This window comes from Triplophysa rosa, linkage group LG5, assembly GCF_024868665.1.
Source record: "Triplophysa rosa linkage group LG5, Trosa_1v2, whole genome shotgun sequence".
Classification (NCBI taxonomy): domain Eukaryota; kingdom Metazoa; phylum Chordata; class Actinopteri; order Cypriniformes; family Nemacheilidae; genus Triplophysa; species Triplophysa rosa.
The window spans coordinates 25,677,893-25,749,981 of NC_079894.1; the positions used below are offsets into that span (position 1 = coordinate 25,677,893).

Genomic DNA, 72,089 nt, shown 5'->3' on the forward strand with positions numbered 1-72,089 from the left:
ACGCAAAACACCCCTGTGACATAGTTTACCCCAAAGGTAGACGAAAATTAAAGGTGTCATGAACTGGGCTTGTTTATGGTTTTATACTGTTGTATGAGGTATACTTATGACGTTCGCGTGGTTTTTACATTTAAAAAACATCAAAATCAAAAAGTAATAGGCTATTTTCTAGCCGGGTTTTGAGGCAGACTCGACAAACGCTCGGTTTTAATGGGCGTGCCGCATTGAAGACTTGGAAGTAAACGCCCACTATTATGATTGGATAGCAGTTTGAAAAGTAAACTTAGTTGGAGCCTTCTGTGAATTTGGCGTCCTAACCAAATGCGACGCGATGAGATTCCTGCAATAAGCAATTTGTTTGTCCACACCGAACGCGAAAAAGGGGCGGGACCCTGACGCTGAGACCACCGCAACAGACAGGTATGACAATTCTTATATTCGTTTTACACAATAATCAATCACAAGACACAGCGTACTGAATGAGACCGTTGTGTGAGCAGAGCTGTCAGCCGCTATGTCGGAGAAATAGAAACCGTTTCTAAAATAGAAACGGCCGTTGCTCGTCGCGCAGCCCTATCGCGGCTGGTTAGGACAAAACCTCTGGATAACATGAAAAAGATACCTTTTATCACGTGTCGCAGCGTCGCGTTTGGTTAGGACACGGCGTTAGCGTACACATTCGCCCTATTCGCACGGGATTGGTATTATCTGGGGACCTCATGTGATTTATAAATTACCTCCCCATGTCTGTATTTCATGTGGCACATTCGCACGGGATAAGTGAAGCCTGTGATTTTACTCAAATTTACTGACTTATTTCCCGGATGTGATGGCAAGGCTTTGCGTATAGTTTGTATAGCCTATAGGTGTATGGTGTTTAATGATATCTGTACCTGTCAGCATTTGAGACCCGTGATCGCGAACCGGACAGAAGATCACCGCGATCGCGGGTCTCAAATGTTACGAGTTTCCATGATAAATGAACAAATGGGAGACTCCCGGTAATTTATGGATATAACCCAGCACCCGAAATAATACCAAAACACTTCAAAACAGCCTCCAATATTCACAAACAGTGGATAAAACCTTGAAAAATTATATATGAGCCCGCCAAATCACAGAGATGCCGATTCGCACGGGACTAATATTATCACAGGACCTCGGTGTTCGTCAAAATATGGTAGATCATTTGTGGGGGAATTTTTACTTTACAAATTACAGACATGGCCGATTCGCAAGGGATTAAGATCACAGACAACCTCTGCAATTATTACAAATGACTAGAGGTCCCCAGGTAATACTAATCCCGTGCGAATAGGCCTATCAGGGCATATCAAGCTATCTCTAACAAAGCAATAGTGACACATAGTACAAATATGTTTTACTCAAATAAGATTGCTACGCCATTCCTATCGGATCCAATATTGACGGCACAGCACTGCTTTTTAATTTTAGTCTCTCCGCAAATCCAGCATCAACCTGGGCCTTGTTCACAAAGGAATCCACGGTAATGTTTTACCCACGTGAGCTGGAAATTTTTTAAAAATAAACTTCAACCACGCATTAATAATGTCGGAATCTGAAGGAAGGATGCAGCAACTGTGTTCTTTCACAACCAGGCACTGCACAATATTTTGCGATTTTTAACGGCATGTTTATTGCTCGCTCGCTCTATCTGTTTCCTCGCAACTTGTGTTACTTCAGTTCTGTCATGAGCGAACCAGTGGGCGGGGCTAGAGAAGTTGTCATTGATATTTTTCTGTGCATTCCAGGACCTGGCGTTCGCTGGGCCTCATGTCAAGTAACAAGGGCGTTTTCAGTTCTGACACTTACAGGATGTTCGCTTGAATATGATTCCCTCTTATATAACAAAAGCTCAGGTTAAAATTGAGGTCTTAATTCATCGCCTCTTTAAATTTGTCTTCAAGGAAATTAAGTTATTATTATCATTGCTAATTTACATCTTTAGTGATCATTAAAGAAATAATTCTGTGATTTATTGATACATATTGAAATTATATTTGTATATTAAATATTGTTGTATTATTCATTTTTATTTAGATATGATCACATTACACATGATAAATTATATCTTTAGATTTCTATTTTATGTATTGGAGAAATTTGGAGACAGCCTTTTCATCAAATTGTCATTAAATAATGTCACATTGCCACATCATGAATAGGCCTACATTTTTGTGTGATTTCCTATTTTTCGGTTTTTGACATCCATAGTAGCAATAAAGTGTTTCTTATTTAACTTTTTTTTGGTGGTGAGATGTAATCAGTGGTGTTTTATAAATGACAGGGTGACTTGGCACTTTAGGTAAGTCTAAAAACTCATTTTTTTGTGGGGTGTTTATGTTTAGTTTAATAGGATTACTATTACCTTACCAATTTTACAGTTTGGATGTGCAAATGCCATGTCAGAGAAAACAGGTTTTGTCTGTGATGAAGTCTTTTTTAAGTCAAAAGTCACATCAGTCTTTCCCATTAGTAACACTTTTTGGGCCGGTTTGAATGTAGGGTCTCTCAAGACCAATAGTTTACTTCAAGTTGTTTACTGTGTCTCAGTGGTTTTAAACAACACTGGATTTCACAACCTATATTAGAGGTTGTAATAGTCTTGCGTAGAGTCAATTGATTCCATTCATGTGCACAACAGAGACATGCACCAGTAGTTGTGGTCTGAATGACGCCCGCAGAATGAAATGGCCCAAATCTGAGTCGCCTCACAATGGGCTAAATGTTTACCACCAATGGCAACACTTGTACTCCATGAAAATGTCAACCTTGCCATGGAAAAATCTGGTTTTCAGTGAAGGAACGAAACCCTTTTAAATAGTTGATTTGTTTATATTTCACTGTATTGAGGAGCTAAAATTGAATTTTTAAGGAATTGTATTGTTTATTCACCACACATGAGGTGAATGCCAACACTAAAACAACATTTTCAACCAGCCATCATGGTTTCAAAAGGGATTCAATGGACTTTTTATGTTAACAATAATAATTTTCCAAAAAGATGTTTGTGAAATGGACAGTGTACACTCACTTTGTCATAACAGCACGGACTTTTATATCTATAAGCATAAAAACAATATTCGTACATTTAACCTGAAACCTTATGTGCAAAAATATGTCCATTTCAAATATGATCAGCAAATTGTCTCCCTTTGATTTGAACAATCATAATTATGTGTTGCACATAAACCAAAAGTTCAAATGTGTTATTATTAAGTTCATTAGCCACATAATTGGCTTTGGGGGGGTCAATATCTAATTTTTTTCATGTCATCACTGACCTCAATGACTGATAATAAAACACAATTATTAATTTTAGAACTGTTACATTTACAGTAGTGTGGTGGTAAACTACACATACTCTGTATATACTGAAAAAAAAGTTAATCTTAAATGCAGTGTGACTTGCTTTGGGTAGAGACATCTCTAATACATCATTTTTAAAGCAACACTTTGTAGGTTTTTTACCTTAAAATTAGAGATGCGCTGATTGCAGTTTTCTTTGCCGATTCCGGTTTCCGATTTTATTACAAGTGAAACCTGCCGATTCCGATTTTCTATCCAAAAACTATAATTGACAGTATACTGTATATAAAACCAATACACTTTTTTTTTCATTACATAAATGATTGAACATTACAATTTCCCCAAATGCAGTTCTCCAAGCTGCATTAAATTACAGAATCTTCTCTTTCCCAAACAACTCTTAAATTGAAGAACTCTGTGACTGAAAATAAGTACAAATAATAAAATATAATCAAACATATCACTTAATTTACTTTTTTCATTTTTGTACTCATCTCACAAAAGTCTAAGATAACAATAAAATACTTCAACTTTATTCTTGTCTGTTTCTGTTTATGAAACTAACATTGCTTTGTTTCATTTTTTCTAAAATGTAAAATAAATTGTCTTTATCTTGGGTCTGTAGTATTAACAGAAGTGGGTTGATTTTTGCTGCAACTTCAATAAAAAAGTAAAAAATCTTATGAGTGAATTCTACTCTAAAGATGTATATGTATTTGCAGTTTTGTGTTAGTAAAGAACTCAATCAGATATATATCACATATATTGGTTGATTTATTCATTTTTTTATATTTTGGATTTTTAGAAACAAGTAGAAGTCTGTTGAATGTCATTTTACCTAGGTGAAATGACCACAGTTTTAACGTAAGACAAGCAATCAGGTTGAATGGAATTTACGTTTGTTTTACACAGAGTGAACGACATCAATATGAGTTTAGCATGTGTCAGAGTTTAGCATGATGCTAATAGCATCACTGTTAGCATACATACCCCATGTAGACGGAGCAGCGCGAGATGAACTACAGTGCACCTTTGTCTGTACAATAGATGATGCGTGTGCACGCGCGTGCAGTCAGCGGACATGAGAGATGCGCGTCAGTCAGCAGTGACTCGCGGTACGGTGGACACACATGCGAGTATAAACAAGCCGTGAAAGACAGGATGTGCGCGCGAACGTTTACATGTTTACTTGCGGCTTTGAGTGTACTGATGGCTGTGACGTTCTTGCCCGCATCACGGGCAACGGAAGATCGGCTTGGAATCGGCGAGACGTGAGACTGACCGGCCGGTCACCGGTCCGGCCGATCATACGAAAAAACGGCCGATTCCGGTCTCTGGCCGGTCAATCAGTGCACCTCTACTTAAAATAATGTCTTTAAAATTATTTCAGTGGTAGAACAACTCTTAACTGGACGAATTCTACGGCCGCTTCTACCTGAGCAGCCTCATAGTGGCTACAAGCACACTCTGTAAGTTCTGTGTTCGGGTCAGTATACACAGCCCCGCCCATCCCCTGCCTGCAGAAGAGTTTCCAAACAACCTTTCTGCATTCGTTCCATAGTTTCTGTTCCATCAGCTTAGTCAACAAATTTTCATGTGTATTGCGCTGCCCACGAGGATGCTTATGCAGCGAAAGTATTTACAACACTAACAGACAATCGCGCTTATCAACCACATGAGGGAATGTTCCATATTGTTACTTTAATGCTTTTCATTGATTAAATATTAACCAGCAGACAAACATGAAGGGTGACTGTGATGAGGGAGGCGGGACAAGAGCCGTGAGGGAAAGACGCGAGGCCGGTGGCGCCAGTGATAATGAGTGTCAGCTGTGCATTACACAGGTCTCGCATCTCTCACGGAGGAGCTCCGGAAGCATAAGAGGAGGGGCGACAGGAAGGTACGACGAGAGAGGACCAGGCCTGGACATTATGTGTTTTAGTTATGTTTGTGTAGCCGGCAGTCGACCGTGAGGTGGCTGCCGGCCTTTTACTTTGGTTTTGTTGTTTGTTTATTGTATTAAAAAGTTTATTTAATGTTCGCCGGTTCCCGCGTCCTTCCTCCTTTTATACGAACATTGCTACAGTGACCAATCGTAAATATTTATGAAAAAATTACGAAATATTACGGAGATGCAAAGTTTCCACCTGAAAATTACGAAATGTGTGTCCTGTTTAATTTGAAATGCATCCTTAGGTGCCGACAGTACAGAAATCTTGTTCACCTCAGAAAAATGTGATTCACTAGCAATGTGTCACAGGTTTCTAAGAACCAGGGGCGGATTCACAAAACAATTCTTAAGAAGAAAAGTCATCTTACATGACATACTTTTTTCTTAAATGCAAATTTAAGAAACATATTAGGAATGTTTTGTATTACCGAAAAAACTTTTCTCAAGATTGATTTATAAAGCATATGTAATTTCATTCTTATGAAAAAATTAAGATGTTCATAAGAAAATATTTGAGAACTTCTTAAGAAGGAACATTCTTACAAGCTTCCTATAATTTATCTTAAGAACAATCTTATATTTTGTCCTAAGAACATTTTCGTGAATCCAGCCCCAGGTGATATTTCAAAGCAAGCAGCAGATGTGGAAAGTGGATTATGGGATGAATAAAAGAATTTAAAACAGCATATGGAAATGTCCATTGTATCTCTGTGTCAAAATTGAACATCTGAAATCTGTTATTGGCAAATAAAAATGCTCAGCTATAGATCATCTGTAACAATCATTCGCATGTATGCATTTGGCAGGCGCATTTTATCCAAAGCGATTTACAGTGTATTCAGTCTATACCTTTTAATTTATTCGTTTGTGAGTTCCATGGGAATGAAACGCTTCTGCAACACTTACAGCATGAGAGATCTAACTCAAGTCTGTGATTTTTGTGTGTACTATGTCAGTACAGAGCTTTTGAAAGCACTCAGGATTTTATTAAAACTGTAGTTTATAACCCAGAAACACTTCAGTTGATGTTAGCCAGTGAGTTTTTTTATACCTCTGGTCACCTGTTTCTCACTTTGACTATTTCTGGTCAAAATGGGCAACCACGATGCGATAAGAGAACTGATGCTGCGAGTAGACTACGCTAAAAACTCCAGCTGCCCAATAAGATCAGATCCAGTCTGCACGCTGTCATCAGACACAGATCACCGCATTCCCATCCGTTGTGTGGTCTGATGAAGGTCAAAGAGTCATACACTATGTGAGCGACAACTTGGAATGTGACAAGAGGTCTGTGGAAGCATTCCTCAACAAGATCATAGGACATTTTTAAGAGAAACATCCTAACATCAGACAGCTTCAGATATTTCGTGATACAGCTCCATTTTTAAACAGCTTCATATGTTGTTTCTCGTCAGTCATTTTCTTAAATCTTTAGTGTGGATTTTACTACAAGCAATGGCAAAAATGCTGTCGATGGTGCAGGGCTCAATGATAAACCCTGTACAGTAGTTAAAGGAATAATTCAATCAAAAAAAGAAAATAATTTCATAATTTACTCACTCGTCATATCACACATAAAAGGATATTTTGAAGAACATTAGTAACCTAACAACATTGACTTCCAACATGGACGCAAAACCACCTAGACATTTCTCAAAATATCTTCTTTTGTGTTGCTTTGAAGAAAGAGTCACATACAGGTTTTGAATGACATGACGGTGAATAAATAATGATAGATTTGTATTTTTAGTGAACTTTCTCTTTAACGCAGATGTCCTCTGCATTCCGTGTCTTAGATGCCGTATCATTGTGGACTCTATTGGGAGTTGGCTGTATATTTCAAACAAACTGATCACATCCATTGGCATCACAGAGTTTAACTTGTTGACAGGTCGCTCATTACCACAGCTGCTATGGGCACTGAGTCCATCCATCAAACTGAGGCGGTTTCCAGAAGACATGAAACCTGGACATGGTCTTTTGATCCAGTTCAGGCAAACAAATCATTCAGACAGTTTGTTGGACTTGTGAATAACCAAGACCATGAGGCACGTAAAATTTGTCCGAAAATGTGTACATTTGATCTGTGATGGAAGCTTGGAAGACACCTGATCAAATGGGACAGGTGACTTTTTCTGAGATGGATAATACATGAAAGAAACCCATCTGATCTAATGACTCATTTGTTGATATCTGTTGAACGTATTTATAGAAACTATAACAATCAGTGCGCAATATTTTAAATGCGTGAAAACATTTAATCACCAACATCATTATTTTATTTTGCAGTGTTTATAATACAGTTTGCAGTTTCATCGGTTCGGCCAATACAGTCAACAATAATGTCACAAAAAATGTGTTATGCATAAATGTTTATTATGCTCACGATCTCTCTCGGAAACCAACACGGAAGTGACTTAAACTGCAATTTATCATCTGGCCGCTAGAGACTGGCTACAAAACAGAGCAGAATCTCATTCAGCCACATGTTAAAATGCCCAACTTTATAGCAGAGAAAACATGTTTACACCCTGGTACAAAAAAATATTTTGGTCTATATAGCTAATTTTGCCCTTCATGACAACTGAGAGGGGGTGATTTTTTTATATAACACATCCGTTGAAATTATATTAAGCTTAAAATTCTGCATAATTAAGGGCGTGGCCACTTGAGTGACAGGTGGTTTCACTAACCAGGCACCTCAGCTCCCCCCACGTCCCGCCTTTTTGCCCATTTTTTATTATCTGGGAGTGAAGCGCAGTGATGTGCTGCTAAGATGGCACCACCCGGTTCCGCCCATTTTGGGCTTCAAAATTGCTCTTCACAGGTGACGTCACGGACACTACGTCCATGTTTTAACTCATGGGGATATTATGTTTCTGATACAATTGTATGACTGAAGAAAACTTCACGTTAAATAAAAAATATTAAAGTATTTTATTGATGCAAGTACAATGTTGCTAAAACAAAATGCAGTATTTTTGGAAGTTTAAATGGCCCCTTTTCTGGCTATTGGCCTGACTGCTGAGCATTTCAGTTAACTACATAATGGTAAAATCCATACAGGTGTTTCTAATAAAGAAAAAAGTAGTTACCGTATGTTTTATTGTTCTACAGCATTATTCTCAGAGGATTTAATATGCCTTTCTTAACACAAATCAGAAAAATATTCATTGCTGTTAAAGAAAAACATTATTAAACACTAGCGCAAGGCAGGTCAGTATTTAATAGATACACCTTTGGCTGCGTCTGTGTAGATATTTCTGTATTAACTGTACACATCTGGACAGTTTTCTCTTATTTTAACTCTTGAGTTAGACTGCATTGAGATTTTGCCTTTTTAAGACCACCTATAAAGTCTCTATTGGCTGTGGAGTGTGAATTTAACACTGTGTAAGACATTCCTGTATGGGACTGGGAAAACAAATCTCACAGGTGTTTTGCAGGTTTTCCTTCCTTGTGTTTTTCTTCATTCATGTTACCCTCTACCCTCATTAATCTTTCAGGAAAGCATCCACAACACGACGCTGCTGTTGCATACCTCACAGTGGGCATCGTGTGCTTCTCGTGAGCCATGGTGTTTGGTTTACACCGGACATAACATTTAGTCAGATGGCCCAAAGGCTCCGTTTAGTCTCTCTGATCTCCTAACATGGGCAAAGAATACACAGAGTATGTGTCTCTCTTACTTTAAATGAGACTAAAATTTTGAAAAACATGTTGTGTAATGGTGCATGACACATCATGTTTACCATATATGACACTTATACTGTTTCAAAAGTTTCTGTATTGTTAGGACACAGAACTGGGATGTGCCGTCAAGGAGATGAAGAAGGATTCATAGCTGAGGAGAAGTAAAGACTTGTTTCTTTTGATTCTTTGCATTGTTTTTGCAATGATTTTGGTCTTAACACTGAGGATTTTGTCTTCGTAACTCCATCAGAATTTCATTGGCCTCGTCAAGGGACCACCGAGGAGATCTCTTGGTGGTCTGGTTGGTCACTCCGGTTTTGAGGACAGCTTGTTCTTGGTAGATCTGCAGCTGTGCCATACTCTTTCAATTTCTTAATAACTAATTTAACTGTACTTCAAGAGATATTCAGTGACTTGGAAATCTTCTCGTGTCCATCCCCAGAGTTGTTTTGTCTTCATGGAGAAAGTTTTGCCACTTGATTGACGCAACAGACGTCGGACCTTCAAGCTAGAGGTATATGTTTATTTCTTTCAACTAAAACCCCTCGACTTCACACAAGTGATCCGCATTTAACTGTATTAATATTGTGTTAATACTTGTGAAATCCAATATTGTGAATTTTATAATCGTAATCACCTTGTGTCGAAAAAAAAACATTGAAGAGTTTTTTTTTGTTGATAATTGGCAGGAAATACGGAGCCCCTTTAGCGACATGGGGTGGAAAAAATATGAGAGGGAAGAGAAAATATATTTTTAAAGGTTTTGTGTCATCTCGCAAAACATTGCGTTCCCTCGCAAAACTTTTGCGTTCTCTTGCAAACATGTTTGCGTTATCTTGCAAAACTTTTGCGTTCTCTCGCAAACATATTTGCGTTCCCTCGCAAAACTTTTGCGTTCCCTCGCAAACACATTTGCATTATATCGCAAAACATTTTGAGAGTTCTGACAAACACTTCATGTTTAATGTCCTGCTGGCAGAATTTAAGACTAGCTCTGTACATAAGCATTGGTCTATAGTCGCAGATTCCCGGACCAATAACTCGTGAGCTAAACGTTCTTATAACACAAATGACACCTCATTCTATGTAACGTAAACAATGAATTTTAACTTAATTTTCCACAAATCCATGTCGCCTGCTCATATAGAGATCAATTTATATTCTCGTTTTGAGGAAGACTAGGTTGTAGATCATTTTCTAAGGAATTATGTGTTATTTGTGTTATAACAACGTTTAGCTCACAAGTTATTGGTCCGGGAATCTACTCTGAACCGCTCCATTGTTAATGTACGGAGCGGGACAACAGGACTTTTGAATGTTTTGCGAGATAACGCAAATATGTTTGCGAGAGAATGCAAAAGTTTTGCGAGATAGCGCAAATGTTTGCGAGAGAACGCAAAAGCTTTAAAAAATATTTTTCTCTTCCCTTTCATACTTTTTCCACCCCATGTCCCTAAAAGGGCTCCGTAGGAAAGCTAAATTAGGTCCACTATAAAACAACAAAATATTTGTATTGCTTTTAATATTTTTAGTGCACAGGTGCATCTTCATTTATCTTTTTGTTTGACTGCCAAATGACTGTCTAGTCCTTACATCACCCTAAAGCTTCGTAAGCAAGCTCACCCAAGTTTTTTCCCATCAGAATTGAGTTCTTCTGTTTGTGTCCCGACATTGTGAATCAGCGCTCGACACATCTGGTGCTTGAGCGTAAACAGGAAAGAGAATTTAGAAACTCAGGAAAGACAAACAAGCAGCATTTTGTTTTAAGCTGGGTATGTTTATTCAGACTTTAGAAATTCCATTTGGCACAAGTGTGACATAATAAATAAGTTTCTGTCTCCCTCGCAACTGAAATATCTAAATATAAATGAAAAGAGCATTTTGCAATAAATACCGTTTATCCACAACACAGATGCATTGCATCGACATTTCTGCTGTTGGCGTGAAAAATCCAACATCGCCAAAGCTGGACGTCACGGACCGTTAAAAGCTGACATGGGAAACACACACACGCACATGCACACAAACTTTCATTCACATAATACTGACGCAATACTTATATGTTTACACAAGTCCTTTACACCACCTCAGAAAAAATTGTCACTTAACCCCATGTCTAATTTTTACATTTCAGGAGGGGGACACAAACTTTGGAACCGTTGTCTGCGTGTCGAAATGTGTTTTAATTGCTTGTCTTAAGTCGCTTTTATTTTTCAGTGCTTTTGTTCTTCAACGAAAAGGCTTGTCACAATTTTATTGCGCTATGTCAATACTGATTGTGTCTGTTTGAAGTGAGCGATCACGTTCTATATCCAGTTAGCAAGCTAAGACACTTACTAGGGCTCCGCTGTTGGCTAGGTGCCTTAAATTTCCAAAAACAAATTGAAGACAGATTGAAGTCTTAGTCTACAAGTTCGAATTTCCACAGGCCGAGATTTATTCGTTTACGCTTGACAGTGCGATAATATTGGGTCAATTTCATTGTCACTCGGTTGATCGATTTTACAATTTAGATGCATTTAGGACAAACCAAATTATGTTAATGTACTATTGAACTGAAATGGAATTGACCCATGTTAAATGACTGTATGCTTCTTTAGCTTTTACAGTAATTCTATTAGTGTTTAGGACTCGATGGATAGTGGCATGACTCTAATCTCATTTGTAGTTTTGTTCTTAAGTACCTCAGTTATACAATTAGACCTTTCTATGAGAATGAACAGCATGGTTATCTAAACTATCGTATTTATATTTAAAATCAGATTGACCGTTCTGGCTCATTCAACTCAGACTATACGAGTTTGTCTTGGAAAGAATTGCGTGATTCTGACAGGAATTAACACTTTGTACAGTTAAGACTGTGTGTTGTGTACAAATCCAAAGGAAATGAGCTGGAATTTAAACACAGGGATACATTTTAACAACATGCTTCCAAAATGAAAAGGGCTAAAATTGACACTTAATCCTGGATGTCTGAACAGTTTACTGTCGATTTAAAAATCTTTTTAGATTATTACAATGTTATCTGCATGATAACTGGTTAGCTGACGAGGAATGTTTTTTTTCTTTTGCATTAGAGTAGTGAGGTGCAAGATGTCTTGACAAATCTTTGTTCTATTGAGTTACTGTAGTTTTACTAATATTTTGAATTGTCTTATATTTGAGTTTTTAGCAGTTTTGTTATGTTCTTTTGCACTTCTATTTTTTATTTGTTCATTTTTATGCTGCTATAAAGATTACATTTTTTTTAGTTTGTATTTATTTTCAGTGAATACTTTTAGTGGCTCAACCTAAACTTGGTTCAGTTTATCGCTAAGGCAACATTTCCTTTAGTTCAAGTTTTTCTAATAATATGTGGGCCGAAATTTTATTTCATTTCAATAAACAGAAATGTTTCAATCATTTTAGTTTTTCTAAATTATAATAACATAACTAAAATGCGGGCGCTTTTGTGAGATTTACCCCTGATGTGCTTAAAAATTCCAGAAACCAACACACTGAAAACTCAAGTTTCATCTATAAAGAACAATGTAAGATCTTAAAAACCTTAAGTGACTACAAAGGCCAATTAACAAACGTCTATGTTAAAAATGAAAGAAAAGGAAAAGGGGTTAAAATGATTTTACTTAAAGGATAATAAATGTGTGATTTTGCTTTTAATCTGGATTTTTTAAACATAAGCATGATTGGGGTAATGGGAAAACTGGGTTTTAGGAAGCTCAGTTTAACTGGAGTTTAAAGTTGTGTATTTTTCTGTTGTGCACGTAAAGATGTAGGTACAGTAGAAGCGGTTTACAGTAATTGAAAGGAACGTTTGTTTTGACATGTTTGGCAAGACTTTAAAAACACATTTCAGGGATTGTTTCAGTGGTTATGTATGCTTAATGTGATAAGGTTGCTTTGCTTTATAAAATAGTTATCCTGAGACACTTCTAGAAAAAATCCTGTGATTCATGTTTCTCACTAGTGTAATCCAGATAGTGGGTGCGGTAGAGCTAGATTCCTTGCATGTACATTTGTAAGAAAGCAAACAATAGGAAAGTAAGAAATGAGGTAGTTTTTACAGCTGTGCTGCACTTCATACTTCAGTATTCAGCTTGGATTTATTACAAAATGGAGCTCTGTAGCTTTCTAACATGTGTGTATATATACGTATATAATTCTATCTTTGGTTAAGTACTATTTTATCTGTACTTGTTTGTGAAAGTTTCCAGTGGAAGGCAAGAGAAGTCCCCCGCCAGCTTTCGGTCCCATCAAATTAAACCAATAATCCGTTGTTGGTTAAAAAGTGACTTTGCCATATTTTAGTTTAGTATTAAACCAGCGTCCAATGCGCTGTGGTGCTCATCAATGCCCACTGAATAACATTTACTGTTAGATTTCCACCGTTACCAATGGCTTTAGGCCTTGTTTCTGTCTTCTGTTTTAAAGGGCATGCTTTCTGTAGATTTTATTTGTTCCATGTTGGCATACCAGACCCCTTTTAGTGTTTGTAAAAACTGCAATTTGCCCTTCGTTTTGGTTCCATGTGCGGTAACATTTTCCGAGGCTCCAATAGTTACAGAGGAATTCTGCGCAGCCGCAAGACCTTAAATATCCGCTGTTGCCATTGTAACGTACAAGCACACTTCCTGAACTTTTATAGTTACCGAAATGTCATACGCAACCACACGCTCTCGCAGATACGTTCTGAATGGTGTAGAATCTGTCCTTGTTATCAAAGAATGACATTTTCTTCTCAAACTTTATAGGTCGACAGCAAGGAGTGTACCGCGCCTTGTCTTTTTTTCCATTGTCCCGTCCTCGACGGCCTTTCTCGCTGGAGCCGTTGTTTAACTGCATGTGCTCCATCACAAAGTCGTAGTTGCGTCGCTCGTGTGTGCACTTGCCGCTGCAGTACCTGAAGCGCACGGTCTCGTCGCTCTCGTAACCGAGACCCAACTCACTCACGGTCAGCTCAATCTCGTGAAGAGAACACGGCTTCGGGCCTTTCCTCGCTCGCTTGGTCCTGCGGCCAGACTCGGTTCCCATTCCTCTTTCCTTTCTGTCCACCAGGGTTGCGATCATCTTCTGAAGTTCACCCTCAGTGAAGCTTTGGAAGAGGAGGGAGACTGGGGGAGAAAAACACAAAGAAAAATATGACTTAGGCCGAAAACATACTTTATACACACAGATATAATACTTGATCTTAGTTATAATTTAAGTATCAACTTCATCAACGATTTTCTAAAATTGTATTGAATGAATAAAAATGGATGCAAATGAGACATGTCTACATAGAGCAATAAACATAGAGCAATAGACATAGAGTAAATCTTTAAAAAATATATTGTATATCAAGGCTGTACGGTGTGACATACATGTTAAATAAATACATTTGCCATTGTAGCACTCGTGTGATACAGTTTTGCACGTGATTTAGACAGAGCCACTTGTTTGTGTGAGGTGTGTTTGTCGCGATGCTTGTTTTTGTGTGGTGTAAATCAATGATGCACCGCTATTTTAGTTGTTTTTGCTTTTGAAACTTGTTTTCCTGCGGCACCGAGTTTCCATGATGTGGAAACAGGGACGGAATAGCGGAGGCACGATCCGACTTTTTAAATATGTCATCTGCTTGTTTTGCGTGAATGTGAACGAGCTGTTTAACATATTACTACACGCGTGTGACGCTCGTGCATTTGTCGCATCTCACTGTATGAGGACAAGAACACATGAACTCCATCTCCAGCGCTGATCTGAGAGTTTATTTCATAAGCATTTCACTGTTAGAGAAAAGATATCGTCAACCATTCCTATGTCATTCAGAACCTGTATGATTGTAGAACACAAAAGAAGATATTTTGGTTTTGTGTTCATACAATGGAAGTCAATGAGGCTCAGTGTTTAAAATATCTTCTTTTGTGTTCTTCAGAAGAAAAAAACTCAGATTTGGAATGACATGAGGGTGAGTAAATGATGACAGAATTTTCATTTTTGGGTGAACTGTCTCTTTAAGGTCTATAAATCTGTAGAATTACAGTACCACGAAAAATGACTAATTCTGTCTTGGAAAGATTGTTATGAGAAATGTTGTTGAAATCTCTACTGTTCCGTTCCCAGAAGATAATTAATTTAATCTGATTGTGGTCTGGAATAATCACTTCCATTTTTAAAAAGATCCTATTTATTATTTGTTGTCCTTATGGGAAATGAAGACATGATTTCTCTTTAAAGCTATTAAAACAACTGTGAAGTGGTCACCCTGCCCTTTCTCCAGCAAGAGTCACAGTTGTGCTGATCAAGATCACATCCATGCTTAAGATGGTTTTTAAGCATTTTTTCTCTGACCTTTCAAGTGTGTTTTATGTAAGACGAGAGCTGCTCTGCTTTTCTTTGCGGTACAGTGTTTACAACTCTCAGCTACTTAGCTACGTTTTGGAAAAATGCTTAAGTTTATTTACAATATGTACAAACTGTTTATGTAACCATTTCTTCGTGTCTAGAGAAGAACAGGGATAAATATTAATGCCTCGGCAAATATCTATGCAAAGCTAGTTTCACAGTCGCTAAGGTGTGCTAAGTTTGTTTAAAGTCCCCATGAAATCAAAATAAAAGTTTTTTTGGCTTTCAGTATGAATTTGTTATATAAACTATGATCTATAAACTATTGTGCCTCAAACATTGATAACATTTAGAAGATACAAGCATTCAAAATTTACAGATTATCCACTAAAACAGACCTTTACCAAAAAAATTTTTTGGTAAAGGTCATAAGAATTCATATCAATTGGCCAAAATTAGCCACCTAGTAAAATAGTTACGTTTTTGCTGTAAGATTGTGTTGGTATTTCTGCTAACCATCAGGCTGTGAGGCAAACAAAACAATATTGGCTATTTTAAAAGAGGGAGGAGTCACTCAATATGTCCCTCCCTAACTTCCTGTTTCATCATACAAAGCTGCACATTTCAAGACACACGGGCCGTTTCTCAGTATGCATCCTTGTCTGTACTTGTGTCCTTGTGGACTTGTGAAACGTCATCAGAAGCAGCCTAAGTACTGTTCCAAATCAAAGTTCACATCTAGGTACAGTTCAAATCCCTGGATGTGTTCTTGCTCCGCCCCTTTTATCGAGGTTGCATAGGGAGGTGACTTGTGCAGACTTGATACGGGCCATAACCCAAAATTCAGTTCGCTCCAACTGATGTTCCGTAATGGCGGAAGAGAGAAAGCACAACTGTAAGTAATACATTTGGAAATACTATTGTTATTATGTCACGAAATGTAGTTTTTGAGGCGAGAATATAGATGTTTAGACTTCAAATCTGGCATTGAATTATAAGGTTAGCCACTATTGGAAAATTTCTTCAGACGATTTCGGAGGTGGGAGATCCCGGGTAATCAGTGCTTATTTATCTGCCGAGGCCAGCCTTACCTCGGCAAGTGCTCCTGAAATATACTGCTGCCAATATGCACTTTTCACATGACGTCACGCATCTTCTGTTCTGCCGTGAAGCAGTGTATCATTACTTCCGCTAGCACTCCAGTTCATAAGGTGGCGGTAATGCACCTATAAGCTGGTTTGCCAACTGCCAGTAAAACTCAAGAAGAAGTTACTTCCGCTAGCACCTCAGAATGGAGTTTACCAAGTCCGTTGCACATCTGCCACAAATACAGCTAGATGATGTACAACGTTGTGACAAGCAGAGCGGGACGAGAGAGATGCGGCGCAGTTCCCTCACGGCCCTCTGCTTGTCACAAACGTCTTTCAGACAAATTTTTGCTAACGACAAGATCAAAGCTAGAGAAAGGATACAAATTCTTCGTTGAACAGTACCTGTTTGATTATGAAGGTAAGTGTTTTGTTTCCTTTTTGTGTTAGCGAAGGTGCTAGGATAAGTACTTGAATACGTGTTCTGTCAGTTTTTTTTCACTGTTGTTAAATTCCAGCGCGACGGCAAAACGGAAGTTCTTCTTCTTCTTGTTTGTTGCAAGACGGATGTTATGATACACTGCTTTGTGAAAAGGCGGAAGTGACGTCATTGTGAAAAGGGCCTATAGCGTTGTTGTAATGGTTCCATTTTGATTGATTGATTCATTTACTTATTTCACTTTCCTTTTTTTCTGTGTCTAATATTTCCTCGTAACGTCCAACACTTTCCCACCACCGTCTTTCCCGCTTTTTTATTTGAATTGAAAGGAGAAGAGTCCGTTGTTTGATATTCAATTTTATTTCAAACGAAATTAATATAATCAGAGTAGGCAAATATTGCCTGAACCACATATTAATGTTTAATAGTTTTAAAATACAAAAGAGGCAGCTGTATAATATCGTATTACACACGTTTTGCTAATTACATTTAATATGTACATTAAAAATAAAAAACGAAAAGATATACAATGACGCTGATTGAAGCATGAGGTGCTGAGCTGCGCTATCAAGTACGCTGCTGTTCCATTTGTAAAATAACTGGACTTGCCTCCTTGCGTCTTCGGGAGTTCATTCTTCTGAGTCGAACTTGCCACGTCCGATCTATGAAGATATTTCAGTAGCAAAACTTGAGAGCATGTAGATTTTAATTTGTAAACTTGTAAAGTATTTGTACCTGTACACTAAAATGTACACTCAAAGCCCCAATGTGAAAACTTGTAAAATAAAAAACTGAAGTTGAATGTTGAGATTTGCACTCATGGACAAAACTCACAAATCTGTCTTCTGAATTTGAAGTTGCAGAAAAATTGTCACAAATTCACATTGGGGGTGTGAGTGTACATTTTAGTATACAGGTAGGCTACAAATACTTACTTTACAAGTTCACAAATTAAAATCAACATGCTCTCAAGTTTTGCTACTGAAATATCTTCATACAGATCTTGGAAGGACGCAAGTCCGGACTCTGCGAACTTGGTATTGAGAAGCAGCCACGAGCTGCGTCTCGGTTTGAAGGCTACATTCTCAGGAGGTCGCATTTGTCGACGTCATCGAGGTTGTCTCATTTCAGACGTTATCATTGCAGTTTCATTCTTACCTTGAAATGTAACGGTTGCTTCTCTGAAATAAAACCCAAAATAATAAACCTCGATGACGTATGCCCCAGACAAATGCGACCTCCGGAGGGCGCAGCCTTCGAATTGAGACGCAGCTTTCAAGTGTCTTGTTTTTCAGTTTCTAGTGTTGCGGTCGGTTGCCATGCAGTTGCTAAGGTATTTCTGTTTTTAGTCTGCTGTCATTCAACCCCAAGTGATGATATTCTGGTTTCTTGTGTGCCTCAGGTTTTTTTGTAATGTAAATTACAAGAAGCTGGCTGTCTGGTGCAGTCTTAACAACCTGGAACTTAACACGCTTAAATCTGTGGAGATGATCATGGACTTCAGGGGAAAGCCCCCTGTTCTCCCCAAACTCACCATCATGAACAGCACTGTGACTGCAGTGGAGTCATTCAGATTCCTGGGCACCACAATTTCTCAGGATCTGAAGTGGGACACTCACATTGACTCTATTGTTAAAAAGGCCCAGCAGAGGCTGTACTTCCTTCGCCAGCTGAGGAAGTTCAACCTGCCACAGGAGTTGCTGAGACAGTTCTACTCTGCCATCATCGAATCCATCCTCTGCACTTCTATAACTGTCTGGTTCAGCTCAGCTACCAAATCTGATCTCAGAAGACTACGGAGGGTAGTCCAGACTGCTGAGCGTATCATTGCACAACCATCCCCACTCTCCAAGAACTGTACTCATCCAGAATGAGCAAAAGGGCTGGTAAAATCACTCTGGACCCCTCACACCCAGCACACTCCCCTTTTCAACTGTTACTCCCTTTTAGTCTGGTCGATGCTACAGAACACTGAGCACCAGAACGACCAGACACAGGAACAGTTTCTTACCTCAGGCAATCCATTTTATGAACACTTGACATTAAACGCGGAACACATAACTCTATTTTACATTAATTATTCACCAAATTTGCACATATCAGACCTGTACATACATAATTGTCTATATTGTATATTGTGTTTTTGCTGTTTTGTACATTGCCTATTTCTATATTATTGTATATTATTATTATTATTTTTTTTATCATCTGTGTTCTGTCCTGTTGCTGTCTTTCTGTTGCACTGTGGAGCTTCTGTCACTATAACAAATTCCTCGTATGTGAAACATACTTGGCCAATAAAGCTCATTCTATTCTATTCTATTCTATTCTATTCTATTCTACCCAGTAATGTTTGTTTTGCTTTGGTATTCAATCGCAACTCTTAGTGCAACTTTAAACATTCCTCAAACGTAACCCTTATGAGTGAACTTATGTGATGGAACATGTTAAATCTGTCTCTCGCTGTTCTTTATCATAACAAAAACACTTTTCAGCACATCAAAAACCCCGACTATGAAGTTGAAAGACTTTAGTTTGTTCGTGTGATAAAGGCTGTTGAGATGTGGAGTATAAACACACCAGCGACTGTAGAAAGACATTAAATCCTGCCGTCAGTCCGCTCTGACACTACCTGATCCATGCCAGCGCTGCCGCTAAGTAAACAGAAAAATGTGTTTGTCTTACACTCGGAGAGAATAGAGCTCATGTCCTCAGTAGCTCTGACAGGCCGTCGTGGTGCTGGCTTCCTCGCTGAGCTTGATGATGATGATGAAGAATGGAATGTTATGGCTGGTGGAGGTAAAGATGATGAAAGCCCTAAGGTCTTTGGGTAGGAATGCCCGTTGGGTAATGTGGTTCTCATAAGCAAGAGGAAAAACGAGGCACCCAATAGGATAAAGGTGAGGGCGACCTCTTTCCATGCCCTCATCTTACAGCGTGGAGCATTGAAACTCTGAAAAACAACAAACAAATGATCAAAATAGTAGTTTCTGACTGATGAAATGGCTCATAGCTGTACACGTCTGCTGTTAAAATGAAAAGAAAACAATGTCCAAATCTTTTGTTGTCGACTTAAAAGATCGCAAGACCATACAGTGTTTTGGCACATAACTTAATTCTAACACTTGAAAACCATGATAAAATAAAGTGGAATAAACAAAAATATGACCCAGAGCAGGGGCGTCGCTAGACCCCTTTTACTTTTGATGTAATTAAACTAAATACTCTGTGTAACACATGTGTGTGCAATGGTGGAATTGACATCAAAATTCAAAGTCTAACCTTAAAATCCCTGCTTTAATGTATGATTCTCACATTTGTAATACTTTAGTCAGTTAAAACTACTTTATGCAGTTTAATATTATTTATTTGAATGAATTAAAAGAGCCGTTTCATGTCTATCCTTGAATCACTTAACTAATCAAGGTTGATATAGGATATAGAAAGTAATTAGTAATAAGTAACTAAATACTTTTTGGAGAGAGTATTTTGTACAGTAATCTAATTACACTATTGAATATGTAATTAGTAACTAGTAATTAATTACTTTTTCAGAGTAACCCAACACTGGTAGTAACCTAATTCACGCTTGTAAAAGCGACGCAGTCCGAAAATACAAAATCGTGCCGCACTTTCGCGCAGAAATCCATGTTTCCTTACAAAAACTGCAGCACGCAGCGTGCACACAGTCAGGTCTTAGACATTAGAGGAAAATGTCTCAGGAAAACCTTTGTCAAGTCTGTAAAATTGCATTGTTGCTTAGAAAAACATTTGTGTTCTGTATTTTCAGAAATGAAATTTGAGAGAACTGAGATATCTATATGTGACCCTGGACAACAAAACCAGTCTTATGGGTCAATTTTTCAAAATTTTTACATAATCTGAAAGCTGAATAAATAAACTTTCTATAGATATATGAGTTGTTAGAATAGGACAATATCTGGCTGAGATACAACCGTTTAAAACTCTGGAATCTGAGAGCGCAAAAAAAATCAAAATATTGAGAAAATTGCCTTTGAAGTTGTTAATCAGGGGCACTGTGGCAGACCATCCACTCACAAAAATAAAGTTTTTATATATTTAAGGTAGGAAATTTACAAAATATCTTCATGGAACATGATCTTTACTTAATATCCTAATGATTTTTGGCATAAAAGAAAAATCGATAATTTTGACCCACACAATGTATTTTTGTCTTTTACTAAAAATGTTCCCGTGCTACTTAAGACTGGTTTTGTGATCCAGGGTCACATATGCTATTATAGGCAGTACAGTTTAATGCAGTACAGTTGGTTCAAAAAAATGAAACTGTTTGGAATATTGTTTTAAAATATTGTTTTTTAAGATAAAATATGCTCTTTATATTAGTTGTAGCTATTAGATGACTGGTTTCTTGAAACATTGTAGGCTAATTGTAAATTCTTGAAAAGTTGTAATTATGGATTGTTATCATTGTGTAATGTAGAATGAATGCAGATGTGCACGAAAAAATTTAATTATTTCCATACAGTGCATGCAACCATGTTAATAAAGTTTATGTTAACTATGTTGAAGATACTTAAATATTTTTAAATACATAATGTTTACCTTCCCCAGTATTGTTGCACTATAGAAATAGTGGTTTAAGCAAGGAAAGTGTGTATAGTGCAACGTGTTGCATACTTCTTGGTTTTTAAGAAAAAAGTGATAGAAAAAGTCATAGGGCCTGTGCCCCAGTAGAGCTTTAGGTCTAGCAACGCCCCTGACCCAGAGTATGCTAAATACAGAACATTTTATTGCTCCGAGAGTTCTCAGTTGTGTTTCATATAAGTCTCTAAAATTTCTAGAAGAAATTAAAACAGAAACAAATAAGAGCGTAATTGTTGAAACACATGAAGAGTCTGGAGGTGTAAAATGAATGTAGATTGTAGAGGTAAAATAATCTTATTTCGGTTGTGTGATTTTTCTTAAAAGAACTGACATGAGCATCACTTTATCAGTAGTATAAATGTATTGAACGGCATTAGTTGGTGATCTGTAAAAACGGTGAGTGAATGTTTTTGGATGTTCAGGTATGCATGTTTATTTAACTATGCAGCGTAGCAAACAGGTCTTAGATGGAAACTTGTGGATGTTTATTTTAAATACGGCTTTTCCAGAGATTTTATCACAGTGTGAAAGATTCCTTCACATTAATTGAAAGCTTCTAGTGAACTGAACAAGAGTTCTGAAGTTTTGAAGTTTAGCCATCATTTACTCGCCCTCATTGTTCTGAACCCTTGTGTATTTTTTTTAGAAACACAAAATAAGAAGGTTTGAATTGTCACGATTATTAAATAATCGTCCCATTGCGATTGTTTGACCTCATCGCGATGGTTTCAGATCATCGCAATTACTGCACATCTCTATAGAAGACACTAGGGGGAGCTGTAGTGTATCTGCATATTGCATATTTTATTGTATATATTGTAACTAAAGCATGGTAATACTTGTAAAATGTACCACCACAACACAATCACTTAAAAAAAAAAACTAAAGCATATACCATAAAAATAACTTGCAGTACAATTTCATATTATTTCAATGTGAAAACCAGTCTACCAAAACCTCATTAACATAGAAGTAAACTTTTATTGTAGTCTTGCAAGTGAGAAAAAAACAGACTAGAAGCGTTTCTATGACTGACAGCATTTTAATGGTGGCTTCAATTCACTCCTGATCAATTTACTTAATTTACAAGTATTTGGCGGTTGTATTATTGACAGGTAAAAGCCTAAACCTTAAAGGCGGGGTAACCGATTTCCGAATTACGCTTCAGACAGCTGAGTCGGGCCGAGATCCAAAACAACCTTGTAGCCGATCAGCAGTAAGGTGCACAGGACGGACATTAGCCGAGCCGAGCGCTGACGAAAGCGACACATGAAGGTAATGGGGTGTGTTTGTTTTGGTGATTTGAACATCAACAACGGCTAAGAGAAATCGGACACCCCGCCTTTAAGTATGATTACCCAATTTTTTCTAAGAAAAAGAACATAGTCTTTATATTCAGAACAATATGGTCGTTTTAAAGCTGAATAAAAAATGTATGAGAATTAAAAGTCAAAGCTCTAAAACAGACAATTAATAGTCATAATCGCAATGATTTATTAGACAATTAATCCTCAGCCAAATTTCATAATCGCGACAGCCCTAGTTTGAATTTCTACTTTCTGCACAACAAATGTGTTAGATTGGTCAAACAGCCAAGAAAAAACTTTTATGTTAAAAAACATAAAAGTTTCATAAAAAGTTCCAGTGTTGGACTTTTGGATTTCTACCTCACACAAAGAATTATACCCAGGGGTCGTACAGTATACACTATGATTGTGTTTTTGTGTCCTTTGGCTGTCCACATTTGTTGTGTAAGCATACCAGCTCAGCGTCTTTCGTGTTTGGAGGAACTATTCTTTAAAAATTGAAGCGTGCAAATGATATGCACTTATGAGCTTACGGGCAGACTGTACTTTCTGTGGTCTAAATAGCATACTTGGCATACTTGGCAGAGCGCATGGACCTCTGCGTGGCCTAATACTCTTAAGTATAGTACAATACAAGCTAAAGAATTACTGTCTGTGCGAAACCGTTAAAGATTGGCGTGTTTGCGCAATATGAATGCATTGAGGTTCTCTCTCTCAGGGTGCGAACGCTTCTACGTATTGTCGTCTCTTCCTAATTGAACCGTCATCTTTATGAAGGTGTGGAACATCCGCCTGGGTGGAGACCTGACATCAATGTACACAAGCAAGTCCAAACGATTAGTCTTATATTTCCTGAGGGGGAAGCTTTGTGTGCTGAGATGTTCCAGTCAATGGGAGCATATTTGTAATGGTAAACAGACCTCCATCACTCTTGACATGAAGGGGCGGAGTTAACAGAAAACAGGTAATCGCTCACTAATATGCAGGCCTGGACGCAATCGACGGAAATTTTCTGCATTTTTTCCATGCTGATGCAGAAGTTGAGATTAGTGGGCTATTATTGGTCATTGAAAGCTTTATAAAGATATTTCATTATTATTTCATATTAGGGGTGTGACGATGCACTCGGCTCACACTTACAAATACAATACGTCATACTGGGTTCATGCAAATGTTGTGTTATACACAGGACATGTGAACATATTTTTCTTTCACCCTCTCAATAGCCCACGTTTTTCACCTCTGATGAATTTCTTCTCGTGTTGTTTTTGCATTTAAGCATTTTTTCCTGATTCCATTTTTTATCAGTCGCTACTGTTTTACACAGTGGGAAATGAGGGGGAAAACTCTTGCACGGGTCAGGAAATGGCTGATGGGTAACGTCTAAGGACAAAAACAGACAGGGTGCTAGAAATGTTTTGCCAGACTGGTCTTAATGGGTCATGTGGGACTAGGGTGACCACCTTGTACCGCACAGCATTTTCAAAATGTCCCACATTTTCATCAGTCTGTTGGTTTTTAGTTGTCACATTAAGAAAACACGTTATTTAACCCGAAATGCACACGAGACGCTTGTTTGCACCATTGTTTATTTAAGTATTTAACAGCGCTGTGTCAAAAACAGCAACCCGGCGCACACCAGTGTCCAACGAGCTCATACAAACGCAACAATTTTTTTTAAGTCTGACTTTTATCCAGTAGATGAGTAGACGTGAATTCGGTCATCAAGAGGCTGCGACATCCGTCAATCAAACTGTAGATCGGGTGGCGATCCCTACCACGTCAGCTTGCTGGGTAAGTCACTAAAACATCCTAAACAGTGTGGCTTTGAAACTGTGTTTAAAGGTTGTGGTTAGCGTATTCAAATTAATACATTGATTGTATTTACTCATTAAAAAATAACCATCATCAAGAATAATGTAAATATAAAAGATTTTGGTGGAAAAATTCATGCATGTTATGAAAGTAATGGCATAATCTAATAATGGATAAAGATCTTAAAAGTGACCTGGATTCATTTCCCACCTCATTTTACAGGCAAACACCCTTATATATCGGTGAGATCAATGTTCATCTCTATAAAGGGAGTACATTGTCTTTAACTAATTATAAAATAGATTTAATATTCAGTTTCTTGATGAGTTTATCGAGCTATTGGAAATTGTGATATTTTTAGATGTGTTTCAGAGTATGTAGGCTATCTCCTCTGCTGTGTGTTTTGGATGCTATATTATCTCTCACACAGTTTCACCACAAAAACAAATCAGATTTGGCACATCTCACTGAACGTCCTGCTGTCCTGGCCAAAATCCTTATAAAACATTGTATCATTATGACAGTATAGTGAGGTTTTCCTGAAATGCAGCTGAAATGTTTTCTACATTCATAATGAGGTAATGTCTGTCGTTGGATAATTAATTATAATGAAAGTTGCATTACCTCATTCGACTTATTTAATTATTTTAATTGATGGATGAAACCAGAAGATAACATTGCTTACAGCGTCTATTTTATAATAGCCCTTGTAAAATAAGCAATAGAGCAATAAGCATCGCATCAGTTTTTTGTATTAATGTGGTAGTTATAAAGTTAGGAGAATTAATATTATTAGTTGTTGAAAGTAGTTTTATTGGGATTTTTTTGTTAATACATTTAATTACTTATTGAACATTTGTTTCTTTTATAATAAAGCAATAAGCCCCAAGAAGCAGTGGGTTACAGTGCATTTTATAACAGCTAAGGGCGTTGTGGCACGATGCGAAGTGGAGTTATTCCATATGCGTAGCAAGGTTTCATAAAATAAAGTAAATAAAGTGATATTTAGGCTATGTAAGGTAGTCAGCCGTTATAAATTGGGGGATTTTATAACGGCTTAGAACTCGGCTCAGCCAATCACAATCAAGGACCAGAACTGACCGTTTTATAATACTATATAATTGAGGGTTAAACTGTGGGTTTATGGGTAGTTTTCATTGCTTTATTCTTGAATAGGCCACTTAATGCACATCACATTTTTTTGTACTTCTTCGCCTGCTTTAGATGTTACGACATAGGGTTTTCTGCACATTGCTGGACCAACTCATAAAATCATCAGAAGTCTAAGAAAAAGTTCTTCCTTACCTTGACTTGTTAAGCTTTCAGCTATTTTTATTGGAAACCCACTGAAATTCAGACAGCCAAATGCGTTCAGATATATAGGAGCACACAGTTATAGCAATAAGCTTTCCTGATACTGCTGCGGTTTGTGAAGGCCTGTATCCATTAACACTTCTGATGTGTCATTCGTGTAATCAGTGGACTAATAATCAAACAGCGATTTGAGTTTTCAGAGACAGACGTTTGATTTATTGCCCTGTCGAGGTGAATAGCTGCCACCCGTGTGGATTATGAAACGTGTTTTATACTCACTACTGAGTTTGACAGTTGCAGCTCGTGTGATGAATGATGGATAGTTGTTATATTATGACGTCAGTGATGATTGATTGGTGTATTAAGTGTTAGGTCTACCTCTTCATTTTGATTTATTTATTTTGAACTCCACTGATCGGATTGGACGGGTGTTATGAAGCACGTACAGTAATACACATCTTACAAGACAGCAAAAAATATTACTATTATCTTTCCTAAATATATGTGAGTGATGCTTGCCTCATGCAAAATTATATTAGGATGTTGTGGGTTGTTGCCAGGATGCTATAATTCAATGAGGTTGATATTGTGATCTGAATGGTTTTAGTGTGTTGCTAAGGTGTTTGAAGTGGATAATGTAAGATTAATGTTATACTTAGGTTAGGGGTTAGGATTATGATCAATAATAATGAGATTTCCCATTAATGCTAAGTTCTCCTTTTTACTTAAATTCTTGTGCTGTATCAGTTTTACTAGGACTGTGCATTATCTGCGTCAATTATAATGAACGTGTTATGGAACATTAACGTGATTACACATTTTTAACGCATTTAACGCACCCACCCCGCCCAAGTAGGTCATCTTACATTTCATACAGTTGACTGGTGACAAATATGATGCTGGTAACAACTTACTGCGTGATATAACATACAGAATACTGTCAGAAAGAACCTAAAATTAAAGATATCTGTGCAAAAATGACCCTGAATGAGCTTTTGTTACACAAGTGCAATATCATAGCATTGCTATTTTTGTCCAGAAAACTACGAGTGCACATGTCATGTTGATTTTATACAACAGTTAATTAAATAAGAAATTCATTTTAAGATATATTTGATAGACAACATTGTCTGTTTTCCTAACTTTTCAATGAAAAATTACCTAGAAAGCCTCAGGAGAAGTGTCTCTGAGGAACATGGTTTCTCAAAGCATGGTTTCGTTTCTAAATGAATACGTTTCTTGAGCGAATCAATTGGGTGAATCAACTAATCAGTGGCTCATTCATAAAGAGTCATTTACAGCATTCCTGAATGATTTCAGTGAATCTAATGAATTAATGACATTTACTTTTAATTCTTCAAAGAATTTTTACAGTATTAAAATAAAAAAGTTAAATAACAAAAATACGAATAAATTGGTGATAGTTTTCCCCCCCAAAATCTGCGTATTTACATTCACTTACCCTTATTTATTAGATATTTCTTAAGAATGTTAGTACCAAACTGTTTTTGTCTTTAATTATAATTCAGCTTCTGAAAAAAAAATTAGACAGATTGTTTAGCAAGAAATTCCATATTATCATGTCGTCTGTCTTATGAACTGTGACAGATACTTTGAGAAGCGTGCGTTTCCTTAATGTGCAGTATGACAGGATGGAATATTTCAGAATAAACAGACATTGTGTCATTTGGCATCACGGCAGCTATTGATGCCAGCTTTAGTTGTTCTGCCAGTCCAGTGCCCCGCTCTGTAACAAATATTAGTGTTTACCACATCATTAAATGTAATTAGGGTGTGATGTAGGGCCGGATGCTGTGGCGTGCAAAGGTACTGTAGAAGCGTGACAGCCGGTATTTTGCTATAGCAGCAGATATATATTTGTAGGGCTATTAATGGGAAGAACGACTTGACCTTATTTACATGTTAAACAGAGAACAAAGGGACCATGCAGAAGGGGTGTGGCATTAGTCAAGGAAGACCTTGTAATTAAATGCCTGTTTTAAACTCTACTTGAGTCGTTCTTTATAGTTTCCGAGCATTAGTAAATATTTTAAAATGAATCTGGCTTATCCAGAGAGTTGTAATATTGCTTTTGGGCTGTTTTTGCAGTAATGATCTTATCTTTTGGTTTGTGTCCATTAAGCACTAAATAAGTAAAGCATTCAATTTACTGGGTTTTCCAAAAATAGATGTTACCACATGGATATTTAATACACAAATATTTATTGCAAGCATTACTGTATTATCAAATGGACTGTTACTGAGGTACAAGATTTTGTTCATAGATTGTACCGCTAATAATATATTTTCTATTTCTGGTTAAAATGCAATCAAATGCATATGCTAAAAGTAAAGTCATATATATATAGATAAAGTGTGAGCACCTAAAGACGGCTGTCATTAAAACATTAGCAGTCTGCGTGGGGGGCTTATACTGGTTTGGTCCATCATATGGGCAGGTAAACTGTGTCTGGTTGACAGAAGGGGGGTCAGGAACACACTCTAAAGATCAGGCTGGGATTAGCACTAATGCGACTTGCTTTATCTAGCATCACGTGGGTTAACACCTGGGATTGGCTCGCGGGTGTGGAAATAGCCATCCTGGCTAAATTTACTGTCGTCTCATCCATTGGATTCACGCACACGCTAGCATTAAAAAAAAAAAACTCGATACTCACACCAAATACTGAAGAACAATTACAGCTTGACATAAAATTAGGATTTGTTGTAATGACCTGGCTAACACAGCTATACCATATAGTCTGCACTGTATAGATAGGCGTACTTGGTATAAAATCTATACACACAGCATCTGAACACACACAACCCTGTTTGATATAGAATCTAAACAGACAGAGCTATGGTTGATACAGAATCTATATACACATGCATGATATAGAATCTGTATAGGCACAGCTATGGTTGATTTAGAATCTATACATACACAGCTATGGCTGATATATAATCTTTATACACACAGCTATGGTTGATATACTATTTATATAGGCTACACACTTATGCTTAATATAGAATCTATACTCAACCATGCTTGAAATATAATCTTAATACACACCGATATGCATGATATATAATGTATACACAGCATAGAAAAATTTGTCACAATTTTCCCCAAGAATTCACACATTTTCAGTCATTGATATTCCAAAGCGAATGTATTTTAATGTTGAGTTTTAGTACACAAAGCACCTGTGTATTTGCTTGCTGAGGTGTGTGTAATTTTGTAGTGTTTTTTATAGACAGTGTTGTTTGCATTCTGGGCTTCAAAATGAAAAAATAAATCATTCGTTCCACTCCGAGCAGAATCAGCATTTTAACGTTTCTGTTTTTGTGTTTCTTCTGAAGTATTTTGTTCCAAAAATGGTTTACAAAAAATACCGGTTAATAACGTTTTTTTAGTTTGGCCTATGCATTGTACAAATAGAAAGCCTAAAAATACACATTTTTACTTTGTGTTTAAATGTTTTTTTAATTTACAGTAAAGCTATTAAACATACCTCCGTACATTTGGTTGATGTTGGCGTTGTTTAAAACAAAGTGTGTTCTGGGGTTGGCATTTACAGATGTCTTGCGTAATAATTTGCCATCAGAGCGCGGTAATTTCAAAGTTCATTCATGTTCACTTGCACATCATTGTGTGTACATAAACGAAAGACATACGAAAGGCCTTTGTACACCTGGTCACTTTATGCGTCCTCTGATCGGATAGCTTTAAGTCTTTTTAAAACTGTTCCATTTACACTTAGCTTTATAAGCATGATATGAATCATATATTCTATTCCCACGCAAAATGCAAAAACATTATTCAGTATTAACTCATTCTTCAGTCTGCCGTTTACATGTCACGTCTAAAAGTATGGGGTTCCATCTATGCCAAAAAAGTGTTGACTGCTTTATGCCTTGTACTATACATTGTCTTTGTCTACGGTCATTGCCTACTTGTTCAGGTAAGTCAGTATATGTTGTCGTCTTAATTTGTCATCCTGCTGTCCTTTTCTCTGTCTTTCTACTGTCATCCTTATTGTTATTTTGTTCTGTCATCTTTACGGTTGTCCTGTTCTGTAGTCGTCCGTCTATGTTGTCCAACATGTCTTCCTCCCTGTCGTCCTCCCTGTCTTCCTCCATGTCATCTGTATACAGTATGTCGTCCTCCATGTCACCTGTATGTGTCGTCCTCCATGTCGCCTGTATATGCCGTCCTCCATTTCATCTGTATATGTTGTCCTCCAGGTCATCTGTATATGTCTTCTGTATACAGTATGTCGCCCGCAGCTAGGGCTGGGCGATATGGCAAAAAAGTAAACTCGATAGTTTTTTTCTATATTGATCGATAACGATATTTATTTCGATATATATTTAATTAAAAAACTGTATTTAAAAGAATCTATTTTAAATACAGTTTATTAACAAAAGTTAACCTTTAACCAGTTAAAATTCAACTAAATGAATGCACTGTTGCAACACAGAGGATATTAGGCCATAAACAACATGTACCAGTTCATTCAGTCTCATTTTGATTCAATTGACTCGTTAAGTAAAGGGAGGTGTTCATTCAGTACATTCAACCAATGAAAGGACTCCATTACTGTGTACATTCGAACGCTATTGGCTCAGCACCTGCGCACATACATAACGCTGCAATAATGTCTGGCTCGAGTAGTGGGATTCATTCAATGCATTCAGTGAACCTTAGTCTATCAAAAAGACATCTCACATAAACTGTAGTACATTTCTTTAATCATGCAGGCATCTTACATACAAGGTTCAATATTTTAATGTGCACACAAACTCACTTCATTACATCTCTGATCTGTACAGGGCAGCGCTGGTTTGTTTCATATGCACCAGCTCATGTTAGCAGATATTGTTAACGATGGATACAAAAACGTTTGTGCTTGAGTTTCGAAGTAACTTGCAATTGCACCTCAAGTTTGTTTTGTTTAACCGGCGATTGCAAAAAAAAAATAAGACACTTGATAAACCGCATGATGACAACTCGAGGTTAGTTTCACCTTTGTTTCCGCTTCCAGTCATGTTTTCCTCCTCATGTTGAGTTTTCTTTGACAAGTGCAGTATGAAATGGACTTTGTACTTTGACGCGCAAAATAAAAGCTGCACGCTGACTGACTGTTGTTGCGTTTATTTCTGCGTTCTGTTAGACTGTAAGATTAATCCATATCAAGTCAAAATGCCAATAGCTTATCATCGTTTTTGAAATACATTCTATCACGATTCGATATGATATCGTTTATCGGCACAGCCCTACCCGCAGCCATATCACCCTATAGCCCAAGACTGGTTTCCCACTGGAGCTAAGCAGGGCTGAGCGTGGTCAATACCTGGATGGGAGACCTGCTGGGAAAACTAGGTTGCTGGAAGAGGTGTTAGTGAGGCCAGCAGGGGGTGCTCACCCTGTGGTCTGTGTGGGTCCTAATGCCCCAGTATAGTGACGGGAAACTCTACTGTCAAAAAGCACCGTCCTTCGGATGAGAAGTTAAACCGAGGTCCTGACTCTCTGTGGTCATTAAAAATCCCAGGATGTCCTTCGATTAAGAGTTGGGGTGTATCCCGATATCCTGGCCAAATTTGCCCATTCGCCTCTAAACATCATGGCCTCCTAATCATCCCCATGTATACCAATTGGCTTGGTTAAAAAACTGTCTCTTCTCCACCAATAAGCTGGTGTGTGGTGGGTGTTCTGGTGCAATATGGCTGCCGTCGCATCATCCAGGTGGATGCTGCACATTGGTGGTGGTGGAGGAGATTCCCCCTTTCCATGTAAATGCGCTTTGAGTGCCCAGGCAGAAAAGCGCTATATAAATGTAATGAATTATTATTATTATTATTATATACAGTCGAGAGTAAAGACAACAGAACAGGACAACCGTAAAGATGACAGAACAAAATGACAATAAGGATGACAATAGAAAAGACAAAGGATGACAAATTAAGACGACGTCAAGAGACAACATACACGTCAATATATACTGATTTACCTGAACAAGTAGGCAATGACCGTAGACAAAGATAAATGTATAGTACAAGGCATAAAGCAGTCGAAACTTTTTTGGCACAAATGGAACCCCATATAAAAGAACACAGGAAAAACGCACGTCGCACCGTTTTCTCCTACTTGCCGAAGTGATGCGCTCCTGTGGTGTCTGCCGATGAAAAGCAATCATGAACTGTTAGCTTATGAAAATTATAAACTATATCAAGCACTAAAATTCTCTTGCAGTAGCTATGCTATTAGCTTCATTTATGCTATCATCTGTTCATCTTTGCTGAGCTTCGTCTACACTGAACTTCATCTCGGGAAAAACGAGAACGTCACAACGCATGAGTGTCGCGTCCGCATTTCTTCCATTGTGAGCGTGATCATCGTGTATACAGTATACTTAAAACAACGAACTTGAGCTGAGAGGAGGAGTACTTGAGGAGGAGTAAAGCGCTGATAAACTGCATTTACACTTGTCCAGTTTCGTCTGGAATGCGTCCTAAACCACCACCTAATGTGGTTTGACAGACAGGATTTAAATCTGTCTCGAAAGTGTTTCGGAGGGCATTTATACCTGGGCTGGGTTTCCCGAAACCTTCGTATCACTACGTCGTTCTTAAGAATATATCGCTACCACTCTTATAAAAGGTGTCCTGAACTGGGCTTGTTTATTGTTTTATACTGTTGTCTGAGGTGTACTTATGACGTTTGCGTGGTTTTTACATTCGAAAACATCAAAATCAATAAGTAATAGGCTATTTTCTACCCGGGTTTTGAGGCCGGATGGAGAAACGCTCGGTTTTAATGGGCGTGCCGCATTGAAGACTTGGAAGTAAAGCCCACTGCTATGATTGGATAGCAGTTTGCGTAGTAAACTTAGTTGGTGCCTTCTGTGAATTTGGTTTGAGACGTAATGTTAGGTTACACATTATCAGGACATATCAAGCGATCTCTAACAAAGCAATGGTGACGCATAGTACAAATATGTTTTACTCACATACGATTGCTACGCCATTCCTGTCGGATCCAGTGTTGACTGCACAGCACTGCTTTTTAATTTTAGTCTCTCCGCAAATCCAGCGCCTTGTTCACAAAGGAATCCATCGTGAAATGAAGCGAACAAATGCTCAATTATTCACCCTCGTGAGCAGGAACGTACTTAAAAATAAACTTCAATCGCGCATTCCTAATATCAGAATCCGAAGGAAGCGACTATGTTCTTCCACAACCAGGCGCTGCACAATGTTGCACGTTTGTTGCTTGGTCGCTCTAAATAAAAAGCACAGCGAAAGAAGTCCTCACTTTTGCACATATGACACGGGGCTAGCCGCTCGAGAGAGCCCTTCGCTAAAGTGACAGGGTTGCCATATCTTCACAGAAAAAATAATCAAATAAAGACAAGACAAAAACAAACCTTAAAATGCGAATTGTTTATTTTATAAGACCAAAAATTCTTAAAATCTAAAACAGAACATTTAATAAGACGTATGTGCCGAGGCTTTTTGATCTAAGACCAAACAACAAGCATAAAAGCGCTTATTAATAGCAAACATGGCGACACAGCAAAAGAGCACTGTGTGATGGAGCCTTCCGAGCATAAACACAACACAGCGCATATCAGCAGTTTAGTTTAAACAGATGGACAAAACGAATCTTTAGCCGAAAAATATGTCGCTATGGTTGCCAGTTTGTCAATCATCACAAATGCGGGAGTGCGTACTATGTGTGGCTAAAGTCATTTGCGAACCAGTGGGCGGGGCTAGAGAAGTAGTCGTTGATATTTTTCTGTGTAGGCAGTGTTCAACCTATCATAGATAGGTGCATTCCAGGACCTGGCGTTTGCTGACCCTCGTGTCAATAACAGTTGTTAATTCAGTAACAAGGGCGTTTTCAGTTCTGACACTTACAGGATGTTCGCTTGAATACGATTCCCACTTATACAACAAAAGCTCGGGTTAAAATGGAGGTCTTAAGTCATGCAGCGTTAAGAAGGTTTCGGGAAACCCAGCCCTGGTCTTTTCACGATCGGATAGTTGGATTGGTTGATATTAAACGGAACAATAAAATAACGTTATTAACCGGTTAAATGCAATTACAAATAAGCGCTGCTGTTCAGAACGTTTAAACTTGATTTCGTTTATGTTTATGATCTGGCTAAAATTTCGTTCATTTCCGTTTTTTGTTCCTTGAACCGTTTCAGAGCCCTGCTTGTATTCCTTGGTGTGCAGGAGTACAGTAGTGATGTATAGCTGTGCTATGCTTTAGTTAAAGAGAATCGACACAGGTTTACAACAAGTTAATTAAGTTTGCTTTCATTAGCTGATCTATGTATAACAAATTTAACTGTGGCAGCATCAACAGACTGCATACAGAACAGTATGGAAATGGATTGTGTCACACCTTCATGTGTTTGTAGGTGCGCACGATTTCTGTGGCAACCGACACATTACGCTGACTAATGCACATCAGGCTAATAATTTCCAGACACTCATACAACCAACTATTAATGATGTTAGCATGACTAATGTTTTGTTTATAAGTTGTGCAACTAAAGTGGGTCAAACACAATTCTGGCTGATTTATTTCAGTTTTTAGTGCTACAGCCTCTGTTTAATACAGTTATATTGACTACTAAGTATCATGACAGTCCCATCTATCGTCTGCTGATCCTTAATATTGAACGCAGACCAAACATGATATCACATTTAGGCTCATTTTCAAAACGCGTCGAGTGAATCTGTTAGCATCTGCACTCGGGAATCACACACTTACTGGACGCAGGGGCGGACTGGCCATCTGGCGTTCCGGGCGTTTTCCCGCTGGGCCGCTATTGTTTGGGGCCGGAACGGACGCTTTGGCCGCTCAGACGGACGTATTATAAATGCGAATGCAAAAGACACATATGCATTCCACCCCCCTCCCCGTCGACAGATTTAACCATGCACCACCATCCCCCCGGCTGACAGACCTATCCATGCACAACCAACCATCCGGACCCCCCGTCGACAGAAATGTTGGAGGGCCGATGTGGGCCAAAAAATGCCAGGACCGATTTTTCTTCTCAGTCCAGGCCTGACTGGACGTGTCAGTCAGCAGCTGTGAAAGGCATTTAGTTTGGAGGTTGGCCAGTGCATGTGCGGATGCTATGCATGAAATGCAACAGCTGTCACATACTGAACCTGTGAACGGGTGTAAATCTGACTATAACCCTGAACAACGCTTGTCAGTATGAAGATGATGCTTCAGCTCACAGCATCACAAGATCCTCACGTCTCGGCATATACAGGTGAGCCTGCTATAGTGAGTAAGAAGTTTCACAGAGGTGATATACGAAACTATAAACCAAATATTGTTACAGTCTCATATAAATACAGCTTAATTCAATTAAGCCAGAAAGTTTTTAAAGTCCTGGTGAATTCAATATTTAAATGGCTTTTAGTATGTGTTAAATATCTTAAAGGGATAGTTCCCCCCAAAATGAAAAGTCTTCATAATTTATTCACCCCTCATGTCATTTTAAACCTGAATGACTTTCTTTCTTCTGCAGAACAGCTAAGAAGATAATTTGAAAAATGTTGGTAACCAAACAACACTGAACATTGACTTCCATTGTATGAACACTGAGCCGTTTCTCAAAATATCTTCTTTTGTGTTCCACTGAAGAAAGAGTAACATACCAATTTACAACCACATATGGGTGAATAAATGATGACAAAATTTATTGTTGTGTGAACCATCTTTTAAGAATATCTATAAACCAGTATGCTCCAAAACATTGGCAAAATTCACATTTAGAAGAATTACAAGAATTCATCTTCCAGTGCGGATCAACAATTTTTATGGCATCATTCTGTTATTCAGCTTTTCATCAGAATCCAGACTGTGAGGTAGACTAAACTCTATTGGCTGTTTTAAAAGGGGGAGGGGCCACTCAGTATGCCCCACCCTGACCTCCTGAAATATTGAATTATATTACATGATTCTGCCAAGTGTTTTCTATCGAATAGTTTTTGTTAGTTTTATGGAACTCTGCCCGCTCTGTATCTTTACAGCCATGAAGTGGACAGTTTAGTTTAGCGAGTTTGATTTGCGGCTCCGTTGAGGATTTCCTACAGTGGGAATGCGATATCACAGTGTCTACACTTCCAAGGTTAGGACAGGCATCTCGCCCGCTCTGCGTGTTTCAGAGTTGTGTTTCCGGCCGTCTCTCACCCCACTTATTTTTCTTGTGGCTGGCAGTAAAAATGTGTAGGGAAAGCCTAAAACATCTGACAGGCATAAAACTCCAGATGCACCACGGATGTGTGCATGTGTATCTAGTGACTGATAGCCGATAAGGACGTGACCTTTATTTATCTCGCACTGGTCAGCGCGTACTGTAACGTCTGCAAAGTTGTTTTTCATGTGTGATCCATTATCAGAAATCGATAACCATAAATCTGATGCATTGCGTAATTTAACAGTCTGGATGTACTGCCGTGACATGAAAAGAGCAAGGACAATTTTATTGCTCAGATGTTGCTTTTTCGTAGCTCTAGAGGTTTGATAGAGTTCTGTCTGTTGTGTTTTATTTAAGTGTCGACTTGGTCTCAGATGTTTCTTATAAAACAGTTTGGGAGAAAAAAACAGACAATTGTTGAAATGCATGAAGAGGTGTAAAATGAATGTTGAAGATCTGGATCTGGGTAAATTTGATGAGATTTTGATTTGAGATCTTCACTAATATTGACTTGACAAATCTGAGCTCAGTTTGAGACATTGTTGACATCTCTTGTCTGAGATGTCTGAGACACAATTGAGAATTACGCAAAAGTTTCCATTTGCTCCATTGAAACTCATTGATGTCTAGGAGAAATAATTGAGATATTAAAGAGATCACATCTCTTTAGCCATATTTGCGTGCTGCAGAGAGAAGTCTATATTTTGGTAAGCCTGGTGTTGTTGTTCGTGCTGGTATTTTAAAAGTCCCGATGATTAGGGACTGGCACAGTTGAATACAACTTTCTCCGAGCGTGTCGTAGCAGGACGTACAAGAAAAACAAACCCACCCATCCAAGCTCATCTGTCTGAAAGAATGTATCAAAGCGCTGTGTGGTTTCGTGTGGATGATGCTGCACCTGCGGGCCAGAGCATCGTTTTTACTGCGAACTGGACTTTCAGCGGACTTAGCTCAGGTGACAGGAGTTGAAAGGCTCATTGAATTTCAGCTTAACCCGCCGTGCCTTCGCTAACCCCAAAATGCACCAGATCCCATTGACGACTGTGATTAGGTCATTATTACTTTTCAATCTCTTTATAATATATCAAACCAGCCATTTTACTGCGTTAAAGATTGGTCAATAAGAATGAATATCGTTGAGATCACACAATATCACATGGGAGGATTAACCCTTTAAATGCCATACAAGTGCACATTAAATTGCTCTTACTCTATGGTATATTTTTGCCCAACAGACAGCTTTTGCAAATCTAAGAGTAAAAAATAAACCGTCAAGCTTGTCGAACGTAAATGCACCATCTGCAGTAAATGATGCATGATGACACGTAAGCCCTCGTTTCTTTTGAAAGCATACACCAGAGTTCTTAAAGTCCCCGTGAACCGGAAGTTGCGATCGTTTTTACTTCCGCATTTTGACGCATTTCAGAGTGAAATGGAATTTTGAATGCGAAAAATAGTGGGCGTGGCTTTCGTCTTTCTCTGCGATTTGATTGGAGGTATAAAAACTGCTGTTGCGTTTTGAAATGGAACTGGAAGCAGACTGACAGTTGAAGGGGAGGAGTTAACGGATGCTCCGCCCACGCTGTCTAACATACGTCATCTACGATGGTTTGTCATTACAGGGCGAAAGTGGATTTTCAGATTTTAATTTAAGATTATGAGGGCACCCGATTTTTAAAAAGAACTGACCAACATTGATAAACTTACAATATAAATTTACAATAAACGCTGCAATACTTCGTGAAAAAATAGGCATTGTCATTTTTAATTTCACTGGGACTTTAAAGGAGTAGTTCACTGCAAAATTTTCCCCCATTGACTTTCCATAGTAGGAATAAAAATTACTTTGGAAAGTGAATGGGGCAAATTTTGAAGTGAACTACTCCTTTAAGAGATGTTATTTTGGGGTTTATCGAAGTGTCATTAAAAAAACACTTGTTGCAGTTTCACATCTATTGAATCTGATAAAGACATTTCGATCAAGACAACACATGTCTGTCTTCAACCCATCTCGCACAACGTCTCGCACATTGGTGCTTCTTGAATCTGTGGTGATCTGCAACATTTAACACCCTGACTGTAAGTAGCAGTTTACGCTAACAAAAGAAGATGTGTTCTTACCAAGTGGCCCGCTAAGCCAGATTTATCAGAGTGGCGTTGCGTCGGGTTGACCTCAGGCAACAGGTGGGGAGAGCAAATCCCTCATGGCGAGCGGAGAGGCGGGGTTGGAGACGATAGCTCGTGCTGTCTTTCCACACGGTATATCCATGTAATTGGGCAGAAGAGCCTTGTGCGCTCTGAAGGGCTGGGCTGGGGTTTGATAGGATGGATGTTAAGTATTAGAGCAGTATCCTAGAGATTCCTTCTCATGGCCGTATCCTCCAGGCTTTCCGATATGTTTACATCACAGTGTTTTCCAGCCACTCTGGAGGTGGGCTGGGAGTTTCCTCATCCTTTGACATAGTCGGTTATGTAAGCCGGAGGTTCTGCGATTAAAATCAGCTTTTGAATTGAACATGAATGGGCGGCAGGTTGGGTTTTGGTGATTTTTGTCCGGTTCTAGGATTTCAGACCTGAAACGGAAGTAAATTGGCATTGTTTGTGTTAACGGGATAGCAGGTGGATGTTAGTTAGCTTTGCTCCACAATCTTGTGATAAAATTACAACGTATTATACGTGCCTGTATTATAATTGGGCCCGTTAAATGCATCCAATCCATGTTTAATGAAAATGAGTTGATGTATACTGTACGTTAAAGGGACAGTTCACCCAAAAATCGAATTCTGTCATCATTTATTCACCCTCATGTCATGTCAAACCTGTGTGACTTTTTTTCTTCTGCAGGACACAAAAGAAGATATTTTGAAGAACGTTGATAACCAAACAACATTGAACTCCACTGCATGGACACAAAACCACTGACACATTTCTCAAAATAGCTTCTTTTGTGTGTCACAGATAGGTTTACAAACACATGACGAATGATGACCGAATTGTGATTTCTCAGGTAAACTATCACTGCATGCGATTTTAAACTTTTTCCATTTAAAACATGATCAAAACTGCAATATATTTTAATGGTCAAAGTTCAAGTAAGCAAGTGACCGGTATCAACATGATAATTGGCGAACGGTTGTTAGTTAAAACCAGTATTGCCCAAAAATCCAGTCCGTACATCCCTAGTAATTTACATTGTTTTATGCTGTATTTGTATGTGCTGTGTTTTACAGTATCGTGTTATTCAGCAACAGACTCTTTGAGAATCAATAGTAAGTCGAGTCTCCCATGAGAATCATTATCTTTGTAGAGGATTATAAATCAGCCAGTTAGGATGCATGCAGAGCTGCCAATGTTAGACTATAATGAAACTGGCAAGGTTTTGAAACCTTGTGTCGAGCGGAGCCAGCGATTTTTAGTGTCCTGTTACTAAGATAAACCTTTAAGGGTCTTAATTCCTTCCAGATCTCCTGCCTCATCTGCTCTTGTGATCTTCAATTAAGACCAAAAAGGTTTTTTTATTAGAAAAAAAATTTTTGTTAGAAATTTTATTCTTAAATTCATGTTCATGTCCATACAATTGTTTTCCTCTGTTTTACTCTTAATTTCTGTTTTCCATTTAAACCTTAACTGTACCAAACCCAAAAACTTTTTTAAACACATCACAATGAGGTTGTCTCGAACTGACAAGGTACTTAAACAGACTTACAAGTTTATTCCATCTGCACTTACCATGTGCCATTAGAAGCTTACAGACTATCCAGATCCTGCCTTGGTTTCTCTTCATGCGCAGAGCCTTTCCCAACGTAAGATCCCTTGCTGCGTTTATGGCGATGTTTGAGAGCAGGAGGTTGCGTGTGTATGTTTTAGGGGTGTGTGTACGGAGAACTCTCCTAAGTCTCTGTCAATCACTCCTCCCTGTGTCTCAGACTCCTCCTCTGATCTTGGACTGGCTCAGATTACTGCTCAGATTAAGGCTGGGATCTTCCTCTCTCTCGCTGGGCAGTTCATGAGGATGCTCAAAACCACGGCACAACGCAAGTCCTTTAAATACCCACTTAACGTGTGTGTGTGTGTTGTAGCCCTGGCTGTACATGTGCATGCTGGAGATCATGCTGTGTCGTCGAAATTATACTTTTTGTAAATGTTTAAAATGAGAAAGTCAATTGGCAATTAAAAGCATACATTCGTATGTAAAAAATGATTCAAGTACAAAAAAACAAGTTTGCTAGTTTACTTCTTAACACTAAAAGCAAGTATACTGTCAGTCTATTGTAGTATATACTTAATATGACATTTGACTATATGACAGAAATAAATAGTTTTTGATCCTGACCAAAAGGTCTAAGGATATTTGAATAGTTTTTTTCCAAAATGAGATAACTATATAATTTTTCAAAAATCGGGTTTTTTATTGTGCATTCCGATTAATATCAATCAAACTGGTGGTTTGTTATGGTTCAAACCAAAATAACTAAACAAATACAGCTTACTAACACAATAAAACACAATAGAGACATTATAACATAATAAAAAACATGATTTTTGAATTTTTTAAAAAACGGAGTTATCTCATTTTAGAACCAAACTCTTCATTTGGCCTATACTTGTACTCTATTATACTTTTAAATGTATCCTGATCAAAAGATTGCATTGTAACGGCCCGTTAAGAACGCCAGCGACAAAGCGACATGATTTCATTCATTTCAATGAAGAGCTGGTGACTTCCGGCGACACGAGCGATGGCGACAGGAAGTGGGCGTGGCTAGCAACGCGACAAAGTTGTGAATTGCTCAACTGTCTGTGAAAAGTCTTGGAAGCGACTACCAATAGGAGTACAGCAGCAGAGCTCACATCATCCATCTCTCGTCAGTTACTGCAGGGTTTGTTTATAAATGTTACTAGAGCAACCAAAGCTAGGAACGCCTTATAACGACCTCGCAGAAAGAGACTAGCAACACACAGCGACACAGTCGCTGACGGTCTGAACGCAGAGTAAGTAGTGTACTTTCATTAACAAAAAAAGTATTGACTTAAAGGGGTCTTATGACAAGGCTAAAACGAATATTATCGTTTGTTTTAGATGTAATGCAATGTGTATACATGATTTAAGGTTCAAAAACACTGTATTTTCCACATACCGTGCATGTTTGTATGTCCTCTTTGCCCCACCTCTCTGAAATGCGCAGATTTTTAACAAAGGTCATCGCTCTGAAAATCGAGGTGTGCTATGATTGGCCAGTTAACCAGTGCGTAGTGATTGGTCGAATACTGTAACGGAAATGTAACGTCTCCTACCATATTTGAAACATCAGGTCCCAAAGCAATTGTACTGACAGGTACGCCCACCTTACTTGCGTATACATTTGGGCGGTCTTAGTCAAATCATACCACGAACTGACGTAGATTTGTGGGGGTGTGGTTACACGAGGCGTTTCAGGCAGGTCTGGGTGAGCATTCGCTTTTAGATAGAATGCATCTTTTGTTCCGACACTTTAATTTTTGCAATTTTACGTGTCTAATACATGCATGGGCAATTTATAACACACCAAAGACAAAAACACGTGTTCACGCCATATGACCCCTTTAATTTCTAGTATGGCTGCTGTACAACAAACGTTCTTATTGATATTAGTATACTTGACTTGCAAAAAAATTTACTTGAACTTTAACTGAAGTATACTTAGCAAAATGATATTGAAGTATACTTATTTTTTACTTTTTAGGAATCAGAGGCCGGATTCACAAAACATTTTTTAAGAACAAAATTATTCCTAACTGACATATTTTTCTCAAGGAGTCCAAATTCTCGAAACAAAAGCTGCCGTAAATATCATCTTAAAATAAAGACAGCCCCACGGTTGTCTTAAATCTCAAATGGTTAGATGTTTAATACATGTATTGGGTTGTTTCACATGTGAACGTGTATTGTATTGTGCCAGAATCATAATTTTGACGTTTATTTGCCATTAAGAAAAATGTATATTGATGTAATAATGATAGGTCTAGCTCCCTTACTTTACCTATCATTATTAAAAAAACGGAGTGCTTTTTACATTATTCTGTGACAAAGTGACTCGAAACGAAGAGGGTCACAAACATTATGGCGCAGTAACACACAAAAAGTATTATAATACAGGGGTGCAAACTTGTCCCCTTCGACGAAATTTGCCGTTTTCACCTTGAAATAGGTCATTCACATGAATCGTGTAGATCTGTAAACAAAATTGTGGGGGGGGGGTGGTAGGGTCATCGTATCTCCGAGTCATATGTGTCACGTCACCTGTGCGGGCTTTGCGAAGGGTCAATTGGGCTATTTTGGTGGTTAGATTAGCATGTTTGTAGCTAGCTAAATTAAGTTCGCTGTAGAGCAGGACAGGATGCATTTGTATCTGCTGTAAATTATGGTTTACCAGTTTAAATGGTGATTACCGCGTGATGCTGCTGTTTTTTATTTTGTTTTGCGTGAGGCTGCTGTTGCGATAGCTATGAAGATTGTAAGTTACGTTTTCGCTACATTAGTTCGCTACCTTTTGCAAAATGCTCCTCAGTCTCGACCTTAACATTTGTCTCACATATCAGTAAGCTATTACTCTGACATGAAGTCGATTTGAGAACTGTTTGACCTACAAGTAAAGCATACCGTTTAATGTACAGTAATATTAGTATCACTCAGCTCAAGTGAAGGCAGCGCTAAGCCATAGCTAGCTAAGTGTTAGCCTGTAACGGCCTGTTTCAAGATGGAGAAACACCTCACGTTTAGCCTGACAGCTGCTTCAAAAATTTGAGTGCTGAAATGAAGATTTACAGTGGTTTATTTGCCCCGACTAAGTTCATTTAACATCAATCCTTGTTGATTGTAGACCGTAGTTGTCGCTCAAATGTCTTTTAATCATATAAAGGTCTTAACTTGAATGGTGCACTGCAAAAAATGCTTTCCTACTTAGAGTTTTTGTCTTGTTTCTAGTCCAAATATCTAAAAATTATTAAATCAAGAAGCATTTTCTAGACAAGTAAAGATTATTGTCTTGTTTTCAGAAAAAAAAGTTTTTCCTTAAAACAAGCAAAATAATCTGCCAATGGGGTAAGAAAAAAATCTTATTTCAAACCAAAAACAAGATTATTTTGACTTTTGATTTATTTGAAAAAATGAAAAAAAAGATTTGATTTAAGAATTATTAGATATTTGGACTGGAAACACAAGACAAGACACAATATTTGGACTGGTGCAGGCCAAGAAGACCAAAAAGTTCACGTTTTTCACCCCTGACGAGTTTGCACCCTGATAAAAAAATAATAAAAATAAATAAATATTTGTTTTAACGCTTGCTAACATTTTAGACATAAAACATAAACCATTTAACATTTCACATGCTAACATATACAGGCTATTTACGAATGTGAGGTGCTTGTTACACACATAAAGTTTATTGTATAGATAAACATATACAGTTACAACACGAGCAAGTGAGTGTAATCATTGACAAAGCATATAATTTTATTGTTACGACAAAAATTACGATGTTCTTAAGAAAATATTTGAAAACTTTTTAAGAAATGTTTGAAAATTGCACTTACAAACATCCTTACGAACTTCCTATAATTTATCTTAAGAACAATCTTGTATTTTGTCGTAAGAAGAGTTTTGTGAATCCGGCCCCAGAAGTTATTAATATTGTATGATGATATTTGACTAGTAAAATGAATATTAAGTTCAAGATATTAATTAATGTTCTAAAACAATTTAATGTTACAATCAGTTTTTTAATCTGTAACTTGAACTAATTCATAACTTTATCGCCATGTCTGATTGAGTCATAACGTGTCTTGAAGTCAAATTACGTCAAAATTACATTTCTCGTGAAATTGTACACAACATCTCGATTTAAAAAAGATTATTATAATTTTACATTTGTGAATCTAAGGCCCAGTTTCACAGACAAGGCTTGAGGCTAGTCCCAGACTAAAATTAATGTGTGACTTGTTTTAGCTCAATATAACTTGTCCAGAAATATCTTAAAATATATCAGTGCCATTGTTTTGTCTCAAGATACACACCAGTAATGTATTCTTCTAAGGCATTTTTATAAAAGCGACATAAATATCTTAATTCAACTAAGGCATAGTCCTGGTTTAAGATAAACCGTGTCTGTGAAACCGGGCCTAAATGTTTCAACACTGATTGTTTACTCAATAACTGACTTTGTTAATATTTTAACCAATAAAAGTTATAGATTTATTGTTCTAAATGTAATGGGAATAAAAATAATTGAACATTAAGGCAATTATAAATCCAGTTGCAATGGCTATATCGTTCTCTGTTTTTTATCTGTTTTAAAGTGTACATTTTCCCACATCACAGCCTCAGTGTGATAAATCATTTTGCAGATGCTGTTTAACCTAAGAGAACCTGTAAGAGCTTGCTTTACCTGACCTGAGACGCTGGTAAGAATATCTTTTTGACTCACTGTTTTGAAAAGCAGCATGTGAGATCTCAGATGCGAAGAGCGTGCCATCACATTTTTCTTCTTCAAATTGATGACGCAAGTCATTTCCAAGTACAGTATCTTAAAATTTATAGCTGTTAAAGACCAAAGATGTGATCTGTCAGAGAGAGAAAATGGGAGACTGCGCAGTGCTCTGTGGGGGATCGATATTCATTTATAGACTCGAATTCATGGCCCCTCAGAAACGCAGCAGCTCTCCGAGTCCGGTGTGTTAAAATCTGCTAATGTGAAGCAGATGGAAGACCTTCAGAATAAGGCATGGCACACTTATAACGTTATAACATATAGCGCTCTCTTATAACCTTGTCAAGTGTGTTAAAAAAAAGAGCATGCTGCTTAAAAAGCCTATGACAGGAAAAAAAATGATGGTTTATTTAAAGGTGATGCGTGTAATTGTTTAGATAATATGCAACAGGACAGAACTTCAAATCAGGTGGGAAAATATCACCTTTCAACCCTTTTATGTAAAAGAGCTCATAAATCTGCAAAGGGAAACGTGGAATAACATATTTTTTGTAGGTTTCTTGAAGATTTGTTTATAGAGTAATCAAGGGCTTCATTGAATTAAACCAAAAATTTAGTTAACCTTGAGAAAAAAAAGTAGAACCTTATGTAGTCTCTCTCTCTCTCTCTCTCTCTCTCTCTCTCTCTCTCTCTCTCTCTCTCTCTCTCTCTCTGTTTAACTTGCTCAAACACTTGCACATTGTTATATATTTCTGTGGAAGCTACTCTTGTTTGCCATAAACAAATGTCTTCATTTAAGCTTGTACACATTTGGCAGATTGTCTTCTGAACGTGATGCCTGAATGAACAGAATTACTGAACCAAGACGAGAGAAATGAAGAGTTCTTCACTGGAAGCCCAAACACAAGGTCACGAGATGACAGATGGCGATTCTGATGTAACGTTCATGGGAAATCCTCAGTAAACGATCTGTTTTCTTTTCTATGTGCTTAACGAAACTAGTAAACAAAGTATTTAGATATTATGTTTATATTATGTAGCATTCACAAACCATTTTATTTACACAATGTGATGCTTTTGTACATATGAGATGAAATTTTTAAGTATGTTTTTATCTGATTGTTTGCATTCGATGCACGATGAAATTAGATAAGAGTATGTTAAAAAATAAAATGCTGTCAAATTTTATTTCATGTTGCCCTTCCAGAGGAAGATTTTATTGCTCAGATGTTGTTCTTTCATAGCTTAGGAGATTTGATGAAGCTCTTCATTGAAGTATCAACGTAGTCTCAAATATTTCTCCTTAAGAGAAAATAAAAAACAAATGTAACAATTGTTGAAACACATGAAGATTATGGAGGTGTAAAATAAATGTAGATTGTAGAGGTAAAATAATCTAGATTTGGGTAAATCTGATGAGAAATGTTTGAGTTCATATTGAGATCTTCAAAAATATTGACTTTTGCAGAACTGACAAATCTGAGCTCAGTTTGACACATTGTTGACATCTCTTCTCAAACTCTAATGACGTTTGACATTACCCAACTTGTACGTCGCTTTGGATAAAAGCGTCTGCTAAATGAATAAATGTAAATGTTTGTGACATTTCGGACTCTTTTCTCAGGAGAAATATATGAGACGCAGATGAGACTTAAGCACATTGATGTCTTTAAAAGAGATGTTGAGATATTATATCTTTTTGTTGGTTTAAGTCTCATTTAAAAATGTCATTTGATATTAAAGGGGTCATATGGCGCGAATACGTGTTTTTCTGTGTCTTTGGTGTGTTATAAGTTGCCCATGCATGTATTAGACACGTAAAATTGCAAAAATGAAAGTGTCGAAACAACAGATGCATTCTATCTAAAAGCGAATGCTCAGCCAGACCTGCCTGAAACGCCTCGTGTAACCACACCCCCACAAATCTACCTCAGTTCATGGTATGATTTCACTAAGACCGCCCAAATGTATACGCAAGTAAGATGGGCGTACCTGTCAGTACAATTGCTTTGGAACCTGATGTTCCAAATATGGTAAAAGGCGTTACATTTCCGTCACACGCTTGCAGTATTCGACCAATCACTACACACTGGTGAACTGGCCAATCATAGCACACCTCGCTTTTCAGAGCGATGAGCTTTGTAAAAAAATCTGTGCGTTTCAGAGAGGCGGGGCAAAGAGGAGATACAAACATGCACGGTATGTGGAAAATACAGCGTTTTTGAAGCTTAAATCGTCTGTAGACACATTGCATTACATCTAAAACAAACGATAATATTCGTTTTAGCCGTGTCATATGACCCCTTTAAAACTTAGCAGGTTTCCAAAGAAATATAGCTGAATTTTTTTAACAAGATTTCTAAGCATTGATTTATGAAATTAAATGGCTGTTTTTATGCAAGACAACACAGCTAAATTAGGCAACTCAGAGGAGTTAAAATTGTGCTGTTTGTAAATCTAAACTCAGTTTATTGTGTATCGGTTCAGTCAGGTAATGCAGGAAAAACCAAGCGACGAGGAGCAGACGTGGCACTTCTAACGTGTGTGTGTGTGTGTGTTGTCATGCTCATGCATGATGGAGAATCTACAACAGCGTTTATCAAACTCTGGCATGCGGGAAGAAGAAACAAGGAACATGAGGTTGGAAGAATTGGATTGTTAGTACTGATGCTAGAAGCTTGCTTTTTGCACTTAGAAGATGTAGATCACGTTTTGAGATCAAGTTCTATATTTGTATCAATAATTACGTTGAATTGATATGCAAACTTTTTTTTTTTATTTTGTCTTTGTTTGAAGTGCTTCTCAGAATGTTTGTTTTTTGTAGAAATAGTGTTGGTCAGATATTTCTCCCCGTTCTCCTCCTAGAAATGTTGCTATGGTAACCAGGATCTGTTTTCCTTCTCGTCCCCCAATATGTGACACGTATAAAATTTCGCCCATACGTCTTATATGTCTAATTTTAGAAGTAAAACTGTGTTTCATGTTAACATTTATTTGTACTGTATACACGTATGCCAGTTGGCTCGATGCTGACACAAATTGAGGGGATGTTGAGCATTTGATCAATGGTGGAACCGCTGATCTAGAACCACATGTATTTACATTAGAGACATGGTTGCCTCGCCAGCATTCTGAGCACTTTGTTTATTTGTTCCATAGTATACAGTCAGACTTTCTCTCTTAGTCCTGACTTCGGCATTTCCGTTGCAATGCGAGATCATTGGTTTTGTTATTGTAATGGAGATGTTTGACATATGTCCTGATCTGTTGTGTCTTCTGTCTCCGGTGATGGGCTCATTGTGTTCGTGTGAGCTGAACCTGCTGGTCCAGGTGAGACGGGGATGTTCATAGCATGAAACAAGACTTTGGGCGTGCCGCATGGAAACCGGGCGTGCGAGAACCGCACAATACAGAGACCGTTAATAAGCATTACTTTCATTTATTTTTAGTTGTGTGTTATGTTTAAAAGACGTTAGGAAACACTTAAATGCCTCTTTTATTAATAGAGGAAGTACACTAGAGCTGTTAATGTATCCAAATATTGAGCTCAATGTTTTGCAAAGTCATCAGTCAACAGATGGAGGAGTGCAAACTCTCAAAACAGGAAACCTGTCTAGCTTTTTTTACTTTTCCATTTTTGATAGGGTAGTATAGACAAACAGGTAGCAATGGGGAGGAGAGAGGGCAGGATCGGGAAAGGGTCATGAGCCAGGACTTGAACTCAGGTCACCCGAAGCACAGTTCTGTCAGGTTCACTACTGTCAAAAATGATTGACAATTACCATACAGTTTAGATTGGTGGTATGGTTCTGTTCAGGGCAAAACTGCGCAGCGATAACCCCCCAACACCACGACTGTGAATTATTATTTATTCCCCCCAACAGAACCATAGGAAGCAAGGGGTGCTCTTCTGTATAAGCATTTGAGAAGAGCAGCATTCCCCCTACAGGTAGGCCTGTCACGATAAGTACTTGTTTGACCGATATATTGACCCAGACATTACTGTGATAACAATAGGCTGTTATTTACTTTTTTTATTTGATTAAACATGATAATAATGTAGCATAATGCACAAACACTTGTTATGACAGTAAAGAACTTAATTGTATGAATATTAAAATCATATAGCTGAAATGTAAGTAAATAATAACCCTAAATAAACGAATAATAATTAATGGAACTTTTGCTGAAACTCAGTTAAAGGGAAATCAACAAGTAGAACGTCGTTACATTATTTGGCTTTTGTTTTTAAAACAAGCATGCATGAAACACAATGGCAATATTTCGCATAACCAAAACACAGAGGGTTATATACCTAAGGTAAAAGCCGATATATTGATTATCGCGACAGGTCTAAGGAGAGCGGCAGCAAAGGAGTGCTCTTAAAGTCCCCGTGAACCTGAATTATGATCGTTTTTACTTCCGTATTCTGACGCATTTTTGAGTGAAAAGGAATTTCAAATGAGAAAATTAGTGGCAGTGGCTTGCGTTTTTCACTGCGAACTGATTAGATGTATAAAAAACAACAGTTGCATTTTGAAATGAAACTGGCAGCAGACTGACAGTTGAAGGGGAGGAGATAACGGATGCTCCGGCCAAGCTGTCTAATTTACGTCATTTGAGATGGATAGTCATTTCAGGGCAGAAGTGTATTTTCAGATTTTAACTGAAGATTATGACGGTACATGAATTTTCAAAAGAAAATGACCCAGATTTATAAGCTATTCATTATAAACACTGCAATATTTCATGAAAAAATAAGAATGGTGATTTTTAATTTCACTGGGACTATAAATATTTACAAAGAGCGGCAGCAAAGGAGTGCTCTTGAGCATTTACAAGGAGTGGCAGCAAGGTAGTGCTCTTAAGCATTTATTAAAAAAGAGCGGCAGCATTAAGGAGTGCTCTTAAAATTTAAAATTACAATTAAAATTTTTGTATTAAATATTGCAGCGTTTATTGTAAATAGCTTATCAATGTGGGTCATTCTCTTTTTAAAATTCGTGTACCCTCATAATCTTCAGTTAAAATCTGAAAATGCACTTCTTTCCTGAAATGACTATCCATCGTAAATGACGTATGTTAGACTGCTTGGGCGGAGCATCCGTTAACTCCTCCCCTTCAACTATCAGTCTGCTGCCAGTTCCATTTCAAAATGCATGAGCTGTTTTATACATCCAAATATAATCGCAAAGAAAGACGAAGGCCACGCCCACTATTTTCCTCATTCGAAATTCCATTTCACTCGGAAATGCATCAAATACAGAAGTAAGAACGATCGCAACTTCCGGTTCACAGGGACTTTGAGGAAAAAAGAGCACAACAAAATGTATTTACCCGAATGAGCTTAGGACAACAGCATGTTGCCAACACAGAAGCTAAGCAACTACTAGTTAAGCTTAAGAACACTTATATGATGATACCCAGATAGCAACTAGCAGTTCTACAACTTTGAGCAATGAGCATAAAAACTTAGCTTAGCTTGTGAAGATGTTGAGAGGAGGGTAAAGATTAATGGAGGGTTCAAATTATAACATAACCAGCTGAGACGTAAATGTTTTATTTCCTTCGTCTTTGTGCCTTTACTTGTGCGGGGAGTGCTAATCTCAACTGAACGCTGTTTCAGATCACTTCCTGTGCATTAAATACAGAGTATTTTATTTATACTGTAGGACATGACATGAATAATCAAAGACTGCAACACAATATACAGGATTTAAAGCAGATATTTATTGACAGAGATGAATAAACATTGTGTTTAGACTTAACATTATATTCTAGTCTTACCACATAAGTTTAGCAGGTTGTCCGTTTAAAGGAAACAACAATCAAAAGCGTCTTTAGTCTCACACACAAACATCAGGGTCCATTCATTTAAACGCGCCAAATCGATCGAAAATCACTAAAATGTGTGTTTACTCTCACACCTGTAAGGTATAAAGTAAAGAAAGAATATTAATAAACTGCTAAAGTAACATCAGGCAGTGAGGTAAAAAAATATGACCTTTAACGTTTAAATGATGAGAATGCGCGGCTCTTTGCAGAACAAAGAAGGCACGCGTGCGCGTCTCCAGCATGCACACGTGCCTTCTTTGTTCTGCAAAGAGCCGCGCACTCTCATCATTTAAACGTTAAAGGTCATATTTTTTTTACCTCACTGCCTGATGTTACTTTAGCATGTCAGAGGCGAGCGCACAAAATAAATAGTTGTAATTGTGGTATCGAATTAAACTCCAGTTTAATAGCTGTCAGAAGTCAGATGAATAGCATTCGTCTTGACATTATAACAGATTTTACACTGATCATACATTTTCCATACAATAACATAATACACAGAAATGACCAGATTCATTAATCAAATGACCAGTGTCGAGGTCATCTAAAGACGAGTACATCCCGTCACTACAACGTTCTCAACGGGATCAATTCACGACGTTATTTGAGGACGTGGCTCAGACGTTTCTGGAACGTAAGCAAAAATGACCAGTGTCCAGGTTTTCTGAAGACCAGTACATCACGTTGCTACAAGGTTCTCTATGGGATTAATTCACGACGTTATTTGAGGACGTGGCTAGGACGTTTCTGGAACTTAAGCAAAAATAAAAAAAAATGGAACGTTGCCAAGACGTCCTCAAAACGTGGTCACAAAGTAAGGTCAAGGTGACCAAATGAAGACGAACTGGCGACGTTGTCAGAACGTACTGTGTTAGCTGGGTACTTGACATCTTTAAGTGTAGGCTACTTGAAGAAGATTTGAAGTAATTAACTGCGATCACTGTGTAGAAAGAAGATCAGATACAGTTTCATACATGTTTTGTTACTATTTTACCCCAAAGCTCACTTGTTATATACAAACTTGAACATGTTTACAAGACAGTATGTAAAATTATGTGAACAAAAAAGTATTTTATAGACTACACAACTATAAGAACAGTGTACTTAGAATACTACACAAGTACAAGTACAAATTTAGAAGTACTTTTCTGTCAGTGTAAATCGTGCATAATTCAGTGCGATTTTAAGTATATTTCTGAAAAAATGCGTAGAATTTATAGACTCACATAAAGCTTTATTTTAAAAGAAGTATACTAACAGCACACTTGAATAAACGTCTTTTTTTGTTAGGGCAGTTTGAACGCAGTGAACACAAGACTGTAACCGGGCCCCTGATGTCAGAAACTTCTGGAGGTAGCGCACCGGTAAATATGACTACAACTTCATGTGCATGTCATTCAACAACAATACATCCGCCCAGCACACACCTCAGATGTGTTTAAAAAACACAAAACATCTTTCCATAGCAACTCTCGAGTCTTCAATTAACCTGATTGTTCCAAGTATTTTAATGTCAAACATCACGCACATATGCATATGTTTAGTTCGCTGTCCTCTCTCCCTCCGTTCTGGAGGTTTGCATGAATTCCTAACCCCAGAGTTGTAATTAGGCGTTTGAGTATATTCAAAATATCCAGATGTTGTAAACATGTCTTGTCAAATCATGCAACCAATTACGGTGATTCAAACCACAAGCGCTCGGAGAAAATGAATCCTCCTTAACTGCGTTTTACTTCTGAAAAAAACATGTATTTACATTTGCGAATTATTTTAAGAGAGCAGAGCTTCGTTCCAAATCTCATTCCATGTCATTTAAACCACTAAATAACCACATCGCTTTTGAAATATCGTACGAAAATGAATTCTTGTTTTTTTTCCATATGTTCTGCACATAATTCGTCCTTCAGACAGGCAGACTACACAGAAGTTTCGACTAGTTTGGTGAAAATATACATGAAGGGTGGGACGGTCATGTGTCACGTGATGTTATGAAAGGGTTCTGAACTGGTTGCCGCGGTGATTGAGGCCGTAAGGTAGTGCGGTATAAATACTTGGCTATTTTATTGGATTCAGAGCAATTTGATCACACCTCAGAAATGTTTGTGTGTTACTCAACACTTATCCAGGCCAAAAAAGAAGATTGCATGCCAGCTCGTGAACCTGAATTTCAGTCACTCAGAGGAGAAGCGAATAATATTTGGTTTGTTTAACGATTACAGATTCACAAGAATACTGTTTTGTAAATTCAATATATAGCGGTCTTTTAGTATTATTTGCTCCCTCTAGTGGTCGTGTGTTGAGATCACAGCTGTGCCTGTAGGCTACGTTTGCATTCATGCATTTTGGACAATTTGATCCAAAATGACTTTGATAAGTATGGATGATAAGTATACCTTATAAAGCAATAGTTCAAGACATGAATGAAATATGTCATTATTTTCTAACCCATGACTCAAGCTGTGTTTAAAACGTTTTTCTGTTGGAGAATTTGGCAGGTTCTTTTAAAGAAACACTTCATAATGACCACATATACTAAACTTAAAATGTGGAACAGACCACAGTCTTGCCTTCTGTCGAATCTAATATATGTTTGTATATAGCCAAACTTCAAAATATAGAAAATCACACAGGATTAAAACAACTGTTCAGATTCATTATTAAACGTTTATACATCATATTTTTTATACTTGCACATACACGCATCATAAAATGCACGGACAAAATACATATGTGTGTTTTATTTTTATTTTCATCATTATTTTTTGATATAGTTTCATGATATTTTAAATGCACATAGTTTCAGGCAGTGCACGGTAAATACTTTCTCATAGATATATGCAAACACACATAATTGACACCACAATGTTCACGACCAGAAGAAGAGGAAAATCTTCATCAGCACAACATGTGTTTATTATATCTCCTGCAGTGCTCTGTGAAATATTTCTTCTCTCACTCTCAACCCATGAATGAGACCTTTGGCAGTTTTTAACAGTATCGGCCTGTATTGTTTGTCGTTTTTTTCCCAATGTTTTCGCATCACTCCAAACACCGTATTCACAGGCGCTCAGAGAAAAGCCAAAACTACTGTACGTAGCAAAAGTAACGTTGACATTACCCTGTTGCATGAACGTTGTTTGTTTTATTACTACCATCTGTGAATTGGAAAGACGGGATTTAAAGTGTCATATTTTCCCCCGTGTGTTCAGAAGTATTGCACAACTACAAAATTCCATCGTAAACTCTGGTAATGCTCAAAAATATTACAATATGCCGGACTAGACTCTTTTGAAGAAAATCTTTGTGGCGTCGTCGGCCCGAAACCCGCAGCCTTGATGCTCGGGGTGATGTGGGTGGTTGCCAGGACATTGCTTTATGGTTGCTATGCGGTTGCTAGGACATCTAAGGGCGCTTTCTTATTGGCATAAGTGAAAAGAATCCACCCTAAAGTCTCTGTTTTGGTTTTCTTCTAGTTTGATCATCTTCGAGGCAAACAGCTGCTAAAAAAAGTGATGGCACACTTCTCAACACAATAATTTCAGGTATTGTTTTTGAGAAAAGTTATGCACAGAATGTTTATATTTTTAAGTATTAAAAATTTTGCATTAATGAGAATGTGTATTAATCTTCCTTAGGATGTCCGTGCTCACAGGATTGAAATCTTGTGATGTACGACAGCACAAAAAATTGATAAAAATATATATCTGCTTTAGGTTTGTCTTTAATGCCTTTTAAGTGATATATATCGTCGCTGTCCTTCTGAAACCTTGTATGTCCAAATTTGCTGTTTTTCAGGAAATGGAAAAAACTATTTTAATGAATGCATACTATGTTTATTGGTTAGACATTTGCAAAACCCAGTGAAAAACATAAAGGGTGACTAATAATAATGATTTATGGCAAAAAAATCACAAAATATGCGACACAAGGTTTCAAAAGGACATCAGCGATATTTATGTTGTCTTTTTTGTGCTGCCCCAAAGAATGCTGGGAAATGCAATTTTGTTGCACATGTTGGAATCCAATTACGCTTGACTTGTCACTTTGGTATAGCCAATTCTTATATCAGTTATCCTGAATATTTTATAATGATTTTCATCTTAACATCTGCATAACTATCACACCATTTTCGTTCAGCTATGAGCTCTTATACGATGTTTGAAATGTAATTTTGTAATTCTTAATCCATTTTGCTTGTGACTCTTTGTTGTCATGGCAACAGCTGCAAGGCTTCCACAGTTGATTCTTGCATAGACAGACAGGCTGCCCTAATTAAGTTTAATGGTACAGAAGAACATCATTGCGTCCTCACAATGTGTTGGATAAACCTGATGGTTAGATATTCGTAATATCATCTGAATAAATTCCGCACTTCCTAAGACATTGTGACAGTATACTTCTGTGATATTGTGGCTTATATCCTGCTTTTCCTCAGCACCAAATCACACGGTGGCCATCAGCATCATTATAGCTCTCTCTCACCGCATCTCTTTTAATGCCTGACTTCAAGGTTGCTAGGAGACGAAACGGTGCATGAAATATCCCAATGCGATGGTCGATTTCCAGTTGATGTTTTGCTCGTCCCACGTTTGTGAAGCAACATCCGTTGTTTTGTTGTTCAATTTGTTTCAAGTACACACCCTAATGTGTAGCATGTACGTTATCTTCGTTCCACCTCGTATGGCTCACAGTTCAATATTTTATACTGTATGTCTGTTTTTAGGAGAGGGTCTTAAACCTGTAAGCGATGGATTTGTTTTGTGAGGGAAGACATTGAAAACGTGTTTTAAGTTATTTAGCTCCACGTGATGTGAACACAGGTTCTGTGCACACGACTTTTGAAGTCAATATGAAATCCAGCCGATTTACTGAACACACGTTCCAGGTCTTATTGTTAACAATGATTATATAGCTAATGTCACCACGTCTCTACTTTTCACCTCCTCTCCTCCAACCACCTGACTAAAATCCAATCAATACAACCCCATTGATTTCCAATCCATTATAAGTAAAAGGGGCTGGAAATGCTGTTTCATGTTGACTTTAAACTCGTCCAACACAAACCGGTTTCTCAAAAACAACCTCAGCGACTGCCGTCTCGTAATTCAATAAAACCTGGACTCCAACGCTGGGTTTCGTCCTCTAGATGGACACTCAGTCCTTTTGTTTAAACAGCACAAGACGGAAAGATATTGTCCAAAGGTAGCAGAGAGATACAAAGGTATCATCATGATGTCATAAATCACCATTATCGTACTTCGCAAGCTCTCGCAGAAAGAGTCCCAACCTTTCAATCTGTCTTCATAGCACCTGCTTGGACCTTCTGACCAAAAATCAGCTCTCAGCCAATGTGACGGTCACGCCGTTCGCAGCACCTGCCTTCTGATTGGTTTACCCCGAAATGTCAATCATCTGTTGGTTACTTGTTAAGGGGTTTGTTGACCTTGGGAGTCCCAGTGCTGTTGCCGTTGGCGACACTGAGCGTCTGGACAGGCATGGCAGCAGTGTCATTCGCAGTCTGGCCGGCTGTAACCATGGCAACCGTGTCCTTTTTGGAAGTGTCGGGCTCCCAGAGGAAAAACTCGTGCAGGAGGGTGTTGACCGTCTCGGGGCATTCCATCATCACCATGTGACTGCCTTCCTCGATCACTTTCAGAAACGCAAACAAGAGGATCTAGAAATAAAGATGTTTTATGATAAAGAAGTCAGTTGCATTAGATTATGATTGTAAAGGGGTTACAGTATTAAAAACTATTTTAAAGGAGTGATTCATGTACCATGTAAACAAAATACATTCAAATTATTCAATCATAAACTTTAAGTTTAAGAAATGGCACCATAGCTCTATATATATCATAGATAGTCGTGTAATCATGTAGTGCACTCATAAATAAAAGTTGTCAAATATAATCCGTAAATTGTGTCATATATAATTTATAAATAAAATTTGTCTAATGTCATTTATAAATATAGATGTATTATGTCTAATTTAATGTATAAATGTTATTGATCAATGATAGTCATATACAATGTATAAATAACATTTCTAATATAATCTGTAAATAAAATGTAAATAAAATTTGTTTAATATAGTGTATTAATAAATGGTCTAATATAATCTGTAAATATTCTGTTTCTAATGTAATTTATCAATATTATGTGTCTAATATAGTCTGTAAATAAAATTTGTCTAATATAATGTATAAATAAAATGTGAATAGTATGTAAATAAAATGTGTCTAATAGATTTTTAGACACATTATATGTAAATATAATGTGTCTAATATAATATGTAAATAAAATTTGTCTAATATAATGTATAAATAATGTGTTTAATATCATTAAAAAAATTATGTGTCTAATATAATCTATAAATATAATGTGTTTTATATAATCTGTAAATAAAATTTGTCTAATATAATGTATAAATAATATATGTTTAATATCATTTGAAAAAATAATGTGTCTAATATAATCTATAAATATATTGCGTCTAATATGTAAACAAAATGTGTGCTATAAAATCTATAAATATAATGTGTCTAATATAATCTGTAAATAAAATGTGTCGAATATAATGTATAAATACAATTTGTTTAATATCATCTTTAAAAATAATGTATACTATAATCTATAAATATCATGTGTCTAATAACATCTATAAATATAAAGTATCTAATATAATTTATAAATGTAATAGATTTACAAACCACGGGATGTATTTACAAGAATTGAAGTTTGGTACAAAGAGACACCAGACTTTCATTCAGAGCACATCTGCGTATGCACATGCGTAATTCCTCTGTCCTCATGAACAGCCCAGAAAACAACACAGAGACACTCTTGTGTGCTGGAGGAGAGTCGTAAGAGAGCCGTGGAGTTCTGTTTGTGTTTCTATTCTCACTTTCTTCAAACAAAGAGAGAGTCTCCTTCCCCACTCACATGCAGGCCATACTACAGAGTATTCAACATTAAGATTATAGTATACTGAAGTCATGTTGTTGTGTAGTATTTCTGGTGGATTTTTAAGCATACATCAATGCATCTCTGGCATAATATTAATGCAAGGTTAAAGGTAACGTAAGTGTTAAATGTGTGAACCTAACACTTAAAAGTAAAAGTCCATCCACAAATGAAACGTCTGCAATCCGTTCGATTCAGATATAACATATTCGGTCACCATTCGCTTTCATTGCATTCTTACCACACAGTGAGAGTGAATGGTGACCGAGTAAAGAATGTCACACAGGTGGAACAAACCTCAGCCATTCTCTGATCCTCCTCGATCGGCACAAACTTGTCGAACAGGCCGTGCACCAGCAGTATGGGTACGGTCAGCTCGGCGTGATAAACTTCATCCCCCTCCGGCCAGTACTGACCGCTCATCATCGCTCGCAACACAAACGGAGACACGTTAAATGCGTTTCCCTCTTTGAGAAGCTGTTTCTCTTTAGCACCCTGCCTCGCAAAACCAGCTCTGTGTGGACGACCAAACAACAAAACAAAAGTAAGATCAAGAACAAGATCGATATTGAGAAGTATGACAGACAATAAACATGTAAATACAGTTTGCAACATTTGGATTTGGGTAGATTTGATGAGAAATGTTTGAGATCGTAACGAGACCTTCGGTCATATTGACTTTTGATTGCAGACTTGACAAATCTGCGCTCAGTTTGACATCTCTTCTGAAAGTAGTTTTCATCAGTTTGTCATCCACAAAAAAGACCCTCAAATGCATGTTATTATGATAGGCGATGTCTTACTTGAGGAAACTCCAGGCCAGGCATGGAGACAGACAGTGCAGAACACATGGTGGCAGCTGGAAGATGGAACAGAGACTGGGCTCCAGTGCTGTCGGTCCTCCTCCATTGATCATCACCACCTTATGCACCTGCTCTGGATACTCGTGTGCCAGGAACGTACAGAACGACACCCTTCACAAGAACACGACACATCTCAACGATAATCATTAAAACAACTCAATGTGAGTTTCTCTCAACTACACAGAATACCAGTCACACGTTTACACACTTAATGTGCCCTTAATGTGTTTCTCATGATCTTACAAAAAACTCGAATCAATTGAAAAAACTCAATTGAATTCAAGTAAAAAAGAACAACGTTCACTGCTCAGTTCCCATACTGTCTTTTGATTTTTTTTCACAGTTTTGATGAGTTTATTTATACAAAGCACTTTTTCCATAATGTTGCATTGTTGCAAAGCAGCTTTACAAAAAAAAAACATGTCAGCCGGAGAACAATAAGAAAGAAAATTGTATGGAAGTGAGGAATAGAAATAATATAAAACAGAGAAATTATATAATACATATTATGATATGTGATCATTTGCAGATTATTTTTGGACGTGTCTGTTTGATTGTTACCAGACCATTCTATTCAAATCGCTGTTTGTACAAAATTGTACACATTGTTCACAAATTCTCTTTTTTGTAGTTTACACAGAGATGATTATGGCATTGTTTATAAAATAGTGCACTTTTGACCCTGTTTTAAAAACAATTTTATCATCTTATAATGTTTTTTTGTTGTTGTTATTATTACTTAATAAAAAAAACATCTGCAGTTTGATTAATATTACTTATAATGCACAATAAAAAAACATGATTTTTGAACATTTTTGAAACAGTGTTATCTTTTTTTGCAAAAATACATCTTTACATTTACTAGGGCTGTCAAACGATTAATCGTGATTAATCGCATCCAGAATAAAAGTTTGTGTTTACATAATATATGTCTGTGTACTGTGCATATTAATTTTGTATTCATAAATACAAACACATACACATGAATACATATTTAGGAAATATTTACATGTATTTATTTATATTTACCAATAATTGAAATTATATATAAATGTTTATTAATTTTGAGATTTTTCTTAAATATATGCATGTGTTAATAAATACAACATTATTATGCACAGTACACAGATATATATTATGTAAACACAAACTCTTATTCTGGATGCGATTAATCACGATTAATTGTTTGACAGCCCTAACATTTACACAACGACGGTGTTTTGGAGTCATGAAAATGCTAACTTTTGAAACAGGGTTGAATAAAAAATAACATTATCATCGCTATGTAAACTACAAAAATGTGAATTTTGAAAAACGAACTCTTCGTGACTCTTTAATATATGCCCACAAAGCGGATGCGAAAACGGGCATATTCATACATGCCATGTGTCCAAAACATGCAGGAATTTATAAATAGAAAGATGAACGAACTGATACGCTATATGGACAAAAGTTTGGGGACGACCTCATCTAATGAACAGCTTTGACTACTTTGGTCATTTCCATGAGCACAAATCTTAATGCTACAGCATATAATGATATTCTAGAGAATTGCGTGCTTATCATTTTATTGCAGGACAGTTTGCTCAGGACTCTTATCCATTCCAACATGACAATGCACAAAGCAAGATTCAGAAGAATTGATTGACTCAGTCTAGTGTGGAAGAACTGGTCTGTTTTGATTGGAATTACTGGAATACTTTTGTCCATGTAGTGTACATCCATTTTATTTCAGAACAACAGTATATGATGAGTAGGTGCATGTATACATTTGATGATTCGGAAGTATAGTTTACGATATGAAAATGTCTCGCTTACCCGTATGAGTGACCGATGAGAATGTTTCGTTTTCTTGCATATCTCTTGAATATGGCACGCAGGTCCTCTGCCAGGGCGTAGAAGGTGTAAGCCGCTCCTATCTGTGGGGCGGTACTGGCACCGTGACCCGCCAGATCAGGAGCGATGACCTCGTAACCCAGCCGTGAGAAGAAGTCCAGCTGACTGCCCCAGATGTCCAGCGATCCGCCAACGCCGTGAATGAAGAACAGCGCCACGTCCGTGTGCGTCCCCTTACAGCTACTGATGCGACGCTCCGTATCGATCAGTACCGTACGCTTGGGTCTCCTGCGTCTGCGTCTGGGTGGTGGGGCGGGCTTCTGATGGTCAGAAGTGGGAAGAGGCGAAGTGGGTTTGGGATCCGGAGATGACGGCGCAGTGGTGTAGTCGGACAGCTCCACCTCGACAGTGCTAGACTGTTCCACATCTCCGTTCTGACACTGCAGGATCTCGGAGTGGAGAACGTCACCCAGGTTCTCGATCACCAGCTGTCCGTTGCGGTACACCGTGATCTTGCGTTTGCAGTGGACGGTGCCGTCTCGTTCTGGGCGCTCTTCTGTCGTAGCGGGGCGTTCTGGGAGGATGTGACGCACACGCAGCACCCGACCCGGCTTCACCTCCACGAACTCGAATCCGTCGGCCGGCTTTCCGTCTGATGTCTCAACCGGCAACACAGCGCTGGACTTTCCCATCAGACAGCAGAAGATGCTCTCAGTGATGCTGGTCAACATGTTGCTGGTTCACCTGAGAACATACAGCCACAGTCTGCTCAGTTTCGGCCCGGTTTCTGCTCTCAAACTGAGGTGTGTATTCCTTAAACTTTAAAATACTTTCTCCTAAAACATTCTACAGTCTACACTGCGGCTAACTTAACTCCAAAGCTTTAAAGCAATATTGTTTTACTTAAAAATGTCACATCTCGGAAGAAAATGTTGTGCTCTTTTATAGCTCAGGAGATTTCTCTGTTGTTTATAATTTAAGTATCAAGTCTCAAATGTTCAAGGGTGTTCTGCAACTACGAGCACTTTTAAGTCCCAGCAGTGAAATTTTAGATTTATGTCATGCGACGGTTTATAAATCTGTTCACAGTGTCATTACACACCTTGACAAAAAATATGATTAATGATTAATGTGATTTAATACAAAATGATGCAGCATTTATGGGTCCAAACACCTTGTTCATGTCCCACAACTCTGGTCACAATGTTAAGATATGTAAAATAAGCTAATTGAATTACATTTTGACATTATTTCAAATGGAATTGTTTAATATACATTTTTATTTACAGCATCTTAAATTTCTTTGTATTGTTTACTGATCATTGTTAGGATTTTTTTAAGTAAACGTGCCTGTCCCACACCTTTGAGTCCTTACCGCAACAATGAAAAAAGGCTTTTATTATGACATTTTATCAAAGACAAACAAGTCTGGTTTCTATTGAAACAGAAATTACCACATGAAGATTAGGCCACCTCACTGCCTCACTCACAAGATCCCAAAAATATAAGGTAAATATCGTCTTTTGTCAGTATTTATTGTGTGTCCTTACCATACAGCTTAGTAATTCTGTACTTTGAACTACATTTATTACCGTATAATTTATGTATATTAAGATGCTAAGAATCAAAACTAATGGAGTAGACCTTGCAAGCTGCCAATTAGCTGCAATATTAGCAAAAATGTCATTTCCGCAACATGTCTTTTTACCGCAGCACATTTTTAAGGTTTACTGTATATTGAATCATATAAAATAAACATGTTCCAAATTAAAATCTTAATGACTCCATGCAATTTTGTTGACCTTTTTATATGTATTACAGACTCTGATTCTCACTGAAATTCACGGGGTGCGTTTTTTTATTTTGGAGTCAAAAGTGCTCAGCACAAGTTGCAGAAACACCCTCAAATGAAAATTTGAACAGAAAAACTAAACAAATGAGAGCGCAATTGTTGAAACACATGAAGAGTATGAAGGTGTAAATGATTGTAGAGGTCAAGTAGTCTGGATTTGAGTAAATTGGATGAGAAATGTTTGAGTTCATATCGAGATCTTCAATAATATTGACTTTTGATTGCAGACTTGACAAATCTGAGCTCAGTTTGACACATTGTTGACCTCTCTTCTCAAACTCTAATGACAGACACATTTGTGACATTCTGACTCTTTTTCTGAGGAGAAATAATTGAAACATTAAAGAGATGTCATTTTTCTTTCTTACACAATAGATCATGTCAAACACACCACAATATTTTCAGAATCAAGGACGGCCGAGTCATTACCATAGATGTTCTCCGTTAAAGATCACTGTTTGGTCCAGGATGAGGAAACAGATCCGTGTGATTCAGTATTAAGTGATTTTTACTGGATTGAGTTGCTAACATCACTGCAGTTGAGCTAACACTGTTGTTTTGTGACGGTGGATATTGCTGAATCCCCATCGGTCTTTGTGTGCTGTTCAGACTCGCTGTTGTGCACAAAAGCAGTGCGGCACTGCTGTTAATGCTGTGAGCTCAGTATGAGAGAGATGCCATGAAAACACACACACGCCGCAGAGAGAGATCCAGAGAATCTATATATGTTTTGCTTCTAAAGACATGTAGGAAAGAATATCACACGTGTTTCTTCTAGACAGCAGTGAGATGAAGTCTACTGCTTCTCAAATCTTTCTCAATAGACCGCATTTTTTATCAAAATATCAGACGTATGTGATCCACATTCATTACACAACTCTACTCTTACTGTATGGTCAACAATTGTCTCACTTGTGTCTGTTCTGACTTCTAAGTAGTTTTAAGAGGATACATTTAAAATAAGAGAAACCTTAAAAATCAAAAAAAGAAAAATCACAAATCTCTTTTATATCTCACTTATTAGGCATCAATGAGATTAAAAAGTGAGTCTCGTCTGCGTGTCAGATATTTCTCCTGAGAAAAGAAATCGGACAAATGTGTCTGTCATTAGAGTTTGAGAAGAGATGTCAACAATGTGTCAAACTGAGCTCAGATTTGTCGAGTCTGCCATCAAAAGTCAACATTATTGAAGATCTCAACATTTCTCATCGAATTGACTAAAATCCAGATTATTCGACCTCTACAATCTACATTTCTCTTTTTATTTCTCACAGTTTAAAGAGAAACATATGTGACTTCAATGAAACACAACTGAGAACTCCAACAATTCTCCGGAGCTATGAAAGAGCAACATCTCTGGAAAGATACAGAACTAATATGTCACTAATAAGTCACTTGAGATATGAAAGGAAATATAATGATGAAAGTGGAATAATGCTGAAATGCAAAGCACACAGCGCACAAGCGATCGCAGGCACGTCCAGTGAATATGGCAACACATTGTGCGTCATGTTGCTTTGGATGTTGGCAGTGATATTTGAGCAGAGAGGATGCAATGATTCACATCATGACCGAGACACAGATCTATATATAGCCCGGCCTCCTCCAGCGTGTTTCCTTCGGGTACTGGTGATGGCACATGACAACACTGATACCCACCATACAAATGAACAGAAGTCTGTATGACTGACTCTTTAAATATAGCCATACTACAGGCCGTGTGACATTAAAACTGTATTTCAGCTCAGTGTGTGTTTGAGGGATTCTGGGTAGTAAAATTGTGAATGCAAATGATTTAAAATGTCTGTCTTGGTCTATTTTGCAATGGAATTATCATTTTCTTCATTGCATGATTTTATAAAGTACTGTACGTGCAGGTGAGTTTCTGTGTGGGAGAGAAAAATTTCACACAAATTAAATTTCTTACAAAATTTCAACTGTAAAAATGGTTTAACTCTGAAATGTTTCCTTGTTTTTTCACAGAGAATCCAAGCAGACAGCCGCCATCTCTTCTTGCGTTTGGGCAAGTGACACACTTTTGGTGATCTATAAATATTTAGTCATTATTTTTCACCCTCGTGTTCTTCAAATCCATGATGGCTTGTTTTATTGTTCGGAGCCAAAATAACAATTGTGTTTAAAAATGTTGTTTTGTGTTTTTTATTTACAGAGGATGGAGACATTCATGCTGTGTATTTCAAGTTTCTTTAAGACACATGAACGGGTTACAAAACTAAAATATAACCCATTATTCCAGGGTAGATAATGGCAAATAATGAGAAACTTTACTTCTGTCTTTCTGTTATATTATCTATATCTTTCTGGACGTCGCACCTGCTCTACTTTACCCAGATTCATGTGAGGAGCCGTATACATTATTCAGACCAAATGAAAGAAGGGTTTTTGCAGCTATGTATAATTAATAATCGAATGAAGAGCTGCAGAAAAACATTGACCTGAAATGTACGGTCTCTTGTACATAAAAAATATTTACTATTATAGTGTACAATAATATGTACAATGTTACATATTTCATGAAATAATTCTGAATAACATACTGAAGTGACTCATTGATTGAGTAACTTGATGTTTGATGGCATTGAAACAAGTTTGCATATTCTGATTTAATTGTAAATTGTCTAAATACTGTATTTAAGTATAGACGGGTTTGTCCAGGGCATTATCAACGTAATTTTAGAACCTCCCGCACGTGTGAAGATCTCCTGGTATGATTTAGGGATTGCTGTTTTTGCTGGAAAGCTCCTCTTGCCCTGTTGGCAGTCTCTGCAGCTGTTAATGTGTCGACTTCAGCATCCGCACGAAAATCAATGCCAGCACTCATTCTGTTACGCTACATCTCTGAATCCTTATGCAATGGAGTCGGGCCTTTACCTTTGAACAAAGACCGACCAAAAGAAAACTAAGGTGAGGACTCAGATATAATGATGTATTCATTTACACAATAATACAATAAGATAAGTAAAAGTTGAATTCTTGTTTTGCTTAAAAGGTTTTTTAGCCATTGACAAAGTTGGGGATAGATTTGGGAACTTTGACATTGGCCGACCACCATTCCTAGTGGTCTCACACATATAAATGAATGAACGAGGCATTTATATAGCACTTTATTGTGTATTGCTGTACACCCAAAGCGCTTTACAATCATATGAGGGGGTCTCTCCTCAACCATCCACCTGGATGATGAGACGGCAGCCACAGTACAGCGGCGCCAGTGCGCTCACCACACACCAGCTATAGGTGGAGAGGAGAGAGAGATTTAGAGGATTATTAGGAGGCCATGATTGACAAGGGCCAGGGGAGGTAATCTGGCCAGGACAAGGGGGTTACACCCCTATTCGTTACGAGAAGTGCCATGGGATCTTTAATGACCAGAGGGAGTCAGGACCTCGGTTTAACGTCTCATCCGAAGGACGGAAAGCCAACCGTGCCGGTCAAATATGAGGAAAAAAAATGTTTTTACTAACACCAGGGTAAAAACAGACAAGATATTAAAAATAATTGTAATTTTGGGGTGAATGAAATACCCCTTCAGACAATCAAGAAAAGAGACCAGGAGGAGGTTTTAAATACAACAGTGAGTGATGGAGGAGAGAAATATTGATCTTGCCAATTAGCTTAATGATTCTCCTGTATGTGCCGGTGCCGTTTACTGCATCACTACAGACAAACTCATGAAACGCTGAAGTTACACTGAAATTCACAATGTGTATAGAGAGAGAAAGAAGAACACAATGAGAAGACAGGTCCTGTCTGAATGTCCATGACTTACAACAACTAAATGTCATTTACTTATTAAATGAAGCCCCAAAGAAGCTTCCAAAAATCCTTTCGGACACCCAGTAAGCAAACCAATAATCATAACTCCTACTATTAATATTAGCAAAGTCAATGTGTTCAGTCTCTGCTTGTACCAAATTTCCATCCTTTTCCTTAGCACACGGTTTACTCTGTGCCCTAGTCTTATTATAGCATGACAAGAGGTTATTTATTATGAAAATCCATCCTTTATCAACCTAATCCTACACAACATAAACACTGAGCAGCTCTCTGCATGCATTGGCCCACATTTGCCGGGTGGGAGTGTGTTTTGGCTTGTCATCGCTTGGTCTGCATTGCAGAATTGGAGTGTGTAGGCAGAGCCTCTGCTGTGTATACAATACACTGCTTTACTAACCTACAACAGGAACACTCTGTACGCTCTCATTTATATCCACTTGGGTCGACATTAAAGCATGTTTACATTACATTTGCGTGCGCTTACATATAAAACTCAGCATGCTTTTAAAAACGATGCTGCACAATACATCAAGCAAACCCATCTCTGAATGAAGCGCCATTAATGATTTAAAAGCCTTAGTTGTTACTATCATCATTTCTTTATTCGCATTCCAGTGAACAGGTTGCCTCGGTTTCTTCATGCGCAACATTGTAACATTTGTAAACACATCAATGACTTTGATGGATCGGTTGCTGCGCAACGCGTGCAGCAGAGATGCGCATCAGACAAACACAAAATACTGCATGCAGAATTGATTAGCAAACATAAAAACGCGTCCTTAATATTATCATGCATATTCATATATGATTTTCAATCGCATTCTTACCTGGAACGATGCTCTGAGACGAATAGGATTTGGATACGCACTAAATGTATAAGATGCGCAATGGTTTTGTTTATTTCAAAACGCCAGTTTTGATATCTACCTATCTGTTGCGTTTAGCACACTAATGTCATGTAGTCGGGTTCTGCAAAGCAGTTTGAGACGTTCTTCATGCCAGATTTATGGCATCGAATCAAACGCGCGCTTACGCATGGGACGTACAATAGGACGCATCCTGCCAGTGACATCCAGCTGTCTGCATCTCAGCATCCTCACGGCTGGACGCTTCTCCACACCAGTGCCCTTGTTTTCTCCTGTTGTCGGTAACCATGTCTCGGTTCGTTTTCTGCTTGACTGACACGACTCGGAACGAACTGCGAGGCTCGTGCAGCGGATGATGACCAATGGAGTGCCTGCGCGTGCTGTTGCTAAGCCCAGACGAGATGTAGAGCAAGAGAAGCTCATACATGACACACAAACATATATTTCATGAAGCTGTTGTGCTAAAAGCATGTTCAGTTGCGTTTTAATATTCTGAATAACATGAATACATTAAAATGCAAACTAAAGTAAAACTATTTTTCAACAATATTTCACCTAAGAATTAAATAAATATATACTGCAATATTGTATTATAATATAATAATAAAAATGCATACACAATTATATCCATATTTTATGCAAAGAAAATAAATGCAGTTTTTAAAGGTTTCATTTCATTTTCTGAGAAAACATAAACAAACTAAACTAAAATCAAATAAAGATTCCAATGTTAAATGTTTAAAGTAAACATCCTGTACAACCCTGCTGTTTTAAGAATTTGGCACTAAAATAATGCAGCGCATGGCACCATGAGATTCCTTCACTGACATCACGAGTTCTCATGTAAGATTTAAAAAATCTAATATGACAATTCTCCCAATTCAATTCAGCTTCACGCTCTCTCATCTGCACATGCTCAATGAGGTGTTGATGACTTTATGAAGAACACATAGTCCGTTTTAATTCTTCTCCACAATGGGGTCTCCGTATGCGCAGTTGCTCTCGATGGCAAGATTATACCAGTGGCCTTGACCACCTTTATAAGCACCGGTGACAATTCTGGCCCAGCCCAGCTCACCCTGTGAGAGACAAAACATGACACCCGCTTTTATTATGTGCAGGACTGAACTCATTCAACAGGAGCGGATGTTTCATATTAAGATTATCTGATAAATCTGTTATATTGATTTTGAACTGTCTGTGAAAAGCAATTACCAGGGTAACCAACCGAGGACAACATAAACCCAACATTGTTTTAAAATAAGATGTAAATATACAAATATAAACTACTGCACATTAATCCCACATTCAATTTAGTGTGTCTGCTTATCTGGTCTCCAAAAAAGTGAATTCATGCAGTCACGTACAGCACTTTTACTTATCATTTATAGCTCTAAAAGCAACATGTCATTATCTTGTAAGAACTGCATTTGTGTAAGAAAAACTAAAAATGTATAAATTCTAAAGCTCGTTTTTTTGTGGAAAAGCTAAGCAGATAAGAGCCGTCGTGTTAGGTCACTGACCCAAAACTCGCCCCAGGAGTTTCTGACGATCCAGTATTCTGTTCCGTCTTCTGTGACGCCCCATCCCGCCACTGAGATGATGTGGTTTGGAAGAGACAGAATGTGAAATTCAGCAAAAATCCCTCCGTCGTACGCCTCCAGACCTTTAGTGGCCATTATAGCACAGCTGCAACACAGAAAGAAAAACTACAATACAATAACAGCATCATGGTTTAGTCGTTAGTGCATACGGGTGGCACGCTACCCTCTGTAAAACATTGCATGGTGTCACACACAGACATTACACATACTTTAGAAACGGGTTTATTGGTGGTGGCGTGCTGTACACTCTTAAAATGGATGTCTTCATTTTGTTTGTGTTATCCTATAGAACACATAACATGTTATTTCTAACACATTTTTGGTTGATTTTTAACACAAGAAATAACACAGAGATGTGTTCAGTTAAGGACAACACATGAACTATTTTTAGTTTGTGTTTTTAATCACAACGTGTCTAGGATACAAGGAACTCCTTTAAGACGTCCCAGAATGCACCTCGTGAATTTGAGAGAACGACGAGAGTCTGCAGAGCTATCGAGTAAATAAAAAGCTCGGATGTAAAACAATTTAAAAGTGATACATTTTGAGTCACTACGTGATGCTACTACGTGATGCACTACGTAATGCTACTGTACGTTCACACCGCCACCATCGAGAGCGTCAAAAAATTGCTCTGGCCACCTTGCCAACAACGCTGTAGAAAGATTCGTGGACGCTCTGGCGCTCTGACGTAGACCAAAGTTTACAGGGCTGCGTTCTCTGGAATCCTCTCAAGTGGTGGACTTCTACGTTCCGATTGGTTGCTGCCGAACCGCGTCATAGCTCATTACCATAACGTTCACCTGATTTCAACTCTCCTCGATGGCCAAGACGTGTTCTATAACATCTGACTGCAATATCGGAGGCCGCACTATCAGGACCGCATTTTTGGGGACGCATTTCTAGGACCCTGCGACAACGGAAGTGACGAGTCGAGTGCATTTCCAGAATGGACGACAATCAGAGCGTGAGTGTCAAATTAGAATTAATTTTTATTAGTTCAACATTAAAAACATTTAACATTTTATTGGAAAGTTAATGTAGCCGAAGTGAGGTGCTAAATCGTCTTGAATGCAATATATAGCCACAATATAAGCTTCTAATGCTGTAAAACGAGTTGTTAGTATATTTGTTTAGCGAAACTGTAGCACGACTGGCAAGCTTCTGTGGATTTTGTGACTATGGGATGATTATTCATTCTAGGCCTAGCCAGCACAATAAACTGTAGCACTCTTCGTTGTGAAACCTTGTTAATTACTCATTGTTTTTCCATTTTAAGTAATTTAAATTAATCTTAATGTTTTAATTGTCTCGTGCTCAGTCAATTTGTTAATCCCACGATGCATGTCTCTTCATTTTGACACTGTTTCTATATTCAGTATTCTTGTAATATTGATTGTTACATTTGACATCATAATAATTGACTGTTAAAATACCATGTGCTAGATTTTGTAATGTACTGTGTAGTCTATTCAAGGACACAGCTCAGTGCAGGCAGTAGTATAGTATGACAAAAGATTAATAAATAAATTGGTCAATTACTAGGCTTCGGCCTAATTTAAGTCTTTTTATTTATATTGTTTTTTTTGTGTGTTTGTGTGTGTGTTCAGCTGTTCAGTTGTGATTTTTAAATAAACACAATCTTAAATCTGCGCCCAGAGTCATCATTGTGTCTTCACTCTGTACTTGAAATGTGGTTGATCTAGTGTCTGAATGATTTCTTGTTAATTTTAATTTTATGAAGTTTTATTTTATTAAGAATTATATTATGCTAGTTAGTCACAATAATTACTCAACATTCAGCTGTTAGCAATAAGGTTTAATTGCATGAAATATAGTATTTGGGTGTAATAAACCTTTTAAAACTAAGTAGTTAGAATTGGGTGGATATACTCATACTGTCTTAGTTGCAAGTCCGATTCGGTAGGTGGCGCTCTAAAAAACAATTAGGGTTCTAGAAGTGCGGCCCCAGAAGTGCGGTGCTGAGAGTGCAGCCTCCGATATTGCAGTCGATAATATTCAAGACGCGCCGCTGCTCGCTGCCGGCTCACATTGAAAATGAATGACTTCCGGCCACATTGACGCTTTCGACGGTGACGGTGTGAAAACGTACGGTGTGTAAGTTCTATAACATCAAATGAACATAAAATACCAATAAAACACAAGTAAAATAGACTTTCTAGTTAATATATAATGTCACATGTCTTATAGAAATGTAAAAATATACTGATGCAAAATTCCAGGACTCATTTATCTACAGCAGTGACCAAAACATCTGACTTCATCTTCACGCTTTATTAAAACATAATATAAAACTGGAGAATCAACAAAATACTAATAACTGCTCAAATTTACTGTGAGCTTTCCCTAAATTCCCTAAAAACACGTCTTAACCAAGTTTAGTGTTTTCTGTATTTTGTACCATACATCTCATATTTTAACTTCGTCCTCTCATGAAACGCATGTACAAATATCCCCCTTGAACATCACATTTTGACACGGTTGTATATTGTGGTGTAAAACTTGCCTGATTGGTCCATGCTTGTAGATCTCAGCTTTCATTCGCTCTCGTCCTCTGATGGTGCCGTAATCTCCAACTTTCCACACCGTGTAGTTTTGAACGATGGCGCAGGAGCCGAAGAATGAGCATGTGCCACACTGATTGAATGAGTTGCATTCTGCAAACGCACATTTAAACACAGAAACCAGACTTTATTATCAGAAAACCTTGCAGTACATTTGTTTGTATTTTGTACAAACATTTTGTGTTTTTTAAGCAGTGGTTGACTGTGCAAACGTTCTTACGCTATGATGCTAGGATGTTGAGTGTGGTTACTATGTGGTTGCTAAGGTGGGTTTATCATTCACCAGGCTAAAATCTTAAATCTGATCGTTTAGAAAAATACTACCACGCGTAATGAGGCATTAGTCATGCCTGAACAGCACAGAACCTGCAAAGTTTATTACTCAGGGTTTGAGTTTCAGAGTTCATGTCTTACTTTGGTTGCGAGCTTGATAATTATTGCAGGTTTCATCGGGAATGCCCCGATCATGTGCGTACTTATAAACAGCCAGATGATCTCCACCATAACACGAGCCCGCATCTCCACAGTCAATCACATTCTGTACAGACAGGTAGGCAGAAGGCCACGCCCCCTTTCTCTTGATGTTGATGCGATCTGATTTTGAAGAAGGGAGAATAACACAAGATAACAGTTATTAACTCCATACAGTTTGATTCCTATTTCCCCCAAAGAACTGTGGAACCTTACTGCACTCTTCCAAGGTTAATAGTTTACTAAAAAATGTATATAAAACATTTCTGTTAAAGGGGTCATATGTCGCGAATACGTGTTTTTCTGTGTCTTTGGTGTGTTATAAGTTGACACGTAAAATTGCAAAAATGAAAGTGTGGGAACAAAAGATGCATTCTATCTAAAAGCGAATGCTCACCCAGACCTGCCTGAAACGCCTCGTGTAACCACAACCCCACAAATCTATGTCAGTTCGTGGTACGAGTTGACTAAGACCGCCCAAATGTTTACGCAAGTAAGGTGACGTACCTGTCAGTACAATTGCTTTGGAACCTGATGTTCCAAATATGGTAAGAGGCGTTACATTTCCGTCACAGGCTTGCAGTATTCGACCAATCACTACGCACTGGTTAACTGGCCAATCATAGCACACCTCACTTTTCAGAGCGATGAGCTTTATAAAAAATCTGCGCGTTTCAGAGAGGCGGGGCAAAGAGGAGATACAAACATTCACGGTATGTGAAAAATACAGCGTTTTTTAACCTTAAATCGTGTACACACATTGCATTACATCTAAAACAAACGATATTATTCGTTTCAGCCGTGTCATATTACCCTTTTAATTAAA

At 37.7% G+C, this 72,089-nt stretch overlaps 3 protein-coding genes across 3 annotated transcripts in view; all 3 read right to left on the reverse strand.

The window, feature by feature from the left end:
• Positions 1-10,747: 10,747 nt before the first annotated feature.
• On the reverse strand, positions 10,748-39,952 carry LOC130554632 (neurturin). Its single transcript, XM_057334411.1, has 4 exons — positions 39,852-39,952; positions 38,244-38,695; positions 19,508-19,775; positions 10,748-14,085 (listed from the first exon to the last, which is right to left on the reverse strand). The coding sequence occupies exons 3-4, from the start codon at positions 19,749-19,751 to the stop codon at positions 13,631-13,633; spliced, it is 699 nt and encodes a 232-aa protein (XP_057190394.1). The 5' UTR covers positions 19,752-19,775; positions 38,244-38,695; positions 39,852-39,952; the 3' UTR covers positions 10,748-13,630.
• Positions 39,953-50,748: 10,796 nt separating this feature from the next.
• Positions 50,749-66,942, reverse strand: abhd8a (abhydrolase domain containing 8a). The gene is made up of 5 exons (XM_057334841.1): positions 66,565-66,942; positions 60,070-60,831; positions 58,192-58,362; positions 57,686-57,902; positions 50,749-56,099 (listed from the first exon to the last, which is right to left on the reverse strand). Exons 2-5 carry the CDS (start codon positions 60,816-60,818, stop codon positions 55,845-55,847), a joined length of 1,392 nt encoding a protein of 463 aa, XP_057190824.1. The 5' UTR covers positions 60,819-60,831; positions 66,565-66,942; the 3' UTR covers positions 50,749-55,844.
• A 211-nt stretch (positions 66,943-67,153) lies between these two features.
• LOC130554645 (cathepsin Z) overlaps positions 67,154-72,089 on the reverse strand; it is a 6,930-nt gene continuing 1,994 nt past the window's right edge. Inside the window, exons 3-6 of the mRNA XM_057334429.1 lie at positions 71,207-71,386; positions 70,735-70,885; positions 68,127-68,292; positions 67,154-67,682 (exon numbers count right to left, since the gene is read on the reverse strand). Coding sequence (XP_057190412.1) covers positions 67,563-67,682; positions 68,127-68,292; positions 70,735-70,885; positions 71,207-71,386 — 617 coding nt within the window. The 3' untranslated portion in view covers positions 67,154-67,562. The remainder of the gene's footprint in view (positions 67,683-68,126; positions 68,293-70,734; positions 70,886-71,206; positions 71,387-72,089) is intronic.

Excerpts from the sequence above, each read along its gene's own strand:
- LOC130554632 (XM_057334411.1), bottom strand. The coding sequence starts at position 19,751 with ATGAGGGCATGGAAAGAGGTCGCCCTCACCTTTATCCTATTGGGTGCC. Across the intron at positions 14,086-19,507 it reads GAGCTCTATTCTCTCCGAGT|TCTCCCTCCTCTTCCAAAGC; the intron begins GTAAGACAAACA and ends TTTCTCCCCCAG.
- abhd8a (XM_057334841.1), bottom strand. The coding sequence starts at position 60,818 with ATGTTGACCAGCATCACTGAGAGCATCTTCTGCTGTCTGATGGGAAAG. Across the intron at positions 58,363-60,069 it reads CTCATCGGTCACTCATACGG|GGTGTCGTTCTGTACGTTCC; the intron begins GTAAGCGAGACA and ends GTTCTTGTGAAG. Across the intron at positions 56,100-57,685 it reads AGGATCAGAGAATGGCTGAG|ATCCTCTTGTTTGCGTTTCT; the intron begins GTTTGTTCCACC and ends CTTTATTTCTAG.